Source organism: Girardinichthys multiradiatus, chromosome 6, assembly GCF_021462225.1.
Source record: "Girardinichthys multiradiatus isolate DD_20200921_A chromosome 6, DD_fGirMul_XY1, whole genome shotgun sequence".
Classification (NCBI taxonomy): domain Eukaryota; kingdom Metazoa; phylum Chordata; class Actinopteri; order Cyprinodontiformes; family Goodeidae; genus Girardinichthys; species Girardinichthys multiradiatus.
The window spans coordinates 12396717-12455785 of record NC_061799.1 but is presented as its reverse complement, the minus strand read 5'-3'; the positions used below and the strand labels follow the sequence as shown (position 1 = coordinate 12455785).

Below are 59069 nucleotides of genomic sequence, written 5' to 3'. Positions count from 1 at the left end.
CAGTATAATATTTAACTTCCAGAGCAGATGCTTTCTGGCAACATCGTGGAGGAGCCTTTTGTATTTAATTATTTGGTGTGTTTTTGTTCTGGATATGGCCACATATCCAGAACAACGTTTGTCCCCCCCCCCCCCCCTTAATACCCACCCTACAGTTATTGCTGGCCTTGTTTTTTTCCCTTTTTTATTTTCGCTGACACTACAACTTTAGTGGGTGTATACACATTTTCAAATACACACAAATATTGCACATAACGTACAAGTCACTTTCACAGCATCTTTACAATGGTATTCATACTGCTTGAGACTATATCCACAGATCTCAGTGGGATTTTATGTAATAGACCCATGCTATATAATCGTGAATTGGTCTGCAAAGCAATCCACAATCCATGAAGCACAGAAGAAGGTGCTCTGGTCAGATCTGATCAAAATAAAGGTTTCTGGCTGGTCATGACAGCAAAGAAAAAAAAAATGTTTAGAGTTGAAAGGAAGAAGGTCAATACTAAATACAGGACAATTCTTGAAGAAAACCTGCAGAGAGTGGGGCGGAAGTCCACCTTCCAGCTGGACAAAAATCCTAAACACACGGCCAGAGCCACTGTGAAATAATTTAAGCGTTTTTATGTGTTACAATGGCCTAGTCAAAGTCCTGACCTAAACTCAATGGAGGATATTTGACTTGATGTTTACAGATGCTTTCCATCTAATCTGATTGAGCTTGAAATCATAGTACCTCCTGGATATGTGCAAACCTGGTAGAGACATACGCCAAAAGACTTGCAGCTGCAGTGCAAATTGGTTTTAAAAAGGATGGACTCAGTGGGGCTAAATAATAAGTTGTCCTGCACTTTTCAGATTCTTATTTGTTAAAATCTTGATAACTATGTAAATCTATCACATATAATCCCATAAAAGACATGAAAGCTGAGGGTTTTCCAAATTTTGGAAATTTAAAGGGTATTGAGGCTTGTGGTTGTAACTTGACTAAAGGTTTAAAAGTAACAGTGTGAATAATTTTCAAAGCGCAGGAAATGTTTTCATTTTAGCTTCCTAGTGATTTCTTATATTTAGAAAAAACATCTCCACGTTTGCAAAAAGAAAATAAACTTTTTCTTCTTTTTTTCATTTCCTATGAATGTTTAACAGTGTTTCTGTCCTGATGTAGAGGAAACAATTCAACCCTTTCATTCTTTTTAACGTTTTTGCTGTTGTAAGAATCAATTTGCTCCTCCCTTTCTGGGAAGCCCGCTCCATCTCACAGTATTGGTCACCCAGTGGCGATATAAAGAGCACCGCTGCTGCTGCAGGTCATAAATGTTTTGGAACAGAGAAATGGCTGGAGGTTCTAACCTTATTTGGGCTCTCTTCCTTCTCATCTGTGTCTTCCATGCATCTGACAACAGACACGGTAAGATGCTATACTTTCCCTTATTGTGCACTTGAGAACTGCACTAAAATTTGATTTCTAATGATGATTCTTCTTTGTGTTTTCAGTGCCATATAATGAGGGTGAATTTGTCAAGAAGACAGGAAACCCAGAGGTGGAAAAAGACCTGCCCAGGATTCCAGTGAGTCTTTACTTATTCTAACTTTGTTAATTCACAGTGGATATAAAAAAAAGTACACACCCTTGTTCACAAGCCAGATTATGCATTAGAAAAAAATAAGACCATGGTGAGCCATTTTAAAACTTTTTCCATTCCAAGTGACATGATATCCTCTGAAAAACAATTGAAAAATCAATTAATTGGGAAAAATATCTAAATAATAATGCTACAATAGGCTTTTATGTTATCACTGCTGTCTGCACACCAAATTGTCCCTTGGGGATAATAATGTTTACTTGACTTGACTTGATTGCATAAGTGTTCACACCCTTAAACTCATTTGTTGTCAAAGCAGATTTTGCTTTAATTTCATCATTCAGTTGTCTTGAGTAGGAATCTGTCGGCATGCTACATCTAGATGATATTTGCCCACTCTATCTTGCAAAGGTTCTTCAAATCTATCAGATTGTGAAGCATCTCTTTTCATCAGCCCTCTTCAGGTGATCCCACAGATTTTCTGTCAGATTTTATTCGGAGTTCTAGCCAGGCCATTCCAAAGCTTTATTTTTCCTCTGGTAGAGACATTCTGTTGTTGATCTGGATATTTGCTTAGACTCATTGGGATGCTGAAAAAGATAATCCCTCCTCACCTCCAGCTTTCTAGCTAACACCTAAAGGTTTGAAGACATCTGAAGAAAAGTAACTCCAGAGCATGATGCTGCCACCACCATGTTCCACTCTGGTTATGGTGTTATTTATTAATGAAAACTCTTGTTTTTTGTTTGGTGGTGGTCCATCATGTTCAGCTCTGGTTTAATCGGACCATAACACATTGTTCCACATGGTTTAGGTTTATTTAATCAGACCCAGATAAAAAAGGCATGTGCTATACAACCCTAATCTTTAGTCCAGATATATGTAGAACAAAGACGTTGCCACATGTAGAAATTAACAAAGTGCTTGCCAAAAATTCTTGCAGACCCTCCAGCATTGCTTTCATGCTCATTACAGCTTTCCTGACCATGTTCCATTGATTTTGGTGAAACGTTCAATAATTGTCACCCTTTTTTTCAATAATTATTGATGGCATTCTTTACTGTGGCATTTATACAGTCAGTGACTAGTTCAGATCCAGATGCATTAAGGCTTCTGGACGTGAAGAAGACAACTTGAAGCTGAAGCTCAAAGCGAACATCACAATGCCAAAAGAAATTGTGTTTTTTAAAAGATTTTTTGGGGGGGCACTAGTGGCCTTTATTTTTCCAGTATTTTTGTGAAAGTAGGCAGACAATAAATGGGGGTGGCATCAAGGATTTAGATGACTTCTAATCAAAATAAAATGAAAACCGTCTAAATAATAAAATTTACTCACTGTGTAAAACTGTCAAAAAGAATTTTAAATAGTTTGTGGTAAGAAAAAAAGCCAAAATAAAATAAATAGCCATACCTTTGGTCACTCATGCCAATGCCAAAAGTCGGTTTCAATGGTGCAAGGAGCGCAAATCTTGGGCTGTGGACAATGTGAAACATGTTGTTCTCTGATGAGTCCACCTTTACAGTTTTCCCCACATCCGGGAGAGTTATGCTGTGGAGAAGCCACAAAGAGGCGTACCACCCAGACTGTTGCATGCCCAGAGTGAAGCATTGGGGTGGATCAGTGATGGTTTGGGCTGTCATATCATGGCATTCCCTTGGCCCGATACTTGTGCTAGATGGGCGTGTCACTGCCAAGGACTACCGAACCTTTCTTGAGGACCATGTGCATCCAATGGTTCAAACATTGTATCCTGAAGGCGGTGCCGTGTATCAGGATGACAATGCACAAATACACACAGCAAGACTGGTGAAAGATTGGTTTGATGAACATGAAAGTGAAATTGAACATCTCCCATGGCCTGCACAGTCACCAGATCTAAATATTATTGAGCCACTTTGGGGTGTTTTGGAGGAGCAAGTCAGGAAACATTTTCCTCCACCAGTATCACGTAGTGACCTGGCCACTATCCTGCAAGAAGAATGGCTTAAAATCCCTCTGACCACTGTGCAGGACTTGTATATGTCATTCCCATTGACGCTGGATTGGCCGCAAAAGGAGGCCCTACACCACACTAATAAATTATTGTGGTCTAAAACCAGGTGTTTCAGTTTCATTGTCCAACCCCTGTAATACTTCAACTACACCCTCATATCCTTCATGAGTTGAAAAGGAGGCACTGCGGATGCAGAGCAGGAGCAAAGAGAAGAGAGAGGAGGAAGTTCAAACCATCTTGTCCATCGATTATGATGGGCATTGTGAGATCATTGGGAAACAAGTTCGATGAACTCCAACCCCTACAAAGGATCCAGCCAAAGTATCGGGGACGCAATATTATGTGTTTCACTTAGACATGGTTGCGGGATCACACCCTGACTCCAGCGTCTCTCTGCCAGGCTTTCTGACCGAGCAGACAGAGATTTAAAGAGGAGTGGCAAACATAAAGGAGGTGGACTGGCAGCACTTGTTAACAACAGATGGTGTCATCCAGGAAATGTTACTGTGAAGTGTTGTCTCTGAAGTCCAGATATTTAACTGTTAGCAGTAAGTTTTTGTCCATATTATTTACCCGGAGAGTTCACCAGTGTTATTTTGGCAACAGTTTACATTCTTTAGCTGTTGCTGACACTGCATGTGATGTCATCAGCTCAGTTGTTGCTAAGCTACAGACACAACACCCCAATGCGTTTGTGGCAATATCTGGTGATTTTAACCATGCTTCACTCTCTGCTACAATTCCAACATTTAAAGAGTTTGTCAGCTGCTCTACCAGAGAAAACAAAAAACGTTGGATTTGTTTTATGCAAATGTCAAGGACTCATACATCTCTAAAGCAAGACCTCCTCAAGGCAAATCAGATCACAGTCTTGTTTTTCTCTGCTCGAAATATAAGCCCCTTGTTCAGAGACAACCTGTAATAAAGAGGACTGTGATAAAATGGTCACAGGAAATTGAAGAAGCCCTGCAAGGTTGCTTTGCGGTTACAGACTGGGTCGCACTGTGCCAGCCACATGGTGAGGACATCAATGCCATGACTGAATGTGTGAATGACTATATAAACTTCTGTGTGGATAACATCATCCCCACCAGAGCCGTGAGATGCTTCCCCAATAACAAACCCTGGATCACCAGTGACCTGAAGGACCTGCTTAACAAAAAAAAAGAGCCTTCAGAGAGGGAGACAAGGAATTATTGAGGAGTATACAGAAGCAACTTAAAGTCAAGATAAGAGACTACAAGGAGGTGTATAAGAAGAAGCTGGAGAGCAAGCTCCAGCAAAATAATATCAGAGATGTGTGGTCAGGGATGAGGAAGATCACAGGTTTCAAGCGGTGAGGAGATCGGACCGATGGATGTCTAGACAGAGCCAATGGTTCAGTTCAGAAGCAAGCTCATCATCCTCCTCTCCTGCTCACAGCCAAACAGACATCCCACCCTCCTTTGACCCACAGCTTTCCTGTCACACCTCAAATGTTTTATTGTCCACCTAAGCCATGGACCCTTCTGCTTCTGCATGCATGTTTGCCTTTAACCAAATCAGAAGATACTGAAGTCCCCTTTACCTCTCCCTTCTGCCTGAGTGTCTCCAGAAGTCAGGTGAAGTGACAACTGCAAAGACCGAAACCGGAATAAGGCTGCAGGTCCAGATGGTGTCATCCCTAGAGTCCTGAAGGTTTTGTGCAGAGCAGCTCTGTGGGATTCTGCAGCACCTCTTCAACCTCAGCCTGGCCCAGAAGAAGGTTCCGGTGTTGTGGAAGATCTCCTGTCTTGTTCCAGTACCAAAGAAAACTCACCCATCAGTCCTCAATGACTATAGACCTGTTTCCTTGACATCCCACACCATGAAGGTCCTAGAGAGACTCCTGTTGGCCCACTTGAATAAGCAAACAATAAACTACCAAGACCCTCTTCAGTTTGTTTATCACTGTGGAGTTGGAGTTGAAGATGTCATCATACACCTGCTTCAACAAACCCACTGTCATCTGGACAAAGCCATCCAGACTATGAGGATCATTCTTTGATTTATCCAGTGCATTTAATACAAAACCTGATTTGCTTTGTCTCAGGTGGAGGCCTCAACAATCTCCTGGATCAAAGACTACCTGACAAACAGACCACAGTTTGTGAGACTGAAGGGTTGTGTGTCTAACCAGGTAGTCAGCAGCACAGGAGCACCACAGGGGACTGTACTCTCACCATTCCTCTTCACTCTGTTCACCTCAGACTTCCAGTACAAGACAGACTCCTGTCATCTGCAGAAATACTCGGATGATTCTGCAGTCGTGGGGTGGATCAGAGATGGACAAGAAGCTGAGTACAGGGAGCTGGTGGACCGTTTTGTGGCATGTTTGAACATGAATAAAACAAAAGAGATGATTGTAGATCTTAAGAGAAGAGTCTGTTGTGGAGAGTGTGATCTCTTCTGCCATCATCTGCTAGGGTAGAAGCATCAGAGCCAGGGATTCAAAGCTCAACAAGCTAAGAAAGAAGGTTGTCTCTGTTCTGGGGACTCCTCTGGAACCTCTGCAGATCATTGTGCAAAGAAGGATGCTTCATAAAATTAGAAACATTGTGGAGAATGGCTCTTTGAAGAAACCTGGATAATATGAGCTACAACAACATTTAATTTCCCTTCGGGATGAATAAAGTATTTTTGAATTTGAATTGAATTGAATCTTCTGATGGCTGCTTCCAGCAATATAGTGCACCATGTCACTGAGCTCAAGATCTCTTGAACATGGAAATGTGTTCCTTGTACTCTGGTGGCTTCCAAGACCACCAGATCTTAATCCAGTAAAGCCCTTTTGGATGTACTGTAACAGAAGATTCTCATGGTGGATGGACGACTGGTGAATCTGCAGCGACTGTATGTCAACGTGGATCAAACTCTCTTAGGATTGTTTCCAACACCTTGTTAGATCTATAGCAGGGGTTTCCAAAGTGGAGGTCGGGACCCCCAAGGGGTCACAATACTCCAAGTGGGGGGTCACCAGATGATTTTCAGAATCACTTTGATGTGACCGCTGAGGTGAATATAGGGCCAAAATGGACATATTAAATAAATAAATATGAAATAAATAAATGTACCATGAAATGTCCCATTAAATAATAAATTATTAAATTAAATGATCAAATGTCATTTTAGAAAACATTTAAAAATACATGTAATTATTTCACTCTGTATTTTATAAATAAATATAGAGTGTAAAAATGTTTATTCTTATGGGGGTCGCCAGGCTCTGGCATTGTTATAATAGGGGTCACAGGCTGAAAAGTCTGGGAACTAATGATCTATAGTGTGAATCATCACATATCCATCACAGAACCTGGCATTTAACTGGGTTTTGTACATTTTCTATATCCACTGTATTGACATATTAAAAGATGTGTAGTGTAAATAGTGATTTTTAAACTTTTTTATGTTTTTAACTCAGCTTACCTTGCCAGATGGAACTAGATTTGATGATGTGAATGTAACAGTAAGAAATTACCTCTTTCCCATCTTAATTTGTATGTCTGTTGCAACATATTAGAGTCCTCAATGAATTTCTATTTGGACTTTTTAATCCAATGGGTTTCATCCTCTTTCAGTCAATCAACAAACTTTGCACTGGTAAGGGTTTTCCTCATATTTAGGCTTAACATGTGCCGTCCTAACTACTCATCAAAGCTGGTTCCCGTTCTGATTCATCTGACACAAACTTACGGTCTTTTGTTCGTCAGGGGTCGAAGAAAGGTTGGCTTCCCTGAACATGCAGCTTCAGGAAACAACCAAGCGTAACAGCCAGCTTGGTGAGTAGACAGTATATCCTTCATGGGTTGAAATGGCTCCTCCAGCCTTGTTCTGCTTTAACCTGAGCGCTTCGCCAAAGATGGGGAAGCCTTCAAGATGAGGAGGGACGTCAGGCAGCTGAATCTGAAACTCTCCACCTGCACTTCAGCTTTGACATCTGTCGCAGGCTGTAAGATTTTGTTTTAAAATGCTGCACAACGAACTTAGAGCCCATCTGTAGAGGTGACTTCCACAAGCAAAATGTTCAGATGTTTAATGCAATTTCCTGACAGCATATCAAGCCCAGCTGCAGACCAAAATGGACCACCTGCTGGAGGTGTTGGACACTGAGATATTTCAAGGTGAGCCTACAAACAAACTTCTCAATTTTATTTATTGTTGCATTTCAGCATCGTGCAGGCTTATCTTTTTTAACTATTTCTATAGTTTTAAAGCTCATGGGACTAACCAGGGATGTGAGAGCTTTACAGAGGAAGTTTGAATCTGCTGTTAATTCAAATGGGAATTCGACTGAGATAACAGGTGGGCACTTTTATTCATTTGTTTTCTTTAGTTTGGCAAAATGTTTGTTCATATATTTTATTGTGATCCACTTCACTCATGCAGTCAGTCAAATACATTAACTTAAGCATGCATTCCTTGAGTTTTTGTATTTAGAATTTCTCACATTACAACTACAAACTTTGCTATTTTTATCAAGATTTGTTGTGATAGAGCAACACAAAGTAGTAAATAATTGAAGTGAAGTGGGAGTAAAAACGACACAAGGATTTAAAAATGTATAACTAAAAAAATCGAAAAAGTAGAGTCACCTTTTTGCACAATTACAACTGCAAGTCTTTTTGGGGTATGCCTCTTTCAGCCATGAACATTGAGACACTAAAACGTCAAGGTCAGTCAAGCACTCGGATTGGATGGAAAGTGTTCATGAACAGAAATTTTGAACTCACTGATTCTCATAAAGGCCAAATTTGTGGAGCAGATGATTACCACTGGCCTCTTGGCTGCTTCTCTGATTATTGTTCCCTCTTTCCCACCTTGCCAGTTGGGTGGATCCCCATGTCTTGGTGGGTTTGACGTTGGGCTATACACATTTGTTAGTTAAACTGAAACTCTGTGAGATGTTCAAAGATTTAGCTGTTGTTTTATAAGGTATCCCTGCTTTAAGCTTCTCCACAACTTTAACCCTTACCTGTCTGCTGTGAATCATGGTCTTTATGATGCTGTTTGTTCAATAATGTTCTCATACAAAAACTTCGAGGTCTTCAGAGAACAGCTGGCTTTATGCTGAGATTACATTACGCACAGATGGGACCTGTTTTTTCAATTATTCACCACTTTGTGAAAACACATTGAGGTTTGTGGTTGTAACTTGGGAAAATAGGGAAACGTTTGAGGGATCTGAATACATGCACAAAGTCCAGCAGGTCATATTGTATGTTATCAAACATTTAACCTCAACGTTGACATTCTTCCACAAAATTTTTAAAAAATGTCTCTCTCCTGAACAGCTCTGCAAGTAGAACTGAACGCAAAGACCACCGAGCTGAACGCTAAGAAACAGAAAATAAACAGAACTGGGGAAAGCTTGGCATTAAGTGAGTTCCTTTTTTCATCGCTGAGCAGAGGAAAAATATTATTCTTTCATGATTTGTGAGAACTATTTATCTGTAAGCAATGTTTAGTGCATAATAAGTGTGATTTGTGTGTTCAGTCCTAGAGATAATCTCCCTGCAAAATCAGATCTGGGACCTGCAGGATACCAAATTAAACATAGAAACTGCTCTTAATGTTGATGGAAAACTTCTGGGTAAACTGCTCTCTTTAACTCAAATGTTTAATTGATTAAAAAGTTTAATAAACTTTTTAATCAATTACACTTGCTATTTTTGAAGATTACACAGCCTACTCATAAAATCTAACCCATAATCCTTTGACTGGTCCATTTCTCTCACTGTATTTTTTATTTCCCTCAGCTCTACAAGAGCTGCTGGACAAGAAGCTCAACATGCTGCAACGCAAAGACGACATTCTCTCTATTGGTCAGTAAGCCAGCCTTATTACATCTTCCAGTGTTTTCTTTATTTTAGTCACAATATTAAAGACTTACCAAGAAATAAAATGGTATTTCTGATTATTAACATTAACATGCCAGTGCTGGAGCAGATTTCTGTGCGCAGTCAAATCATAGTGATGGAGAAAAGGATCAAGATCCTGACTGAGGAAACTGTATCTAAAACTTCCAGTGAGTCCTGTACTATGTGTTTACGATATCACCAACACATATGTCTGTCACATTTTATATGTTGAGCTTGGTTTTTATTTTCAGATGCTCAGAGACAACTGAGGCAAAAGACTGAGCAACTGAAGAGAGCAATTTTGCTGCTGAGAGATCGTGAAAATGACCAGAATCTTAGTAAGCCTGCAATTCATGGGTCTCTATTTAGGTTCTTGTTTTAAGTTTACATTGATCCAATGTACTTTGATTTGATTTTTCAGCTAAGGAAATTATCAGGTTGCAGATGGAGGTGGCTCTTTTGTCACAGTTGGTTTCAGATACTGAAAGGACACTGGAACCCATACTCAAAGGTGAATGGGGGCATGTAAAACACACAGCGCCTTGGAGGGCAATGGATTTTATTGGGATTTGATGTGATCTACCAACACAAAGTACTTGTGTCCTAATTGTGGAGTTGCAGAAAAATGATACAGGGTTTTTAACATTTTAAATTAAAATCTGAATATACTGTGCATTTGTATTCAGCCCTCCTGAGTCAATACCTTGTCTCCTTGTCTAGAGAAGGACATTTTTGTCTATTTTTCTTCAAAACCAGCTTAAATCTTGTTCAATTGTATGGAGAGTACCTGTGAACAGCAATTTTAAGTGTTATCACAGATAGCTAGATAGATTAAGGTGTGGACTTTGACTGGACCAGTCGAACATATAACTTTGCGTTGATCTACACCATTCCATTGTAGCTTTGGTTGTATGTTCAAGGTCATTCTTCTGGAAGGTGAACCTACATACCAGTCTCGAATCTTTTTAAGCCTTACAGGGTTTCTTCCAGGAGTGTCCCATGTTTAACTCTAACCTGCCTCCCTCTCTCTGCAGAAGAAAAGTACCTCCACAGCATAATGCAGCTACCATTATGTTTCAGGCTGGGGATGGTGTGTTCAGGGTGATGTTTAGTGTTAGTTTTCCTTTTTTTCATTTAATACATTTTTGCATTTAGGACAAAATGTTCACATTTTTCTCATCTGGCCAAGCAACTTCTGGTGTTTCCTTTGTCCCCAACAGGGCTTGTGGGAAACTGCAAACAGAACTTTTTTAGGCTTTCTTCCTGCTGCTCTTCACTAACAGCCAGACTTGTGGAGAGCACCACTAATGGTTGTTCTGTCAGTAGATTTTCCACCCTGAGCTGTGGATCTCTGCATCCCCTCCAGAGTTACTGCTTGGCTACTCTGATTAATGCTCTCCTTGCTTTACCTGTCAGGTCCAGTAGACTTGTGTCTTGGTAGGTTTACAGTTGTGCTGTATTTCTTTTTTAATTTCTGCACAGCTGTATCCACATGCTGTGTTCTTTGTTTTTATAATACTGTTTGTTAACTAATTTCACTAATGACCTTCACAGAACCACTGGATTTATACTGACAATAAATTACGCACAAGTGGATTGTTTTTACTGTGTAAGTGACTAACTATTTGCATTGGTTGTGATTCAAGGATATCTACGTAAAGGGAGCTGAATACAAAAACATTCCACACTTTTCAGATTTTTGTTTGTTAAAGAACTGAAACCTTCAACTTCTACGACTGTGCACTACGTTGTGTTGGTCTGTCACATAAAGTCCCAATAAAACAATAAGAATAAAACAATAAAATATTTTGTTGTAATCTGAAAAAATTTGAAAATGTTATTAGTTTCTTTTTTTTTTTTTTTTGCGACCATGATTTCATTATCGACAAGTCTTGTGGTTCCTTAAACTGAAAATGCAGAAATGTGTTAAAAGGATTTTTCTTATTCTAGCCCTTACAGTGAGCCTGGAGGTAAAACAGAAAGAAGAGGCCATTTTGCAGAAAAAGCTGGAGAGTGCAGATCACGGCATAGCACAGCTGAGTGAGTATAAGTATAAAGGGGAGTGATCTCTGCCCTTGAAGAATATTTAAAATATTAACCATAACAGACCGACAAGTGTGCGCCTTTTTTTGACCAGTCATGAAAATTATCAGCATCATGGAGGAGCTAAGAGAGCAACAGGAGACAAAAGGTGGTCAACACCAGGGTGAGTATGTCTCCAATTATTCTGAAACAGATCACATCCCGGTCAACATTTAGACTTATTTCTTATGTTCCTGCAGATATTCTGTCACTCCTTCAAACCTATAAACAAGACTACACCAAGGCTCAAACTGAAATAAAGAGTGAGTCTTCCTGAGCAACTTTATTTCTATAATGTTGATTACATTTTGTTAAGAAAGGTTTCCATAACCAGGGAGTTTTCTTTCCCCCCTAACAACAGATCTGAAGGATCAGCTGGGTCGGACACGTGAGCAGTGTTCTGGAGTTGAAGAACGATATATAGGTAAGCAGCTTTTGTGAGTGCAGCCAGAACCTCAGAGTTCTGACATTGTTACATTTCTGTTTAAAAAGACTTGCCTTTGTTCCCAGCGGTGAAAACTGAACTGGAACAAAGGATTGCACAGCTAAACAAGACTGAAGCCTCTGAACCTGCCCTCAGTCAGTTATTTATTTACATTCTTATTCCAGTTTTCTCATTTGTTATGTAAAGATGTTTTCCTTATTAGTTTCTCTCTATGATAATGGTCGTTTACTTGTGTTTGTCTGTGTCAGTTCTTACTGTAATAAACCTGCATGGTGAAATCAACGCTTTAAAGAAGTTGATCTCAACCACGACTGACACAAATGAGATTGCAAGTGAGTCCCACTTATCTTAATAAGCGTAGCTTTGAAGGTTTTGTCATGTTAAATCTTTATATTTTAAAATTGCTTAGAAAAAGGGGAATGATTAGCTCTTTTGTCCTTCAGGGTTGTAAATGAACACAAATTACCTCTCTGATAGACTTATTTCTTGAATTAATACTTCACAAAACAAACTGTGAAAAAATTAAACTTTTTACTGTATATTTGCATTTACTTTTACCTAAAGTGAGACGTTTAAATACTTGCAGTACATTACCTTCACATTTATTTTTTTACGTGTTGGCGTTCATTTTTCTCCTCCTCTTCTTCTCAGAGCTGCAGAAGCTGATCCAGCAGAAACAAGAGGTACTGAACACCAGGACTGCAGACATAGAAAGACTGATTCCCAACCCAAGTATAAGTAAGTCCACAGTGATGTGTCCAGATCATTTGGAACATATTTCAGTCTGTATCGTCTATCTTGGTGGTTTTACAAACAGGCAGCTTTACTAACGTCTAAATGATCCCAATCTAATATTTTGTGAGCTTAAAAGCGATCCCGATTAGGGAATGAAGTTCTGTGGGCCTGTCCTCATGCAGCTGGGAGCACCAGCACATACAGATTTCTATGTGCAAGAAGCCTGGAGGACACATTTCCTGGAGAGTGGATTGTTCTTTTCACATGCTTGATGAGATCCTTTATGTTGCAGCTGATCATCCTCAGTGCTAAAAGCCTAAAAAATATTTATTTGGAGACCTGAAGGCAGGGTGTAGATGTGGTGAGGTTGGCAAGAGGCCCCCAGAAGGTCTCTACAAAACCCTGTCGACACCATCCACGTTCTGACTGGGTTTTAATGTCTTGATGCAACTTTTAGTCAGCTGTTAAGAGCCCCTAACAACACATCTGTTCTATTGTTCCCTTGTACCACCTGATTGATTTAGCTTGTGCATTTATGAAGTAGAGATTAAACTATCTGTGGATTTCAGAGCTTCATGAAAAACTGTTTAATGTTGTAGTATCATCAAACTTTCCACATTTATGTTTCAGTTTTAAGGATTATTGAGCTGCAGAATAAAATCTGGGAGCTTCAGAGCAACTATACTGATGGAACAACTGATGTGATAACAGGTACTTTAAACTGACAGAAATAAACTTACCAGTAAAACTGCAGGAATTGTATCCCAGACGCCCTAATTTAATCACCATTACACACAATCTACTGTTTTTTTCAGTGTTGCAACAGAGACTGCAGGGTCTGCTCAGTGAACTAGATAGCAAAGACCAGGACAGCACAATACAGAGTGAGTGAAACAGTTTCCAATACTTCCATCCCTCTGATGTCTGTGCCTGTCTCCCTGTAATGTGTTGGGAAATTAATTAAAGTAAAACCTGCTGTGTTTTAGACTCTTGTCTTTTTTTAATGTTTTGTGTTTCAGCGATTACAATCCTGAACCTGCAAAGTCAGGTGGAGTATCTCCAGAAACTGCTCTCGATGGCTAAGTTTTCACATTCCCACAGGATTACCCGTAAGTATTTCCACTGGAGTAATACCTGGACTGAGATTTACTTTGCCTTGCAAAAGTATTCACATTCCTCAATCTTTCTCACATTTTGTAACATTACACACCTCAAGGTATTTTAAATAGTTTTTTAAGTAAAAGGGTAGTTTTCAAATATTTTTACAAATAAAAATTTGAAAAGAGTTGTATGCCTTTGTATTTAGCCCACTTTACTCAAACACCCCTAAATAAAATCAACCAACTACCTTCAGAAGACACCTAACTAGTAAATAGCATAAATCCAGATGTTCTGTGAAGACCTCAGAGGTTGGCATGAGAATAAATAGAAGTATGAGGACCAAGGAGCACAGCAGACAGTCAGGGAGAACATTGTTAAGTGAGAAGCAGGATTAAGATATTAAAAAATATCCCAAACTATGAACATCTCGCAGAGTACTGCTCAATCCATAATCTGAAATTGGAAAAGGTATGGCACAACTGCAATTCTACCAAGACATGGATGTCTGCCTAAGATATTAGGTCACGGAAGGAAATTATAAATCAGAAAAGTAGACAAGAGGCAAGAAAGATCCACAGTTCAACCGGAAGAATCTCTTAACAGGACATCTGTTGTCCACCTCACATATCTGGGCTTTATAAAAGTATGATAAAACTCCACAAATTTGACCTTTATGGAAAAGTAGCAAGAAAAAAGCTATTGATGAAAGGAACCCCTAAAAAGTTTCATATTCTGTTTTCCACAAGCCTGTAAGACATGTGGGAGAAGGTTCTCTGGTCAGATGAGACCAGAGCTGAACTTTTTAGTGGAAAACTAACACTGCACATCATACTGAGAACACCATTCCCAATGTGAGATGGAATATTGCATGGCAGCATCATGCTGAAGGAATGCTTTTCTTCCACGGCAACAGGGCCACTGCTCAGAGTTGATGGGTAGACGGATGACGCTAAACATACAGACAGAGCTACAATGGATTGGTTTAGACCAGAGCATATTCATGTTAGAATGGCCTACTTAAAGTCCAGACCCAAGTCCAAATGAGAATCTGTGGCAAGACTTGAAGATTGCTGTTCACATTCATTCTCTGTCTCACCTGACCAAGCTTGAACTATTTTTCCAAAGAAAACTGGCCAAGAGACATGGGCCAAAAGACTTGCAGCAATGACTGCAGCGAAAGATAGGTTCTACCAACTTTTGAAGGGGCTGAATATCAATGCTCACCACACTTTCAGATTTTGACTTGTAAAAAACTTTGAAAACCAAATATGATCTTCCTATTACCTCACAATTACTCATTACTTTGACTCGCTCTCCCACACAAAAGCTAACTGTAAAACATTAAAGTTTGTGTTTGGAATTTTGAGTGTATTAATGATCTCCTGCAAATCACTGATTATTTTGTTTTTATTCTTCACACAATCAGAGCTCACTAATGAGCTTGAAGCAAAGCAGGCAGAGTTGGGAAAAGTTTTCAGGGAGGTGACTGAGAAGAACCAGACAAACGGCAATCTGTGTAGGTGACGACGCGAGAAAGCAACGTTGCAATCTTTATTTGGTGATAGCATTCATGTGTGCCTCATCAAAATATTTTTTGCTTTTCCAGTGATAAGCATCTCTTTGCTGCAAAGCAAGCTCAGGCAACTGGAAACTGCAAAGGAAAGTGAGGAAAAAACAGCTTCTGCCACAGTAACCAGTGAGTATGCTCCTGCTTTTTACTGTTACTAATAAATGATTTCCTTTGAAGATTAGCAAGAGTATATGCAACATCTGTTTTTTTTTTTTTGTTCTGGTGTGTTACCTTTGCCTGGTATGTAAACTGTTTACCTGATGTTTCGTAGAGCTGAAGGAACAACTGAAGATTAAAGAGAAGGAGAACCAGGAACATCAAGCTTTGATCAAAAGTAAATTTAGTCAGGCTTTTGGACATAGTAAACATGGAGACTGCTGTGAATGTAAATACATTATAATTTATATTTTTATATTTATATTTTGTACCAGCTCTGCAGATCAGTTTGAACCACACTGAAGCCCAGTGTTCTCTTCACGAGCACAAAATTAAAGGTGACTGTTAACTTCTGTTGACTTTGCAGCAGGAAATATTTTGAGTCCAAACCTTACAATTAATGTTTTTTTGTAGACCTGCAGAATAATTTGGATACCAAGATTGAGAAACTCAACTCCAAACATGACATGGTTACATCCCTTGGTAATTCATGAATCTGCCTGGATTGTTTCTGTAATTCTGAAGATCAGAGGATGTCAACGCTGATGAAAACCATGTTTCCTGCTGCATCTTTCTTTTAGTTCTTAAAGTTTCTACACTAGCTGTGCAGCTGGAGGAACTGAGGAAGCAGCTGAAAAACTCCCTTTCTCAATCTAAAGTTGAAGGTGCGTTTGCATGAACCATGCAGTCACATGTAGTGCAGACTAGATGCATAATAGATCATTACAGAGTTTTGAAAACTTCAACGACTTACCTTATGACAAAACATACATTTTACTGTATTTTTGCAGTGACACAAATGTTTATCTTCATTTTAGTATAGTTACAGCTGAAATCCCTCTGTTGCCTGCTATAGGAGGAGAGCAGGTGTGTTCAAAATCACCGTCTTTTTGTGTTACCCATGGTTCCTTCCAGCCAAACTGAGGCATCCCAATATGATCTATATGCAGGTTCACTCACGGTTTGATCAAGAACACCGCGTAAATAAAGAGTTGAATCAAAATGTCCCCTAAGAGCAGCTTAGTCCAACAATTAAGACACAATCGGGTGATGATCTGTGTATTTTCCAGCATCATGGAGCACAGTGTCAACAAGCAAAAGGCATAAAGGAGTGGCTTAGAGATCAGAAGTATGCAAAGTTGAGAAACTGTAGGCCCAATCAAAACCTGTGGCCAGTTTTAAAAAAAAACAGTTGGATGAACTAAATAAAATAAGTATTGATCATCTCCAAGCAGTACTCAGACAGGAATCAGTCTATTTCACTTAAATCTTGTTTGCCTGCCCAGCTGGTTGATGCAGAAGGACACCTTTTTATCATTTTTAGGTTTATATTTTCACTGATAAATTCAGTCTTCCTAAAATGGAAAATGTTAGGTACAACAAAGTTATTTCGCGGAAAGTAGGATCACAACTGTTGGAAACTGTTCAAACCAAAACATTTGGTGTAGGGCCTCCTTTTGCGGCCAATACAGCATCAATTTGTCATGGGAATGACATATACAAGTCCTGCACAGTGGTCAGAGGGATTTTAAGCCATTCTTCTTGCAGGATAGTGGCCAGGTCACTACGTGATACTGGTGGAGGAAAACGTTTCCTGACTCGCTCCTCCAAAACACCCCAAAGTGGCTCAATAATATTTAGATCTGGTGACTGTGCAGGCCATGGGAGATGTTCAACTTCACTTTCATGTTCATCAAACCAATCTTTCACCAGTCTTGCTGTGTGTATTGGTGCATTGTCATCCTGATACACGGCACCGCCTTCAGGATACAATGTTTGAACCATTGGATGCACATGGTCCTCAAGAATGGTTCAGTAGTCCTTGGCAGTGACGCGCCCATCTAGCACAAGTATTGGACCAAGGGAATGCCATGATATGGCAGCCCAAACCATCACTGATCCACCCCCATGCTTCACTCTGGGCATGCAACAGTCTGGGTGGTACGCTTCTTTGGGGCTTCTCCACACCGTAACTCTCCCGCATGTGGGGAAAACAGTAAAGGTGGACTCATCAGAGAACAATACATGTTTCACATTGTCCACAGCCCAAGATTTGCGCTCCTTGCACCATTGAAACCGACGTTTGGCATTGGCATGAGTGACCAAAGGTTTGGCTATAGCAGCCGTGTATATTGACCCTGTGGAGCTCCTGACGGACAGTTCTGGTGGAAACAGGAAAGTTGAGGTGCACATTTAATTCTGCCGTGATTTGGGCAACCTTGGTTTATGTTTTTTGGATACAATCCGGGTTAGCACCCGAACATCCCTTTCAGACAGCTTCCTCTTGCGTCCACAGTTAATCCTGTTGGATGTGGTTCGTCCTTCTTGGTGGTATGCTGACATTACCCTGGATACCGTGGCTCTTGATACATCACAAAGACTTGCTGTCTTACACACAGATGCGCCAGCAAGACGTGCACCAACAATTTGTCCTCTTTTGAACTCTTGTATGTCACCCATAATGTTGTGTGCATTTCAATATTTTGAGCAAAACTGTGCTCTTACCCTGCTAATTGAACCTTCACACTCTGCTCTTACTGGTGCAATGTGCAATCAATGAAGACTGGCTATCATGCTGGTCCAATTTAGCCATGAAACCTCCCACACTAAAATGACAGGTGTTTCAGTTTCATTGTCCAACCCTTGTATGTATATATATATATATATATATATATATATATATATATATACACACATCACCGCTGCATGGTGGTGCAGTTAGTGGTAGGTGTGTGCATGGTTGTCTCTGTTTCCCTGTTCCTTGCGATGGACTGACAATCTGTCCAGAGTGTACCCCATTTCTCGCCCATAGACTGCTCGAGATAGGTACCTAGGCACCAGCTTCCCCGTTACTCTGTACAGAAAAAGAAAATAGATGGATGGATATATGGATGTCTACATATCTTTGTACACTGTACAATTAAATATCATGGAAACTAGCTAACAAATATTTCTGTCTGTGTTTTTGAAGAGCTTCAAAGAATTATTGACCAGAAAAATGCAGACCTGGACAATAAAACAGTAGAGCTGAGAGAACAAAGCACTCAGGCACAAAGATGTGAGTATCACAAAGACTCAGCAAAAAATCCCCAACTTTTATGGATGATACTGATGTGAGGTAAGTTAAAAAACGTTTAACTTTTTCAGTTTTACAGATTATTGCTGTACAGGTGGAGATCGAGCAACTTGCACATGTGGCCTCAAATGAATCAGATTATGTCGAGGTCAGAGGTAAGTAACAGAAACATGTTGCATTAAGCTAACACAGTACAAATTTCTGGTTGATATATAAAAAAATGTTACAGGAAATTAAATGGTTCACTTTTTTTGTGTTTAACCCCAGCACTGCAAGACCATCTCAATTACCTGATAGATGGAATTCAGGATACAGACAATAAAAACACAAAACTAAGTAGGTATCACTGAAATAAGTGCGACACTTTCTGATGTTCCTGCTCGGTAACTGATCTCATCGGATCTTCTCTTTCTGTCAGCGCTTAAAATTCTGGCTCAACAAGACGAAATAGCCAAACTGAAGAAGGAGGAGGAGAATCGGCTGGGAGAGCAAGCTGAAAAAATTAAAGGTGAGGAGTGGTTGGCAATAAAGGGATATAAAAGTCCATCACATGGACACGTCTGACGCTTCTGTTTTTCCTTTTTCAAGATCTGGAAAATGAATTGGAGTTGGTCAGAACTCAAATAAAAGAGAAAACCATTTTGCTGGAATCAAGTACCACCGGAATTGCAAATCTGTGTAAGAATTTAGCACTTAAAAAAACAACATAATTATCTTATACCTATAACATTTAAGTGGTTTGAACTGTTCATTTCTTTTAGCTGCTCAGATTATGGAGCTACGTGATAAAACCGGACCCCTACAGGAGCAAATATCAGACCTCAAACAGATGTATGCTGAAAACCTTGAAGGTAAAACTGTAACAAATATACTTATGTGACATGAAATGAAATTTTTATTTCATATGCATGTATGTCTAAATCTCCAGAGCTTCAAGAAAGACTCAATTTCACTAGATCGAAACTGCAAAACACTGAACTTCAGCTCAAGCACGCAGATGCAGAGAATTTTAAACTGAGTAAGAACTTTCATGTACTAATTTAACACAATGTTTATTGTCATTGCCGCACAGAAACAACTGTTTTCTGTCTTTGTCAGTAATGGAAATCACCAATCTGAGGGCTAAGGTGAAAAAAACTATGGAAGAAGCTTCCAAAACTCTTACGAAGAGTACTTCTGGTTTGTTATTTTGTTGTGCAGTAATCTGGCAAATTGTTAATGTATTGTGCCTTGCAAAATTATTCATTCCCCTTAAACTTTTCACATTGTGTCACATTACAACCCTAATCTTTAATGGATTTTACTGGGATGTTACGTTATAGACCAACACATAGTAGTTCATAGTTGCATAGTGGAAGTAGAGCCATCCATGGTTTACATACTTTTAAAAGTAAAAATAAGAAAAGTACGTTAGCATTTACATTTAGCCAGCCTGAGTCAAAACTTTATAGAACCTCATTTTGCTGCAGCCACAGCTTCAAGTCGTCCGAGGTATTTCTTTACCAGATTTGCACATCTATATAATTACATTTTTGCCCATTCTTCTTTGCAAATATAGCTCAAGCTCAGCCGCATTGGATGTAAACAGTTTACAGTATTTAAGTCTCAATTGGATTTAGGTCTGGTCTTTGACCGGACCATTCTAAAACATAACAATGCTCTAATTTTGATGACTGTCCTGTATTTACCTCCATCCATCTGTCCCTGCTGAAGAACAGTATCCCCACAGCATGAGGCTCCCACCATAATTCACTGTGGGGACGGTGCATTCATGGCAATGTGTATTGTTGGTTTTGCATGACACATAGTGGTTTGCAATCCCAAAAAGTTCACTCTTATTCTCATCTGAACAGAGCATGTTCTTTCCCATGGTTTCTGTGCCCCCAGCATCCCTTGTGGCAAACTGCAAATGGGCCATTTTATGGCTTTATTATAACAATGAATTGCTTCTAGCCACTATTACACCAGGGGCAGATTTGTTGAGTGCATAGCTAATGTCTTGTTAACAATTTCTCTCACCTGAGGTGTATATCTCTGCAGCTTCTCCAGAGTTACCCAGTCTGCTTCTCTGATTGGTGCTCTCCTTGCCTGTCCTGTCAGTTTAGCTGGTAGCCATATCTTCCTAGGTTTGTAGTTGTGCCACACTCTTTTCATTTTTAATACATTGAAAAGATTAATAAATAAGTTCCCAAAGCTTGGGATATTGCTTAGAATCTAACCCTGCATTGACCTTCTCCCTTAAATCTCTGCTTTGTTCTTTGGTCTCAATCATGCTGTTTGATCATTGTTTCCCCTGAGACCCACTGCATTCATACATAGGTTAAATTACACGCAGGTGGATCGTATTTACTAAGTAGGTGACATCTGAAGGCTGTTGGTTGTACTGAATTTCATTTAGGGGTATCAGTGTAGAGGGTGTAAATTTAAAATTCACGCCCCACTGTTCAGATTTACATTTCTAAAGTATTTCAAAAGCCACTGTGTCTTTTTCCTTACACTTCACAGCTGTGCTGTGTGTTGGTCTGTCACATAAAACCCCAATAAAAACATGCTTGTAATGTGAGAAAATGTGAAAATGTCCAAGGGGTGTGAAAACTTTTCCCAGACATAAATGTCCCAGACAACATACAACACTTGGTTCAGGCAATGCTTCTGCCTCCGTTTTCAGACCTGGAACAACAACTAAAGACGAACGAAAAAGAGAACAGAAAGCTTGAGAGTGTAAACAGAGGTATGTAAAAGGCACAGCAAGGTCCGGCAGACATGCTGTGATGTTGTTCAATGTGCATTTCTTTGTTTTTAAGCGAGTCGTTGTAACAAAGCTGGCCAAAGTTTAAACACAGTACTGGTGCTGTAGTCTGTTCGGCCTTCCTGTTATCTACTGAAAGTATTGGCCTCTATACCCAGAGTGAACAACATACATCTTGACATGTTTTAGAAATATATAGTTTATTCACTGATCTGAAAATGGTCACGTGTCGGGGCCGATGAAGCATTTTTTTTCAAATGATAAATATATCTAGATTATAAACAAAAAATATATTTTTTACTTCGGTGCAAAAGTAGGCTCAGTCTTGGTAACTGTAGCTGCAAATCTGAAGTTTTGAGATATTTATTCTGTGTGAGAAATTAAGTTCATTTGGTGGCCTCCTGCTGGCCTCGCAGGTTAGTTCGCTTTTGTCTCGGGCCAACTGTCTCTAATAAAACTTCTTTTCTCGAGGAGTCAAAACTTTTCCTTTACACTTCTTGCGTTTGTTGGTGTTATAATGCTTGAAATTTCTTTTCTCAATCAGACTTAAGGCAACAAATTGACAACCTGGAAATGTGCTGCAATGCCAACTCCGAATGTGAAGGTCAGAGGTCAAAAATGACTGTTTATCACTGTGTAGATAAACCTGTAGTGAAGAATCAGTGGTTCACTTGGTGTAGCTGTGTTAAATAAGCTTCTGATATAACAGACGAACAAAAGCAGCTGCTGCAGAGCCAGGAGGATGCAGATCGTCTCCAGCAGCTGCTGCTGGAGAGGGACGCTGCCCTGAAAAAGCTGCAGCGTGACTTCGAGCAACAGCGCCAGGAAAAAGACAGACTGCAGGATGACTACGACAGTATGCTGACCTCAGATTTACAGGTTAAACATTAGTTCAGATCAGAACCGTGAACACATGCTTTGTTACTCTTTTCTCAGATCTCGTGAGGAAACAAACTGATGTGGAAGACAGGACCATCTATAGCAGTGAGTCACACACTAGAGTTGTCTTCAGTATTATTAGTATAGTTACAGACATTGCACCCTAACACACTCTTTGTATTCAACATATTTAAGCATGTGACTTTAGTAAATGTGGCAAAAAAAAAACGTTTATTTGTCCTTTTCCAGCAAAGACCACTTGGGATCCATTAACGGCACATCCCAGATTAACTTTGTCTGCCAACAACACCGAGGTGTTCACAGCCAAAGACCCTGTCCAAGTCAAGGACAACCCCAGCAGGTTCGATGTGGTTCTGGGGGTTCTGGGTGCAACCGGCTACTCAAGAGGCCGTCATTACTGGGAGGTGTCTGTAGCTGAAAAGAATTGCTACCACATTGGAATGACCAGTGAGTCCGTTAAGAGAAAAGGATTGCTATCCTTCAGGCCTGCAAATGGTTTCTGGACCTTAGTCCTCACCAGATACGGTGAACTAAAAGCGATTGACAGGATGTCTGTTAATCTTCAAGTTGAGAGGCAACCCATTACACTGGGAATCCTGCTGGACTATAAAAAGGGACAGATTTCCTTCTATGACTCTGGTGCCAGATCTCATTTGTACTCGTTCTCAGCTCAGGAGTTTACAGATAAAATCTATCCGTTTCTCAACTATTGCGTTGAGGATGTTGAACATCCTCAACCAATAGTTTTACTCCCTCCAGGATCAACTGACTGGATTAATTAAGCAACAAAACAAGTTCAGTTTTGTCACATTTATCCAAGATGTATCTCAGTTATGAACAAATGATTTAATAATGGAATATTTCACAGAGTAAAACGGTATTTACACATTTGACTTTCTGAATGATCTTGATTCAATAAATAAAAAAAAGCAGTGTGTGACCTCAGACTCATCTTTCATGTGTTTTAACCATGATTACAAAAAAAGGAGTGCAACCAATCTTAAAGATGCATTTAAATGAGATGCAACCATCCAACTTTATTGAGTATTTTTTAATGTAAACATGCCTTGAGAAACATTACAAATCTTTCTAGAAAAACTCACTCATCAAATGATCACAAAGGATTTCATCACATTTAAAAAAAAAATTTCTAGGTATGAAAAAAACAGGGTTCCTACGTGGAATCTAAGAGATGCACCCGTCAATCGGCCAGAGGTTGGAATCCGCCAATTTTCCCTCGATCAGATCAGATAGGTGATCGGCCTGTCCAGTTCCAAAAAAAATCGGACGTGCCGATCACCTAAAACAAAGGACTCCCAGCATTCTTGGTCTATAAACACGTCGAGGTAATGTTTATTCACCATTTTGTGAGCTTCATAAAAATGTGATGTTACCACATCCTTTGATGCATCAATGGGGATATTCTTGTAATTCCTTCATTTGAGAATAGAAACCATCTTAATTGGCCAAGTTGTGAGCACAAATAAGGAATTAGACTTCAGTTTCCAGCATACAGAAATTTAGTATAAATATATAAACTATAGAAAATAAAATAAGACAAAGCAACAGCATGTATGAGTATGTACTGCCAATTTTTAATATATAAAGAAAACAAAACAGAATTGTGTTGGATTCAAAACTACAACCTCTGTCTAAAGAGCTGAACCTTCAATATGTTATAGCCCTTATGGAGAAAATGGCCAAAATTAGAATCAGCAGGTCACACCTCAAAAGAAAATTGTAAATCTATCTTCCAGGAAAAACCTCGTTGTTGCATTTCTTTTGAAAAGTCTAGGAAAGTTTGGAAGTTTCTGAGTTTTGCATTTTCCAGGTGTGAACAAGTATTGGAAAAGAAACCAGAGTGCAGAAAATATTTGCATTTCAGGACCTTATTTTCAGTCCTGTTACGTTGCTCCAATCAAATTGCTTTTAATGGTAGTTTTTATACAAAAAGGATGCTTCTCTATCAGTCAATCCCATCCGTCCTTTCACTGATTTATTCCTCCATCCATCTGTTCGTCTATCAACCATTAATTCTTCCATCCATCTTGACAGAGAAATCAGAATATCCGAGTCTGAAAAAGTGTGGATTTTCTCAAGCAAAACGTGTGGTTACCCTAAAAGTCCACCACACGGTCCCTGCATTCCTGTCCTCTGATGCAGAGCTCTGGTCAGTCTCTTCCTGCTGTGCCAGCTACACTCCTGTAGAAGTGGGCAACAAACATGGGGTCCTTCTCCTCCAGCATGTGCAGGAAATGATTCCTCTCCTCTTCCCCCCAGGACTCAAACCACTGGGTCCACAGCCGGAGCTGGCACTCGAAGATGTTGGGGAGTTTGTCTTTGACCTGTCAGAAAGCAGTAGTTCAGACACATGTGGTGTAATCCCAAGCAGTGCATGTTTACCTGCGACGGTGCAGGGATTACCTGAAGGGTGCTGAGTGAGTCTAGGAGGGTGCACACTTTCCCCGGCACGGCTTTCCCAACAAGATCATGCAGGAACCTCTCCTTCTGGGGGCCATTCCAGCCTTGGAACCAGCTCAGGACACACCGCTGCTCCTGGAAGGTAACATAGGAGATGGGCTCTGGTTGTCTGTCTTGACCCGCACAGGACAGGTTCTCCAGGCTGGGAGGGCTGGCAGCGCCGTGAGGAACTGATGGGAGGTCAAATGGGCCCGCAGAGGACAGGCTCATGCTACCGGTGCTGTTCTGGGTAGCATGAGTCGCTGCTCCTGCTGGCGGGCTTGTGGGATTATAGGGGCTACCGAGGATATTCGAGGCTGTAAATCGTTGGCTGTCAGCGGCCTGCTGTTGGTATGGACCTTGACTGACCTGACTAAACCACGACATTTCTGAGAAGCTATTTTCAGCCAAAAAAAAAAAAAAGTTTGCTGAACTTCGAAACGCCGGCGGGTTTGTTTCCATGCAGCTTAAACAAGACCGCCGCTGGGGCGTAAATTCAAAGCTAGCATCATTTAACAGCAGCTGCTTTATTAGGAAAACCGGCTTCCTTTAAACTTCAACTACCTAATTCTGCTCATATTTAGTGCGCAGTAATGTCTGCATAGCAATAGTCATGTAGCTGCAAAAATACACCGGAAACGGAAGTAGTTTAAAAGGTTAGCTGTGCACGGGAGTGAAGCTTGCGCAGACTTTGCGCAAAATATTGCTTTTTAACTACAAAAGGATTTACAACATTAATATGACTTTACTGTATGTGATAAATGTCTATTAGTTCATAATATGGGCTTTGTGCTCTGTAAACTTTATTTTTCTTCTAATTTATTTTAATCATTAAAAGAGGTGTTGTGTCGACATGGGTTTCAGCATTCACCGTCTAAATGTGCATCTCCACTGGGTCTGCTGTCACGTTTATTTAGTTTCTACCCAACATTTAATGTTATGGTGCATTCAGGTACACCTCGAACAGCACATAATCTAATTTGCAAGAGATCTAAAATGATTTCATCACGTTTTTTATCAAATGCCCAAACAGTCCCATTCAACACCAGAGCTGGCAAAGGATCAGTAGATGAGGCTGTGAGGGCACTTTTCATTTGGACCTCACCTCTAGGTAATGAAACCAGCCACTACATTGCCACTGACCTCCTTTATTTTGATATTTCCATAAATGAAACTGATTGTGTTAAATGTTGTGTTTTGTTTGACTATCACAAGTTACTTCACATTACTTAATAAATAACTATCAAATAAAAGAGCGTACTAATTTTAAATATTTTTCTTTTATTTTTATAAATATTTAATTTTCTACACAAATTTTAGAAAAGCTTTCCTGGGTTTAACCAGGTGTGAGACTAGTCATGCAGGATAGTGCTTAGTTCTCTCACCCAGTATCAGATTCAGGCAATATTGGGGTTTTGTGAATGTTTTAAGCTATTAAAACAGCAGCAGCAATTGCTGAATTATCTTTAAGCTACGACTCTAAGTTTCACACCATGCAAGTTTCTTCTGGTATTTTTACTCTTAACCTGACATGAGTCAGTCAAAGTTGTCTGGGGCTACCAGGGCCAAACTTTAACCCTAAGCAGCTGCAAAGTTTGCTTATATCTTGGGTCGACACCTTTTCACCACTTACTAAATAGCGTCTTTGACCATTAAAGCAGACAGGACAGACAATCCAAACTGCGTTTTTTTCCAAACAGTCGTATGGGAACAACTGATCAGTAAGTCCCACGGCACGTTCTTGTTGAAGTCAGAGGTTTGGAAACCACTCTGACGTGTGTCTAGACTGTCAGCTAGAAAAAAGGCATTTTTATCCAGCACTTCATATCATGTCATCCAGGTCACACCAAATCATCAGCTGACACTTATCAGATATGTTTCTCAGGGTAATGATGTTCCAATGCCATATTATCTATCTTTATCAAAAGATCAAATTGAATCATTAAATAAAGCATCACCTTAAAAAGTTGTGGAGTGAAAGCTTGAACTTGTCATAAAAGCAGTGATTCCACATTCTGAAACCATCAGCTGGCATTAAAGAACAATCTGTCCCTTCATGGTCTTAGTCGGAGTCTGTAGAGCAATCAGAAATTTCTGTTGCAGATGACAATATACTGCAAGTGACACTACGCATGACCTGAAAGGGGATTTATGTCATATCTTGGGAATTCCTATATGATTAAAGAAAACTATATGCAGTATCAAAACTGTTATTTTGAGATATATAATTAAGTGTATGACTTAAATGTACCATGGAGTTGAAATGTGGCTGTAAAACGCTGTGGAAGCACAATCATCTGGAATGGACATCGCCTACCAGCCACTTTAGATAGTGACGGGTGTCATTGCTATGCATTGAGTCATGTCAACAAAACCATGCTTTTCCAATGCGGGATGTTCGTGCATGTCACAAAAACGGTTGTAGTGCCCTCATTTCTTATCTGATTATTTAAAAATATGTTTCATACTAAAGCTGAGAAACATTGCTGGTATTATGATACATAGAAATATGGACTCAACCCTAAACATACGTCTATAAGCAGTGTAGGAGCTGTGCATTGAAGATCACCATGCTGTATAGCTGTAATTATTGTATCACAGTTGGTTGGTTTCTGGCCTTGATGCTGGAATTTCTAAACTGATATATTAACAGGGCTCATGTGAGTCCTGTCAAATAGGCCCATTATAAAATCAATCTTATGCATTTTCATTTGACTCTAAAAGCCTGAAAATGAGACGTTGAAGTCTTCACTGCATGAAATAAAGGTGGCAGTCTTGTCGGTACAGTAGCTATGCATGTCACCTCAGAGGGCAACATCTTCCTACAAATGATTTAAAGCTCTTTGAAAAAGCTAGACAAACTCGCTAAATTTGTTTGACAGCCTTATTTTACTTTATACTGTAAAAATGACTATAAGAGTACAAACAAGAAAAAAACGGCTTGACTGGATATTGTGCTTAAAGAACTTATGTAAACTATAGCAAGAAGGGGGGCTGGCCTTCAATGATGGCTTTGTTGTTTTGAGCCACCTTTTTTTTGTCCGTAAAGTGAAGGTCTTATCAAGAACTAATGCATGTTTGACTGTCCCAAGGACACATATTTATATAAATTGATATGATACAAGAGGTTTTTCAGTCATTTATATCAGCCACTTTTCATTGTCATGTTGGTTCAGAATTTCACCAACATTGATGAAATAGTACTTAAATATTGTACTGCTTTTTACGTGTACATCGCATATTTTTTCTAGAATTTTTACCATATTACATTATGTCCATTACATCACAATTACACTGAACTGAAACTGTCAAAGCAACGTGTCATTCTACTCACAGAACTTTATTGGCCTTAAAAATAACCAGTTTTGTGTTCTTCTGATGCAGCAGCCGTGTGTGCAACCTGACTGAGAACCTCCTAACAAGGAACCGCAGCAGGGCGAGACAGTGGTTTTCTACACCCACGTTTCCAGGGCATGCTCAGTAGTTCCTATAGCATCATAGCCAACCTTCTGAAGGACCTGCACTTCAAGGTGAAGCAGTCTGCAGCTCCCGCTGAGATGACTGATGTTGGACATCAGTCGCAAGTGGCATTCCGCTGACAAAAGGATAGCAATCACAGCATCTGATAGTCTGTGGAGGTCTTTGGTTTTGACGAGTGAAATGCTCTGCACATCTTTACGAGGCAACTGTTGCCAACAAGATATCCTCCACACGTGTCACCAGATACTTCTTTGACAGCTTTCACCAAAAATAAAAACATAAATGCAAATTACATAAAAATCATAGAAGCATAACGCCATGTTAGTGTCATAACCATGTTAAAATCACATAAAATATAAATTATTTTGGACATACTGTGTGTGATCTGCAGGGTTCTCTTCATCTTTAGCTGCCGGTGCATCAATCATGGACAAATTTGACCGTGGTGAGTCTCCAGCCACCTTTAAAGTAAAGGAATTATAAGCATCTGATAGTATAAGTGAAACATGTTACATGCAAACACGGTATGCCTGGAACATGTTTTATATTGTATTTATCGATAGGAATGCTAATACTTGCTTTATATACAGAACAAAACTTTTATGTTGTAATCTTTTACAGCAACACATTATGTCTGGTAGGCCCAGCTGGAATAAAGGTGTAAGGTCAAGGCAAAGTTCTTTTGCTGCTCCGTGTACTGGGCTGCTAGCTTGGAAAACAGCCCAACAGGCATATCTGCATTCAGAAAACCAAATAATTATAAAATCTGTTTTTCCGTACACCCTGAATTCATTGCTAGTCACTGTTATTGTTTTCAAAGTCATCATCATAATTTATCAAATGACATAATTAGTGTTACTCTATAATAAACCTGGTAATGCGATCCCTTGTGCTGCCCTTCAACTCAAGCTGCCCAGCACCACAGTAGCATGGATGTACATACCTTTATATGACTGAAGCTGGTGCTCCAGTTCTGAATTTATCAGATCTTTTTCTGAAAGCTGTTGCAGTAAATTCTTGCAGGCAGACTTAGTCCTTTTTTCTCTTGCTTCAGCATTTCTTGCCTTCTTTCGGAACCTTTCCACATCATCTTTTAGCTTGGAGACCTGATTGCTGAAAACGATTTGTTGTTCATCATCATTCTGATATGCATGTTCCTGAAACAATGTCGGTATAATTAAGAATGCCAGACTACAAGCTGTAGCTGCCAAGCTTATACAAGCAGATGTCAGGAAGACTTGTGATAAATGGATATAAAAATCCTTGTCAGAAGCTCAAATTCTGCTGTTCACCAACATCTGATGTTGATCTGAGCACTGTTAGGCTGTCACTAGCTAACTATTGCCCAGCTAGTGGCTAATAAAAACACTTACCACACCTATGTATGAAGTATTTGGCTCAATGGGTTTCCAGGGCATATGAACTGGTTTGGCTCCGTCTCTCAGCTGGTAGCTCTGGCTGACAAAAATCCAAAAAATACTTTAACTTGGCATTATAATCTCAGTGACACCTGCAAAAATGTAAATATTTAAAAACAAAGTAATAATAGTAGTAATACCTACAAATGGTCTGGCAGTTTGAAGCACTGGGGCACTGCTCTCTCTTTAACATGTGCCCTCTTCAATGTGCGGTTTATATCCACGCTGTACATGACGGTTCTGGCTGATGCCGACAGTTTGACCCACAGTTTGTGAAGCTCAGATTTTCTTTGTTTGTCTGGAAACCTTATGTGAAAAATATTGCCATTTAGTCCAAAAAGTTTGTGTACAACTGCATGTAAATGATCCCAAACCACAGGACATACCGGGGTAACAGTTTCCATTTGCTCTCAAAACTAATCTATGGAATTAATCTAGAAAATAATAAAATGTAACCAACTATGTGTGTGTTCTTGTACTTGTAGCTGAGTAAAAACCATTTTTTGTATTTTCCCAACAAAGTGAGGGGTTGGTAGGTTTAGGTATGCATTCGGGTCATGACTAGGCCAGAGAAATTAATTAAAACGAATGAAAGTCAATGAAAAATCCTCATGAATATAGTAAAACACATTTGTGTGAATATATAAAACTAGTCCAGTAATTGCAATATACAAATTCTGCTAATCTAACAAGTAACATGGTTGTAAAAACGTCCAGAGCTAGATCTACTCAGTACAGCCTGGTAGTAAATGTAATTTTCATTGTTTTGCTCTGCTTGTAAATCATATTTACAACCTCCACACTGTAACACTAACATTGTTCCATTATTAATTAAAAAAATCAGTTTGTTTGAACACAGCAAATGTGCTCCTGACTTGGTTTGACAGATGTGTACATAAGGTAATGTTAAGCTGGCATGACTGACCCACTTCACACTTCCCTGCCTGTTTTGTTTCTGTTAAAATGTTTTACTAACCTGTGAAATGTTGGACCTTGTTATCTTATTGTCATAGTGTTAACAGTTAATGGCAAAACATTTCGTCCCCTTTTGAGTTTCTTTGCAGCGTGTCATTTGCCTGACCCAATGCATTGCAATGGCGCCTGTGTGTCATGTGGTATTCACGTGATGTGCAGTCCTGCTACTGGGGAAGCACATCTTGACGGGGGAAGTCGACTCTTCACAGCACCAGGAAGTGAACGGCGGTGACTTCCGCCTTTCTTGGCCTTGAGAAACATTTTTTGTAAAACAAAACCCTCTTACATCAAATTTTATCACATTTTAAACAGTTATTTGGACATAAAAAACAGGGTTCCTACACCACCAGGAAAAGCAGAGATGCGCCAGTCAATCGGCCAGAAATCTGAATCCAGTTTTTCCTTGATCAGATCCGATGGGTGATTCCGAAAAATCGGACATGCCGATTACCTAAAACAAAGTACTCCCAGCATTTCTGGTCTATAAACACATCAGCGGACAGACGATATCGTTATTAACTTTTTGTGAACTTAATTAAGAAATGTATAAATTACTACTATATGCTTTGATACATTAATGGGGATATTGTTTTATTAATTAATTTTCTGTTGTATTCAAAACTACATCTGTCAAATAAAACTGAAGCCGTCGTATGGAACACGTTTTTCTCTTGTGTCACAGCCCTTACGAACAAAATAATTGGTCAAAATCGGAATCTGCAGGTCAAGGGAAAATTGAAAATCTGGATCGGTCAGGAGAAAAACTCATTCACAACACCGGAAAGTGAGCCGCGGTGACGCAGGATGAGGAAGGCGGCGTTCGGCGCACTCGCTGGGAACTGAGTAGAGGAACGGAAAATGGCGGACCTCGAAGACGTTACGCTGGACGGGAGACCGCTCCAGTCCCTCCGTGTAGCGGACCTCAAAGCGGCTCTGGAGGAGAGGGGGCTGTCGAAAAGCGGCCAAAAGAATGCTCTCATTAAAAGGCTTAAAGGGGTAAGGTTTACAACGAAACGCGGCGCCGCTGGTGGCTCCCCAGCTAGCGTTAACGATGAGACGGGCTGATGCTCTCCGGAGAGGGCCGATAACTGAGTGTCGTTACTGCCGAGCGGAGTGGTGGAGTTAATCAAGGCTGACCCCAGCTGTTAAATACGTGCTTCTTCAGTATACTTGCTTGCTCCAGCTCTGTCTGCATCCCCTTGCCGAGCTTAAAGCGTGAACTGTAGTTCAGTTGACTTATTAGGTAACCCTAAACTGTTTGTTGGTGTAATGTTGTGCTGTTAGCCTGTTAGCTTCCCGTTGCTAACGCAGTGAAATGAGCGCTGGCCCGAGCCGCTGGCTCGCTGCTGTGTACACCGTGTTGTCCACAACAAAATAAAGCCCAGTTAATGTGCAGGGCTGCGCTTTCTGTGAGCCATGTTTGCGCCACTTTGTTTACATTTCGTCATATTCCGCCATGAAACTTGGGGTCAATCTCTGTCCCGTCAAACACCGCGGTAGGCGTAAAATGTGCCCGCTGAAATGTTAAAATGTAAAACAAATGCCAGTGGTTGGCACGTTTGCTTTTTTTGTTTTTACTATTGTAAATGTATTGTAAATTGCATCTCACATTTCATTATGTTTACTTTGGGGCTTTGTATCACTTGTTGCACGTTATATTAAATTTGTTGCGAAGACAGGTTTACATTTTATGGTTGCGAAGTTGTTTTAAAAAAAGTTGACCATGACATTGTGCCACTTATTTAGTTTAGATGTATCTTTTTGCATGGTCACTTCTTAAGTTGAACAGAGTTGTTTTTTTAAGTGAGCCCCAGTCTCGTTCTGATATGTTTGCCCACGGGTTGACAGTTGCCTTGCCTGTGTGGGTTAGGTCGGCTCTCATGAACTGAATCTAGATTATTTGCTTCTGATAAGGAAGCTATATTGTATTCATAAGTTTTCTGGTTGCGTATTTCAGTTAGTTTTATCAGTAAGGAACAACAGATACCACATTAGAGAAAAAAAAGAAGATGCGTGAGCATATTTGCTGATACAGTGTTTTACAAAAGATTTCCTGTCCCTTTACCTTTTTCACATTTCATCATTTTACAAACCTGAAGTTCAGAATATTTTTGGTAGGATTATGTGTGTCATACAGACACAAACGTGTGCATAATTATAAATTGGAATAGTTTCTAGGCGCAGCCAAAGGCCGGAGAGGGTCTGGTTTGGGGACCAGAGGATTTCGTCTCTTCTTTTTGCAGATGACATGGTCCTGCTGGCCCCCTCTAGCCAAGACCTACAGCATGCGCTGTGGCGGTTCGCACCCGAGTGTGAAGCGGCTGGGATGTAGATCAGCTCCTCCAAGTCAGAGGCCATGGTACTCGACCGGAAAAGGGTGGCTTGTCCTCTTCAGGTTGGAGGGGAGTTCCTGCCTCAAGTGGAGGAGTTTAAGTATCTCAGGGTCTTGGTCACGAGCGAGGGAAGAATGGAGCGGGAGATCGACAGACGGATCGGTGCGGCTGCCGCAGTAATGGGGACGCTGTGCCGGTCTGTTGTAGTGAAGAGAGAGCTGAGCCAAAAAGTGAAGCTCTCGATTTACTGGTCGGTCTACGTTCCTACCCTCACCTATGGCCATGAACTTTGGGTCATGACCGAAAGAACGAGATCCCGGATACAAGCGGCTGAAATGAGCTTCCTCCGTGGGGTGGCCGGGCACTCCCTTAGAGATAGGGTGAGGAGCTTGGCCATCCGGGAGGAGCTCGGAGTAGAGCCGCTGCTCCTCCACATCGAGAGGAGCCAGTTGAGGTGGCTTGGGCATCTATACTGGATGCCTCCTGGACGTCTTCCTCAGGAGGTGTTCCAGGCACGTCCCACCGGGAGGAGGCCCAGGGGACGGCCCAGGACACGCTGGAGGGACTATGTCTCTCAGCTGGCCTGGGAACGCCTTGGGCTCCTCCTGGAGGAGCTGATGGACGTCTGGGTGTCTCTGCTGAGTCTGCTGCCCCCGCAACCTGATCCCAGATAAGCGGAAGACGACGAGTATGAGGAATAAGAATGATACTTGGTTTTCAACTTTTTTTCTTCAAAATTAAAATCTGAAAGGTGTGGTGGGGATTTGTATGAGTCCCCTTTACTCTGATAGCCCTAAATTAAGTCCAGTGCAACTAATTGCCTTCAAATAAATAATCGAGCTGGCAAGCTTTGAACATCTGATAGAGTATTGTTCAATCAGTCATCCCAAAATTAAAGAAACCTTGCACAACTGAAAACTTAATAAGGCGTGCTATTCTTTTTAAACAAATGGGGTGGGCAAGGAGAGCCTAGATCACAGAAACATCAAGAGGCCCATGGTCACTCTGGAGGAGCTACAGACATCCACAACTTATGTGGGAGAAACTCTGGACTTTAAAATGTGTCTTGGCAAAAATAAATAAATAAATAAAAACAAGAAACTACCACTGCACATCAGCCAGAACACACATCCCCATGGTAAAACCTAGTGGAGGCAGCATCATGCTGCTTTCCGAATGCGTTTTCATTGACATGAACAGTGAATTAAGCCAGAGTAAAGAATATGGGTAGAGAAATCTGCTTAAGAGGCCGGTGACCCCTAAAATAACCATGCCATAGACCTGCAACCCCCTCTCTAAAAATAAACATTTTTACACTCACTTTACATATTTATTTATAAAATACAAAGAAAATAGTTCTATGTATTTTTAAATGAATTGTTTTTAATTACATTTGATAATTTAATTTAATCATATATTATTTAATTATTTCATGGGACATTCACATTTATTTATTTCATATTTATTTATTCAATTCTTTTCTATTTTGGCCTTCCATACACCTCAGCGATCACATGAAATGATTCTTAAAATCATTCGGCGTCCCCCCGCTGGGTGTCTTGTGACCCCCTGGCTGGGTCCCGACCTCCACTTTGAGAACCCCTGGTCTAGATAATAGCATATTCATGTATTAGAATGTCCCAGGCAGTGTGCAGACTTAAATCCACCGGAGGGAAGGGATACAGATAAATAGCCGGTTTTTAGATTTTTATTTTTGAAAACTTTCCTAAACCAAGCGTCATTTTTCTTCCGCCTTTCAATTTTGAACTACTCTATGTGGATGTATCTCATATAATACTGAAAGAATTCATTAATAGTTTTAGTTGTAATGTGACAAAATGCTAAAAAAGTAAAATAGCGAGACTTTGTACCCGAGAGTTACATCCCATATGTTCATCCCTTATTTATAAACCCTCTTGTCTCAATAACAGGCCCTCATGCTGGAGAATTTGCAGAAGACCTCTACTACACATGTTGGACTGCAGCCCAACTCTCAGGTAAATCTCAAACATGCTTTTATTTTAACTTCAAAGGCTGACAGCCTTTTTAAGTATTGATTTCTGATGTATAAATAACTGAATGTGGGTTAACAAAACCCTTCTTAAACGTCTGCTAAAAGTATATTCAGTTGGCTCTGCAGGATTGCACTTGATCATTTTTCTTTTGTAATATATCTATATTTAGATTGGCGAGGAAATGAGCCAGAACAGTTTTATCAAGCAGTATCTGGCTAAGCAACAAGAGCTCCTGAGGCACCGTCTGGAGAGAGAGGCTCGTGAAGCATATGAGACAAATGGTAAGTGCTGTTAGAAATCCCATTGCTGTTATTTATGATACACCTTTTTGGTCTGTTGTAAAATTTGCCATTTTCCTTTTGTGAACAGAGCAAGAGGGCCACACACAGGTTAACAACAGTACATCTTGTCCTCCTCCCACCCAGGTTAGGCTGCTTCCTTTGTTTGTGCACATATTTGAATGTTTTCTAAGGCCTTTGCACATTAAAAAGTATCCTTTTGGTTGTATCAGTGGACTTATAGTGCCATGTAAAAAATATGTGCCTTGTTTTTTTACACATTGTAATAATATAACCAGAAATCTATTGGAATTTTATGTGACAGACCAACATAAATCTTTGCATAATTATGAAGAAAAGGATACATGGTTTTGATTTTTTTTACATATAATAACCTGAAAGGCGTGGTGTCCGTTTGAATTCAGCCACTCTGAGTTGAAACTTTAAAGAACAACATTTTGCTGCAATTACAGCTGCAAGTCTTTTGAGGTGTTACTCTCCTAGCTTCACACATCTAGATGCTGGTATGTTTGGCAATTCTTCTTGCATGTGATTTAGCTCAAACTGAATAAGATTATTTTTTGAAAGTCTGTAATTTACAAAGTCTTGCTACATATTTCTTAGTTGGATTTAGGTCTGACTGCATTGCAACAGATGAATATGCTTTCATGTAAACCTTTCCATTGTATCTCCAGGGGTATGTTTAGAGTCCTTGTCCTGCTAGAAAGGGAACCTCCATCCTAGTCTCAAGTTTTTTGCAGCCTCTGGTTTTCATCCAGGTTTGCCCTGTATTAAACTCTATCGATCATTTTATCAGGTCTGACCAGCGTTCTTGCCCTGCACCCATATAGCATGACAGCACAGTGGGGATAGTGCTCAGATTGATGTGCAGTGTTAATTTTCCACACGCAGGGCGTTTTGTGAAAAGGTTAAGTTTGGATGTCATCTGCTCATGTCTCCTTCCTCCACATGTTTGCTGAGTCCTCCTACCTGCCTTGCAGCAAGCTTTTTAAATAGGACCTTTTGTGGCTTCCTTTCAAGAACACCTTTTTTTTCACTCTTTCATAAAGTTATGGTCACATATGTGGCTCATGGGACAACTAATAGCTGTCCTGTTAGCAGATTCTTCAACCTAAGCTGTTGATCTCTGCAGCTTCTCCAGAGATAACATGGGCTTCTTGGCTGCTTCAAAGATTTAAGGGGACAGCCATGCCTTATTAGGTTTGTGGTTGTGCAATACTCTTTGGATTTTCAGATGATTGATTGAACCAAACTGTGTGAAATGTTCTAAGCTTGGTATATTGTTTTATGACCTAATTATGATTTAAACTTTTTCAGAACTTTCTCCATGGCCTGTCTTCTTTGTTCCTTGGTCTCCATGATGCTGTTTCTTCACTGTTGTTCTCTAACAAACCTGTCAGGCCTTCACAGAACACTTGAATTTATACTGAGATGAAAACACACGCAGGTGGACTCTACACTAAACAAGGGGATTTTGGAAGCATATTGTTTCACCAGATTGTATTTCGGGATATCATAATAAAAGGGGGCTGAATGCATTTTAGTGCCACACCTTTCAGATCTTTATTTGTCATTAAAAGCTGAAAATCATGTATAATTTTCTGGTCACAGTGATTTGGTACTTTCTCTGGGTCAATTACAAAAATAATATTACAATGACGTCTGTGTTGCTAGTCTCTATACTTCTAATAATGGTAATCATAATGCTGCAGAAACTCCAATTCTCATTTTGTTGCACATCAGGAAGTCACACCAGCCGGGCAGCACAAGCCACCTGGGCCCTCCGATGGAGAGGGATTTCTTGGTTCAGTTAATGCAGGTCAGGGAAACAGGAATCAGGAGGCAGATGTGTCCAGTCCCCCTGCTTCTGGCTCTATGGCCATGCGAGCTCCTGCTTCAGAGCAGCGGTCAGAGCGAGGCTCTGCTTCCAGCGAAGTTGCAGGGGACAGTGACGACGATGACAGCGAGGAGGATGGTGACGATGATGAAGACTGGGACAACAGCGCTCCAAGAAGAAGTCTGAGAGAGCCAGCCAGAGTGCCGGCAGCACGGTCCGGTGCAGCGCATCACCCACAACCCCAACAGCAGCACATCCCTTCCCTTTTATCTCCTCAGCTCCGCCAGCCAACACCTCCTCCGTCCCCACCTCCAGAATTGTCTTTCCCCTTGCCTGACACCCCTAAACAGAGCCCGCCTAGTCCCCCTGTCGCCGCTGCCAGGCACTCGCCCAGTTCCTCCAGCTCGGGCTCCTCCAGCAGCGACAGTCGCAGTAGCAGTCCAGAACCACAGAGAAGTGGCCACGCTGAGCGTAAGCCTGGCCCACTTACCCTTCTGGCGCGTAAAATGGAGTCTGAGGGTGCCTTCTCTGGAGGACATTGGCATGGCACTGATGGTGAAGGTGTTAAGCAAGACAGCAGTTCACCTATGGCTTTTCCTGGCAAAGGGCCTCCAGACGGCATGGGTTCTACCAGTATACTTCCAGGCACACATTCAGCCCACATCCAAATACCTGTGAGTATACGCAAGCCCGCTGTAGCTGAAGAAAGAGACAGGGAGAGGGTGATTGAGATGGAAAGACAAAATACACTTGAGCTGGAAAGGCAGGAAAAACTGAGACAACTAGAGCAAAAACGAGCTGCAGAGGAAGAGCGAGAGAGAGCCATCGCACTAGAACAGGAGAGGGTTGAGCGACAGCAGGCCTTTGAAAGAGAAAAGGCTTTGCAGCGAGAGCTTGCTCAAGAAAAAATGAGACGGGAGATGGAAGAAGCCTTGGCTAAAAAAAGGGAGGAGCAAGAGAGAGCCATGGAACTAGAAAGGCAGAAAGAGCTTGAAAGGGAGAGAGTGTTGGAGGAAGAACGTCTACAGAAAGAGAGGAAGGAGAAGGAAAAACGGAAACAAGAGGAGATGGAGAGGGCGATGGAGCTAGAAAGAGCCAAGGAGAGAGAACGGGCTCTTGAGCAGGAGAGGTTTGAGAAAGAGCAAGCTCTGGAAGCTGAAAGAAGAGAGAAGGAAAAGCTAGAGAGAGATAAAGCTGCTGAGCAGGAGAGATTGGAAAAGGAAAGGATTGAGAGAGAAAAAGCTCTCGAGAAGGAAAGATTGGAAAAGGAAAGGATTGAGAGAGAGAAAGCTCTCGAGAAGGAGAGATTGGAAAAGGAAAGGATTGAGAGAGAAAAAGCTCTCGAGAAGGAGAGATTGGAAAAGGAAAGGATTGAGAGAGAAAAAGCTCTCGAGAAGGAGAGATTGGAAAAGGAAAGGATTGAGAGAGAAAAAGCTCTCGAGAAGGAGAGATTGGAAAAGGAAAGGATTGAGAGAGAAAAAGCTCTCGAGAAGGACAGATTGGAAAAGGAAAGGATTGAGAGAGAAAAAGCTCTCGAGAAGGACAGATTGGAAAAGGAAAGGATTGAGAGAGAAAAAGCTCTCGAGAAGGAGAGATTGGAAAAGGAAAGGATTGAGAGAGAGAAAGCTTTCGAGAAGGAGAGATTGGAAAAGGAAAGGATTGAGAGGGAAAAAGCTCTCGAGAAGGAGAGATTAGAAAAGGAAAGGATTGAGAGAGAGAAAGCTTTCGAGAAGGAGAGATTGGAAAAGGAAAGGATTGAGAGGGAAAAAGCTCTCGAGAAGGAGAGATTGGAAAAGGAAAGGATTGAGAGGGAAAAAGCTCTCGAGAAGGAGAGATTGGAAAAGGAAAGGATTGAGAGGGAAAAAGCTCTTGAGAAGGAGCGATTGGAAAAGGAAAGGTTAGTGAGAGAGAAAGCTCTCGAGCAGGAGAAATTAGAAAAGCAAAGAATTGAAAGAGAGAAAGCTGCAGAGTTAGAGAGAATTGAGAGAGAACAAGCTTTACAACAAAGAATAGAAAGAGAAAAGGCTCTAGAGCAAGAAAAATTGGAGCTGGAGAAGAAGGAAAAAGAACTAATTGAGAGAGAGCAAGCATTGGAAAAAGAGGAAAGACAAAGAAGAGAGAGAGAGGAAAACAAGCAGGCTGAGAGACAGACAGCTCTGGAACAAGACAAAATGCAGAAAGAAAGAGCTGAAAAGGAAAGGACACATCAAATCAAGAGAGAAAAGGCTTTAGAACTGGAGAAAGTAGAAAGAACACAGGCTCCGGACAAGGAGAAGGCTCTGGAACAGGAAAGATTGGAGAAGGAGAAAGCCAAGAAGATGGTAGAGCCACAGAAGAAGGCACTGCAACATGAAAAAGAGAGAGGGAGTAACCTTTTGCCTCCAATAAGTGGCAGTGAGCTGGGTGTCACTGCCCAGCCTGCCCCAAACCAGAAAGACTTCCATCCTCCGTTGGCCCAGAGTGAAGCCCAACCCGTAGACTCTGGTTCCACGCCTCTTTCTCCACAATCATCACTTAAGAAGTTTCGCTTCTTCAGGGACTCTCCAGGACGACCTCAGTCCAGTTCGACCTCTATCGTTATCAAGCGGCCCCGTACATTTTCGGATACACCCCAGCCTCGGGTATCCCCCGTCACCTTACCTACCAGTGCTGGGGAGCAAAAATCAGGAGGACACCTGTCCTCAACTGACCAGGAAGACACACAGATTCAGTCCAAGCAGGATGTTACCGCTGCATCTGTAGGTTCTACAGGGACTGGTTCTGACAGCCTGAATGCCAATCGAACAACAGTGAACCTAGTTCCCAGAGAAGAAGGATCCAAGGTGGAGAAAATTGAGGCAACATTGCCAAAGACTGGAGAGTCTGTTGAGGGGAAGGATGGTAGAAAAGACTCTTCAATCCCTGAAGATAAGAGGGGTAGAGAGGCAAAAAAAGCAAGACGATCATCGTCCAATGATTCCTCTTCTTCAGAATCTGGGTCATCGTCATCTCGATCATCTGGTTCATCCTCATCTTCTGAAGATAAACTGATCTCTCCCTCCAGGAGTAGAAGGGTAAGCCCTCCAAATTCTATCTTTGTTTTCTCCTTGGAAACAAATAAATCAAGTGACAAGAATTTACGTATAGTTTGAATAATTATGGGCTGGTATTCTCACCCTATGATAGCATTGAATAAAAATACCACTGTATCGACTTAGAAATTGAAAACAGAATGTATGTTAGGGCTTCGATACAGTACATATTAATTGTTATGGCAGTATCACTGTATTAAGGTTGGGCGATTGGATGAATTTATCGACCATTGACGATAGGCTGAGCCCTTTAACGGTTGTTTTTTTTAAGAGCGATGTTTCTTTTCTTTTTTTTTTTTTGGGCCTACAGGTTAAGGGCACAACATAGTTGGGCGTAGCTTACTTGACTCTACACGTGGACTTAAAGCGGACGTTCACCAGACTTTTACAACCGCGTACCCGGTGTCACACAAACTGCTCGGCGGGGAAACATTCTCCTCGTCAAACTGTTTAAAATGTGACACACTGCTCCGAGCAGCCGGTAGCACTTATGCGAGTGATAGCATAGCATACTCAGCCAAATGGTGAACGCGTAAATGCTCATGCAGGTTCGCCGTGTTTGAGTCCTTTGTTGGCACTATATGTCTGCACAAGCAGCAAACTGCTTTAGTAACGCACTGTGGTGTAACTCTTTCATCCGGTTTAAAGCCAAAGTAATACAAATAGACAATTTTGTATTTTTGGACATTTGTGCTCTACATTGGTAAACAGTCCGTGGCTGTTATACATTGTTCTGCCCCCAAAAGACTCCAAACATCACCTGCACGAATATATCGCCTATCGCCATTTGTTTGACTGATGAGTATTGGTTGGAAAAATGTTACATATCGCCCAGCCTTACAGTGTATGCAATATGCATATCGTAAAAAACTTGAATAAGTGCTTTATCGTTGTTTAGGTACATGCTTTCAGGGTCTCTATGACTGAATTCAGCTTTTTTTAAAAATAAAACCTTGTTGTTGAGATTGCAATATTGACGTTTTTGTGTTTGCTATTAAACCAAAGCCAAAAGACAATAACATGTTTTAATTGTTTAATGTTTAATTAATTATTCACCACTTGCAAATTATAAATTTTTTGCTTGTTTTGCCTTTGTTTCTTATTACCGCCACATGCTGGACTAATGGTGTAGTGGATTTTTCTTCTCAAATTTCCCATATGTCATTAGGCTGATTTAAATACATTTTCACAGCAGCGGAAATAGACAGCACACAAATGACCCAGGATTCCTTTTACCTGAGTAAAAAAAAAATCCAAGGTCTTTATATCCCGAGACTTTCAGTGGAAAACAGGCTATTTAATCGGTGTGAAGAAATTAATGTTTTTTTGTTTCATGATTTTTCTGGTCGAGAGCACAACTCATGGTTCCAACAATACAACGGGATGCACATCCTCCAAACAGTTCCACAGTTTCATCCCACAGGCCAATGTGAGAAGGGCCGTTGTGTTCTGTTTGTTAGCAGTAGTTTTCACCTTGGAGCTCTCCCATGGATTTAAATTTATGCCCAGTGTCTTATTGTTGAATCATGAACACTGACCTTAATTGAGGCAGGGTCTTCAGTTTTTTAGATATTCGGGGTTCTTTTGTGAACCCCTTGATAGTCATGAATGAGCTTTTGAAGTATTCACGGTAGCCGCCCACTGCCTGCCAAAATTAACTCTGTAACTTATAAGTGTGACAAAAACGCAAAAATGAAAGAAGTCTGTAAGCTGACAAACACCTTTTTCACAACACTGTATAAATTTACAGAAAGGATAAAGGTTTATTTTGTCAATATTATGTGAGTTTTTTTGTTTGTTTTGTTTTTTCAGTCCTTTTACTCTTTATTACAGGAGGAGAAACGTGAAAGAGGCTCATCACGAATTCCTGTGGAGGCAGCCGAGTCTCAGTCTGAGGATTCAAAAGAGAGCCCAAAGGTCTCCCCTTCTGAAAAAGAACTGCCTGTAGACAGGATTAACACTGCTGATGGAGATGTTCGCACTACAGTCAGTACTATGAGAAAGCTTTATTTCTTCCAGCTGCTTTTTAATATCGTTTATTGTAATCCACCACGGTGTGCACTGAAAAGAAAACAGTACTATGTTTTTCATTCTGCTGGCTGGTAATTGATGTAATTATTATTATGCTTTGATTACAGCTATTTTTGTACTTTAAAAAAGACAATAATTGTACTGAGTTGAAAAACAAATTGGTTATTTTTACAGTCTAATTCAGTTATATTGTGTCAATTCACAGCAAGCATTATTTTAGGACACTGTACAAGACAAACAGGTCCAGTTTATGTCCAGTTATGTTGAATTCAGTTTCAACCCAACAGTTCAGTTTGTAGGGCTGAAACAATTAATCGGATTAATCGATTATTGAAATAATCATCAACTAATTAATTCATCATTAACTAGACTATACAGACTTTAAAACATGCCATTTGCTCGAAAAACAGCCCACTCAGAGCAGTAATTGGGCCATAATTGTAAAAACAATTAGATATTTTTTGCATTTAAGATGAAAAGCCTTCTTTGTCAGTAAATGTGCTCTCTAGAACTCCTCGAGTGCCATAACTTTAGCTTCACTCGGTTCAGATTCTGAAAAATATCTCCTATTAAGCATCTTTTGCTATCCGATTATTAATTGGTTAATCAAAGAAAATAATTGAGAAATTAATCAATTATCAAAAGAATCGTTAGTTGCAGCCCTATCAGTTTGTCCCAAGTACAAAACACTAGCAGCTGCTGTTGATCATAAAATCCTAGTTGGTAAACAGTTGCGTAAGGAAACCAGCAGCTTCTTTATAGCAAATTTAACAAAGTTAAGATTTGCACAGGTCCAAACCCTAAAAAAATGTATCCTTCTGTTAGTTTGAATATTGACTGAAATGAAGGAAAAATTACCAATTTCAAACACATTTCAAGAGATGGTTATAAATTCAATCAGTTTGTAAGGTGTTTTGAATCTAATTTGAATTACCTACTGAAATGAAACTTTGACCTTTTCACATTAAGGAAGCTTTACCTTTCAGTGTGCAGTTTGTTTTATATTTTCTACCTTTTTTAATCACCAGAATCAAGCGACCAAGGCAACAAGGACAGAGGATGCAAACAGGAAGAGAAAACACAGTGAGGTGGAAGAAGAAAAGCAACAACTAAGGTTTTTTTTCCTGGCTAAAACATTACTGTAGTTTTATCTGTGCAACTTTGAGCTGCCACTGTTTCCTTTTGCTGAGTAAGACACAGAAGCACCTATAATTGTAAGCAAAAAATGCTAAGACCCTCTTTTAAAAATGTCTACCAAAAAAACACACTCAGAGTTTCTTACACACTCTTAAAAAGTCTGTAATTTGATGCAAGTATTTTTAAGGTCTGGATAAGAACGGGAAAATATCTGTATTTCAAGACTTTAACCCTTGTTACACTGTCTGTATGATTACTATAAAAGAAAATAAAAAGTAACTTCATCCATACACACACACACTCACGTATGATAAATATTTGATTTGTATTTTTAACCCTACACAGGCAGGAGAAAGAGGCTGCAGTGGCAGATCCAGAAAAGTATTCCGAGTCCAGCGAGGAGGTAAGGCACCAGAGGAGTCCTGAAGCATGTTGAATTATGAAACGGTCGTCGGATAAAGACACAGACCAGTGTGAACCTTTCTTAAATTTGATACTCGTGTGGGTTTTGATCTCTGTTTATCAGTTTAATGTATCAGTTTATTTCAGAGCAGGGCGATAAAACAATAGCAAATGTATCTCGATATAATGTTTCCTCAATAGATATATGAGAAAGGGTCTATATAGACCTCTAGTATACAGATAAGATGAATAGCCAATAAGATTAGAAGTTACTGTGCGCTGGACCAATCATGTGGCTGGAATAAAGCTATGCAAAGTTACATTGACGCAGACTGATTTAAAAATCAGCCCTAGTTTACTTATAGTGTTAAAATGGAAACTGCCTTTTTGATCTCCCTGTTTTTAAAACCTTTGTTGGAATTACCATCAGCAGTAACAGCAATGCCGTTTTCATACCTCAGCTGATTTTTAACTTCCAACTGATTGCTGATAATTCTTCTATTGCCTCTATTGGTACCTGACTACTGCCTCTGCTACTGCTGCACCTCCGCCTCTTTCACTGGCCTAAAGAGTCCAGGCTTGATCACACATAATCCTACAAGGCTGAACTTCAAAGGAACGTTCCTGACAGGAGAGACTGCCTCAAGATGGCATTCAGGAGCTATTAACTGGATCAGAACATTCAAAAGGAAATGGCAGCCTCTTAAGGATTTCTATTTCATCTTGTGGCCCTTTGTTTTTACGGTCGGTAGAAGGAACATGAGCAACAAAGTCTCTGTAAGACATTTTTGCTGCAACCACTGGAATATGAACTGCAACATGGTTGAAGGGACACTTGGATTTTGTTTGATCTTTGAAACCAGAAACAATGTACTCTCTGGATTGCCTTTAGCTGGACTTTAAATTAATTTTTATTTCATTTAAAATACATAAAGACTCGCTGCCTTATGTGGCTGCAGACAACTGAACATTTAAGTGGATCTTGTGGATCTGTGAACACAGAGACTGGTTTGGATCTCATTGAATTCATCCCTTCTTCTATTGGTTCAATCGTGGCACATCCACAGGACTCATACCAACACTCAGTCAGTGACCTGAACCAAGACCACAGTCCCACCAGGCTTTCAGACTTCAGTCCCAACATCTCAACCATCTGTGATTGGACCCTTGTTGCCTAGATACAGTACATGCAGTCGTGATTGGGCCAAATCCATTCCAGTAAGGATCAGGTGTCAGTGGCTCCAGGGAATAAGTAGATCTTACTCTGTGTCAAAATCCGTATTTGTTTTAAAGATTGATCGTAATGTTGGCGAGAGAATTTATCTTTATCTTTCCTCTGGTCTGAGGAAGTATTTACCTGTTTATCTCCTCCCAGCTTGACCTTTGTCTATGCTGTCTGAGTCTCACCTTTCCCATGTGTTTTGGGTTGTTTTTTATTTTGTATTTCTTTGTTTTTCAGACGCCGAAGGCTTTCTCCGCACGTAAGATCTCCCTTAGCAGTAAGTACATTCCTGAAATTTAAGCTCTTCTTTTACACTCGTCAGTAGGTTTGGTCCTGTGCCTGTGTTTCCCTAATAAGTTACATTACTTGAATAATTTGTAAAAGCGATTTTTATGTAACTGTAGAAATGATTAACTATGCATATTATCTAAGTGAAATCAATGTTTAGTCACATATATTTATTCTGTATCTTTTGACGTTCCAGCTAGTAAACCGTCTCCAGGCAGCGCAGAGGTGGAACATGAGACCGGGGCCGTGGCAGGTCGCAAGAGGAGGTGGGGGTCCAGCACAGCCGTCACTGCCAAAAAACCTTCCATCAGCATCACCACTGAATCGCTCAAGGTATTTGCAGCAGATTAAGATACAACCAACACTGTGGTGTATTTCAGATTGATCAGTAAGGTTGTTCAAGCTTATATTTACAATAGTTTGTAACCTTGCAAAAGGTTTTGTTCGCCTTCAACTGTTTCACATTTTACAAGTTACAATCGCAAACCTTATTGCATGTTTTTTTGACTAATGCGCAGTACTAGTGAAAAGGAAGTAAAATGGTGCGTGGTTTTCAGTGTTTTGTTTTCAAATGAAATTGTGGTGTGTGTTCAGCTGTTCTTTATTCTGATACCTCTGAATAAACTCTAGTGCAACCAGTTTCCTTCAGAACTCACCAAGGTAGGAAATACCACCTGTAGGAAATCTTAGTATAAACCCATCTGTACTCTGAAGGCCTCAATGGTTTGTTAAACAGCATCATGAAGAGCAAGAAAGACAGCAGAAAGAACGTTTAATGCAGAGTTATGTTATAAAACAGCATCTTAAGCTTTAAACATCTCATGGGTCACTGCTTATTCTATCATTTGAAAATGGAAAGTGTGTGGGCTACTTGCAAACCTACCTAGACATGGTCATCCATTGAGAGGCCTGGCAAAGAGAAGCAGCTCAAGAGACACATGGTAACTCTGGAGGAGCTGCCGAGATCCACAGCCCAGGTAGGAGGAACTGTTGACTGGACGGCTATTGCTGTGCACTTCACAGATATGGAAGAGTGAGAAGAAAGCCATGAGACTAAAAGTACATTTCTTTTGGCCTACATTAAAACACTGTTAGGTAAACAACCTAAAGAAAACCAAATAAATGCACCTGACCGCGAAACATGGTGGTGATGTGGGGAGGTATTTCTTCTTTAGGAACAGGGAAGCTGGGAGGAGTATTTACCTGTTTGAAAGGCCCTGTCAGGTTGCATCGGTGTTGGTTTGGGGGTTTAAGTGCGTGACCCATCTACTGAGGCTTTGTTCCTCGCCGCAGAGGTCCCGGGTTGGAGTCCCAACCCTGGCAATGTTGCCACATGTCTTTGCCTTTCTTTCCACCCGTTTCCTCTGTCAAAAAAACCACTGAAAAATAAAGGCCACTAGTGCTGCAAAAAAAAAGCCCCTCTCAAAGTCTGCACCTAAATCCAACTGAGAACTGAGTCAAGATTGGAATATTAATATTGAGAGCGGCCCTCCCTCCAATCTGACTGAGCTTGAGCTACTTTGAAAAGACAAATGGTCAGACATTTTACAATCTAGATGTGAAAAGTTGGTAGAGACATACCCCAAAAAACGTCTGTCTTTTGTGACGGATCAGGGGGGTTGAACATAAATGCATACCACAAAAAAAATGTGGAAACCATGTCTCATGTTCCTTTCATTTCCGAATAGTCAACTACTTTGCGTTGGTGCATCATAAAATCTTTTGTAAATAACTTTGTAAATACCGCCTCTGTGCTCAACAACACCAGTACCCGTGTTCCCTTTTTCCTTCTATTAGTCCCTGATTCCTGACATCAGGCCGCCTGTAGGCCAGGAGGCTGTAGTCGACCTACATCCAGAGGAAGCTGCTCTGTCTGGGACTGAGGATGAAGACCGGGAGCGTTCTGACCAGGACCTTCAGATCCGACGCACCGTCACACAGGTGATCCTGCAGCTCTTACTTTTTGAAAGGATGATTAGGAACGAGTCCATTCGTGTTGGAATTCAGACCTTTGCTCTGTTTTCTCTTCTTAGGTGGTGCCTATTGAAAGCCAGGAGAATGGACAAAAAGAAGCAAAAACAATGAGGCGGGGAGACTTTGAGGAAGAGGATTCTCAGGTAGAAGGGGAAAGTATAACAGCCCATGAGGAGCAGATGGACACGTCTCTCCCAGCTGCTGTGGAGACTCAGTCGCCAACACTAGCGAGCCAAGATACTGAAACCAACACTGGTAATACTTTCACTTTTATATAGCATTAAATTCATAAGAAACGGTTCCTGACATTTGTTTCACATCTTAGCCAACTGTTCTTCTGTTTTTACAGTTTTAGTATTAGTGTTACATTAATAAAGCTGTTCCTAATACTTTTTCAAGGTTAAACATTTTTTCTTTTTATTAAAAACTAGTTAATAAAATTTGTAAATGGCTGTTTTCTATCCCAGTGACACCCAGCGACACCCTCATTCGTCGCTCCATCAGCCAGCAGAAAACAGGCGTTTCCATTACTATTGATGACCCGGTTCGCACAACAAGGCAACCTTCACCACCTCGAGGCGAAGCCTCCAGCATTATTCACATCTGGAACCTGGTGAGCAGCAAAGTTTAATATTATTTCTTCATTTCTGTTCAACATTGGTTCCATGTCCACATGAACAAAGGTCACAAATCTTATATTCATACTGATTTCAGTAAGCAGACCCAAAGTCCAGTATGGTTTAAATGGTTTCCTGCTTTGCTCCAATGGGTGATAATGGTCTGCTGTTTCAGCTGCCTACTTGTGGAAAAATTACTTGAAATGTAGAAATGAAATTAGATTATTTTCTGACTAAGTGTGGAAAATAACTGAGGATGAAAAAAAACAACTTTAATTTTATGTTTTATTCTATCTTAAAAAAGATCTATGGTTTCATATAAGGATTTAAATTTATATTACAGACATTACAGTTTCGAATTTGGCCATCGATCATTTGGTTCTTGAGATGCTAAAAGAGAAGCGTACTTATTCAAGAACATCTAAGAGCTGATATTTAAGATGTGTCCCTACTCACACACAGGTGATTCAGATATCTGAATTAACTCCTCAGCATATCGTCAGGTTCTGTTAGGCCCTGCTAATGAACCATTGAGTTGCTCCAGGTCTGTTTGACCAGGGAAATGTCTAAAACATGGAGGTCTTGTGGACTGAAGTGGGCAACCCCTGTTCTAGAAGGAATAAGACCAAAGCGGACTCTTATCAACTTAAAGTGCAGTAAACAAAAAAAACTATGATAAAAGATGATTTTATGAACGTTCAAACCATTGTTGTCGTTGCATCAGGCGGTTATTTACGAAGTAGCCAGTGAGTGGGAAAAGGAGGCAACCAATGATCTTCCTGACTGAAACATGTACTGAGAGCATAATGCATAAAGCATTTCCAGTCAGAGTAACTACCGAGCAGAAAAGAAAAGCAGTGAAAACATATGTAAAGTAGCTTTACCTAAACTGCTTTAATGTACTATTTTTATTACACCGCCGTACTTTTCTATTTGGTAGTTATTCTGACCAGAAAATCCTTCTCGGTATGTTTCACCCAGGAAGATTATTGATGACGCACCACCTCCAACCTGCACTGTTTGCGTAAATAATGATTTGCTTCTATGTAAATAACCCAAACCCAGCCAATAAAAACATATCAGTGCCAAAAATAATGTTAGGCTCTATTTTTAAGTTTGTGTAGCTTTGAACGTTTATTACATATTGTTTATTTTTTTGCACTTGTTTACAGATGTTAATAAGCACTATGTAATATTTTATTCAGGTAAGGCCATTCACACTCGGCCAGCTGAAGGAACTGCTCAGCAGAACTGGCACTCTGGTGGAGGAGGGCTTCTGGATCGATAAAATCAAGTCCCACTGCTACGTCACTGTAAGTTATTACCTAGATTTTTTTTTTTTTTATCCATCTAAGAACACATAGAGACTAGGGTTGGGCTTTAGGAGAATTCAAACGATTCCGGTTCCTAGTGATTCTTGATCCTGATTGTTTTAAGAGGCAGGCTCAAAAAGTTTACATGGTTTAAAGGAGCTAGCTAACCAGAGTTCTTTCTGGATGAGATAGTCTGAACTCTATTACTGCTTTGCTTTACCGACCTAAATGTTGTTGAGTCCACATCTGGAAAGGGATGCAACCTTGCTGTATATCCTATAACCTTTCTGTGGCATCTGTGTGACATCTTTCCCTTGGACGCCATGGTGAACAATGTAGCACATCAGAGTCTGGTTAACTGTTAGCCTGGCTAAGGAAGCAATATCAGGATGTTTGTTTGTCTATGAAATGTTCAGTAGGTATTTGAATTTGATTCGACCCATCGTTCTAGGTTGAGTTTAACTTGTTAGCGGCCTCGGTGTTTGTATAAGATGTATTTTATTGTTTATTACCTGTTTCTGACTGCGTGGAGGTGCTGGTCTGAGTGATGGAGCTGGAGGAAGAGGCAGTGGGGGGAGGCTGGCACGGCGCGTCAAAGACGGGGGGCTTAGTTACTTTTACACAATGAGTGTAGAGGTGTTTAATCATGTAGGTCGTGCTCCCTATAGTGCATGGTAAAATCTTATTGCATGTGTTGCACTGAGCCGACTGGCCTTTCTGTTATTAAAGATAAGCCTCACTTTCAACCACAGCAGTACACTGTCAGTGGTTGTGTACACACTTCCTGCAGATTCTTCTTCGTTGGTGTTCGGTGGCTTCTTCTGGTCTGCGGATAGGGTATCGAAACTAGGAATCAAAAGTTAAAAATGTGCACAATAACAGGAGAATCAGAATGTTAGGCTACGTTCACACAACCGGTTTTTGACGCTAAATTCTGTTCTGTTTTTTTGTAGTCTGAATGGTCCACGACCCTGAAGCGACCCGCATGTAAGGACGAAAAAATTGACAGCACAGCAGCATATTGTTTACGAGAAGTAAAAATGGATGTCTGCGTTTGTGTGTCATTTAAGTTGTTGCACAAAGGGGGCTGAGAATATTATATGACCATATCATCACAAGATGAAGAATTGTGAGGTGGAAAACAGAGCACAACCATTAACTATGACCTTTCGTGGAGCAGTGACGATGTGGAGGCGTAGTTGGAGCCAGGACAATGACGTAAAAGTCAGGTGAAACGCTACATGACCGTTCAGATTGCGGACGCTTTGAAGACGATCAGATGCGTATCAGAGTTAGTACCACATCCGGAGGTGGCACGATTCCCAATTTTTTGGGAGGTGAACAATTTGGATTTGGGTCGCATTTGCCTGTTGTGTGAATATAGCCTTGGTTCTAGTGAGTCTGCTCCAGAGTAGCGGTGGCTACAATGTAGCCTACCAATGTCAGTGTGTGAATGGGTGTATGACTGATTGTAGTGTAAAGGTCTTTGGAGTCCTTGGACTTGCTATACAGCGCAGGCCATTTATCATCCCGGTTCCGATGGATTCTCAAGACTCTGTGCCCAACCCTAGTTGAGACTGATTGTGGTCATTGAAAGTTTTTTTTCTGAATCTGTCTCTGGATAGTACTCAAGTATTGAAGAGGCAGTCGCTACACGGGCAGCTCTTCATGGAGTGAAATGGCCTCAGAGCAACCCAAAGGTTCTTAGAGTGGACTTCTGCCAGCAGAATGACGTAAGAACCTTTAAATTGGTGTTCTGTGTTACACTGTCAGACCTTTGCTATTTGTTGCTACATTGTGTAACTCTGCTTTGTAGTTGGACTACCAGAGAAACTCCTCGGTTACAGCCGACAAACCCGGAGGAGAGGACACAGGACCTGCCCCAGGACGAGGACGAACATCAGGCCTTCCCTCTCTTCTCCCTGAGCGGGACCAGTGGGCTGAGCGCGAGCGGGAGATGGAGCGCAGAGAACGGGCCCGAGCAGAACGGGAATGGGATCGAGACAAGGTTAAAGAGTTTGGGAAAGCTGGAGAAGAGAGGGAGGGAGGTCCCCAAAGGTCGCAGTCCAGAGAGAGACGACGAAAGGAGAGAGGAAAGAGCAAGGAGAAGAAGATAGAAAAGAAGGGTAAGAGATGGACGTTTCACGTTAGAGCCTTTAATCTGTATACAGTGAATTTGATAATCAGTCAGTCAGTCAGTCATTTTCTACCGCTTATTCCATAGTGGGTCGCGGGGGAGCTGGTGCCTATCTCCAGCAGTCTATGGGCGAGAGGCAGGGTACCTGCAATTTGATAATCATTCTTGTTAAATGTTTTTTCTCTGGAAACAGCCGAGGATCCCCCTGCAAAGCTGCTGGATGACTTGTTCCGCAAAACCAAAGCGGTTCCCTGCATTTATTGGCTCCCACTCACAGAGGAACAGGTGAGAACCAAACCACTTGCTAACTTTTCAACGTTTTTTTTTGTCATGTTACAAACACGGTAACTTAGTGTATTTTATTGAGATTTGTATGTGACAGAACAGCACAACATAATAATTATGAAATTAAAGCAAAAACATAAAAAAAAGCTTGTTTTCAACGTTTCTTTATTACAAAAATCTGACAAGTATGCCACGCTAAATCCCCCAAATAAAACTCAGCCAATCAAAAGGTTTAGATCAAATCATATTTATATTTAGATGTACAAAGCTGTCATACACCAAAACCCTGCAGGGAGGTCTGCATATTTTGGAATTTTATTTGTGAACATTTTTGAAAATCGTCGACCTTTTTCCTTCAGTGTTTCAACTGTTCAAAGGGTGTGAATATTTTGCAAGGCACTGCATGGTTTGTTGCACAAATGTACACAGACAAACATCTTCTTTTTACTTTTCTCATTTTAGTTTCTTCAACGTGAAGCTGCTCGAGCAGAACGGGTAAAAGAGCGCGAGGAACGGCGGAAAGAACGTGAGAAAAAAAGGAAAGAGGAAGAAGAGGAGGAGGAGAAGAAAAGGGAAGAGGAGCGCAAGGAGAGAACGAAAGCCGCAGGCACCTCTACAGGAAACCGGAGTGAGGGTGAGAAGGACAAGGGCCGAGACCGGGAAAGGGGCAGAGGTCGAGACAGAGACAGGGAGAACGACAAACGCAGGGACGGGTACCGTAGGCCAGGGGGCAGCGGAGCGGCCTCCGGCCGGCGCTCACGCAGTCGGAGCGAACCAAGAGAAAGGAGGCGCTGATGGAACTGTCATGGAGACCACCCTCCTGCATTTGCCTTTCACTACATGTACTTTGTTACAACAAAGACCCAACAGAGGACCAATTGATGTCATTTCCATCTCCAAAAGTCATTTTTTTAAAGCACATCTACGCCCCCAGTCATGCTAAAGGAGACCAGGATGTGTGCAGTGTCGTTTTCCAGAGTGTCTCAATCATTTTCTTTATGCCTTTGCCAATCTCTTCTTTCAGTCTTTGTCCTGATGGCGTAGCAGAATGGCACACTGGACAGTTTCAAAATACTACAAAGTCCACTTTTTCTTCAAAGTGTAGATGCTGATTCCTAATTTCTAAGCAGCAGTTGACACTTCTGGGGTGAGCGTCCTGCGATTTGCTGAGAACTTCCTTTGTTGCTGCATGTAGTACAAGGCTACGTTTGCCAGTCTTGCCTAAAGAGAAAATTTGATCTTCTGCGCAGAGGCTCGCAGAAATCCGAAAATATCCAAATCCATGTTCTGCATTTTGTACAGACTTACAATATCTGCAAAATCAAGTCTTTAAATAAGGCAGCTCTGGTTTATTTTTCACTTAGTGTAAAAACTACTAAGACAATGCAGTGTTCCTGTTTCTCTGTTAAGAGAGGAGATAATTCTCTGTGGGAGAGAATCCATCACAACTAACCCAAGTTCGGATTATGTCCTCATTGAACCTCTTCTGTCCATCTTTCCCTCCTCCAATCCGGTTCCCTAATCCTGGCCTGTCAGTACAGGCCTGAGAGGGGAGGTCGCGTTATGTTTTCCCACCAATGGTTTTAATATTGTTTTTTTAATCGTTATTTTATCATTTTAGTACAAAGATTTCCTTTTGTTTTTAATTCTTTAAGTACGCCTATAAGTGGTGAATGTACAAATAATAAAAAAATTGAAGTTTGAAATGATTGTGACATTTTTATTTTCCATCTGAGCTGCACAGGATTTTTTCATCCAAATTCTTCTGAACTGTGAAAAAGTATTTCTCCTGTTAAAGATTTTGTTTTATGTCACGTTTCTGATCATCGTATTTTAGAATTACTATAAGTGGAGTAAAGTTTTCAAATGATGAATTGAATTGGGGGAATATTTCACCCAAACCAACCTATGTGGAAAAAGTAATTGCCCCCTAAACCTGACTGCGTTGTGTCTTTCACATCGCTTTGGAGAAGTTCTGGCCCACATTCTTAGGGGGTTCCACTATGAACGTCCTATTTAATGCCACACACCTCAAATGGATTAAGCCTGGACTTGATGCAGAGTGTGGAGCTCTTTGCAGTCGGCGGATGTTTAACAGAAGTCCTGCTGGGTTGAGTGACGCAGGCCTGGGTAAAAGACACGGAGCTCCAGTTTGAGCGCACAGTATCAAGCTTTAAACCATTACAGCTGAACAAACCACCACAGTCGGCCTGTTTGGTGACATAAGGCTGTCTTGGCATCAATCGAATCATTTAGATTCTTAATAAAAGTGCAATAAAACAGTTAAACTGCTTTGTTTCCAGTTAGATGTGATTTGTTAACACATTGTTTTTGGAAAAACAGTTTGGAGCCCCAGATGTGAAAAGGTGCATGGATTTGTACAACAGTCAACTCGAGCACAGACCCGCTTAAAACACGGATGTCCAGAAAATATGTTTTCAAGTATGAAAGGCCTGTTTATTGCCACACACCTGAATTGGATTAAGTCTGGACTTTGACTAGCCCGCTTCAGAACCTTTCTTCTTCATGTATTTAGTTTGGTGGAGTCCCAAAGCGTTATAAATGGCTTTGTAAACCAGACTGATGGATGTCCATAAATTTCTCAGTTGTCCTTGAATTTCTTTAGATCAGGACATAGTTTTAAATATGTTTTAGCACACTCATGTAGTCAGATAGGTTCCGTTTCTGTGATTCTACAGGTCAGGCAATAATCAGACTCGGCGTTGAACTCCTAAAAATGTGGTTAATCGCATTAAAATCTTGATTTAAACGGGTAAATACTATTTCAAATAGAACCAGTTTTGTTTGGATAGCTTTTCCGTTAATAAATGAAATCATGTTTATAAATCTGCATTTTGTATTTATTCAGGTTATCTTTGTAAGATATAAGACATCTTTTAGGGCTCTTAAACATTTGAGTGCAACAAGAAAGCAAAAACAAGAAATCTGGAAGGGGGTTAGTACCTTTCTCACAACTCTGTGTATTCTAAATGTTATTCTGGACTTTACCACTAGGAGTCAGTCATGTTACGTTGACTCAGTCATGACTTTTGGAACAACCTAAAATACATAATGCAGTCAAAAAGGAGGACTGAAGCATAAAACACATCAAACATTTGGGAGCAGCTAAGCAGGTCTGTTTTCCTTCCCTTTACAAAAAGAAATGCAGTTTTACTTTGATTCAACTCTTGTGTTTTCCTGCCACCTGAAAGCATTTAGCAACAGTAGTTTCTCTGTATACCCACCAGTTACTTTTTTTCCTCCCCCTGAATTTATCCTCTTCTCTATTTATTCGCCTCGGTCCATCTCTCTGTTCTTGACGTTTATCCTGCAACGCTCAGCAGTGCTTCTATGTAATTACAGCCCTATGGTCGCTGAGCCTAACATTTTTCCAACCTGATGCAACTTAATCTGTGTCTGGACGCTACGAGGACCTTCAACAGCAGCATCTTTTGGCAGCCAGAGAATGTATTACATTTTGCATTATGTCAATGTTTTCTTTAACGAGAAAATAAAATAATTTATGCTGATGCCGAATGTAAGACTCATAACTGTTTAAATCACACATGGTACTTTACTAAGAGTCATATGTTGTTCCTCTGTCCCATATCAACAGGGAACCTTTTTCCACTGTCTGAACTACAGGGGTTGGACAATGAAACTGAAACACCTGGTTTTAGACCACAATAATTTATTAGTATGGTGTAGGGCCTCCTTTTGCGGCCAATACAGTGTCAATTTGTCTTGGGAATGACATATACAAGTCCTGCACAGTGGTCCGAGGGATTTTAAGCCATTCTTCTTGCAGGATAGTGGCCAGGTCACTATGTGATACTGGTGGAGGAAAACGTTTCCTGACTCGCTCCTCCAAAACACCCCAAAGTGGCTCAATAATATTTAGATCTGGTGACTGTGCAGGCCATGGGAGATGTTCAACTTCACTTTCATGTTCATCAAACCAATCTTTCACCAGTCTTGCTGTGTGTATTGGTGCATTGTCATCCTGATACACGGCACCGCCTTCAGGATACAATGTTTGAACCATTGGATGCACATGGTCCTCAAGAATGGTTCGGTAGTCCTTGGCAGTGACACGCCCATCTAGCACAAGTATTGGGCCAAGGGAATGCCATGATATGGCAGCCCAATCCATCACTGATCCACCCCCATGCTTCACTCTGGGCATGCAACAGTCTGGGTGGTACGCTTCTTTGGGGCTTCTCCACACCGTAACTCTCCTGGATGTGGGGAAAACAGTAAAGGTGGACTCATCAGAGAACAATACATGTTTCACATTGTCCACAGCCCAAGATTTGCGCTCCTTGCACCATTGAAACCTACGTTTGGCATTGGCATGAATGACCAAAGGTTTGGCTATAGCAGCCCGGCCGTGTATATTGACCCTGTGGAGCTCCCGACGGACAGTTCTGGTGGAAACAGGAGAGTTGAGGTGCACATTTAATTCTGCCGTGATTTGGGCAGCCGTGGTTTTATGTTTTTTGGATACAATCCGGGTTAGCACCCGAACATCCCTTTCAGACAGCTTCTTCTTGCGTTCACAGTTAATCCTGTTGGATGTGGTTCGTCCTTCTTGGTGGTATGCTGACATCACCCTGGATACCGTGGCTCTTGATACATCACAAAGACTGGCTGTCTTGGTCACAGATGCGCCAGCAAGACGTGCACCAACAATTTGTCCTCTTTTGAACTCTGGTATGTCACCCATAATGTTGTGTGCATTTCAATATTTTGAGCAAAACTGTGCTCTTACCCTGCTAATTGAACCTTCACACTCTGCTCTTACTGGTGCAATGTGCAATCAATGAAGACTGGCTACCAGGCTGGTCCAATTTAGCCATGAAACCTCCCACACTAAAATGACAGGCGTTTCAGTTTAATTGTCCAACCCCTGTATGTTCTGATAGGGGGAGTGGTTTGGAAAGAAATACGTTTTTGTCCTAATTGGGAAGATTTGCTCATGGAGTGAGCTGCACAGTGGTGCAGTTTGTAGCGCTGCTGCCGTGCAGAAAGAAGGTCCTGAGTTCAAATCTTTCTGCATGGAGTTTGCATGTTCTCCCTGTGCATTAGTGGGTTCTTTCCTGGTACTCCAGCTTCCTCTCACAGTCCAAAACCATGACTGTTAGGTTTATTGGTCTCTATATTGTCATTAGGTATGAGTGTATGCATGCATGGTTGTTTGTCCTGTATGTCTCTGCATTGTCCTGTAATGGACCGCTGGAGACTGGCACCAGCCCACCACAACCCACAGTCAAGCAGTTATAGACAATGGATGGATGCTCAGGGAGTGAACACATGACACTAACCAATTACATCACCTTATAAACAAGAAATGAGACAATCTTCAAACATAAATAATGTGAAGAAAGATTAACATCAACAACCTACTCTGCAGTCCACGGTTTCCATGCACACTACCCAGTAATTTATACAAACATAGAAGGCTGTTCTTTTCAGACCTGCTTATCATACAAAGTCAGGTTTTAAGGGCTGCTTTGTCCTGAATTGGAAAAGGCCGGTATACCTTCTACCCGATAACCCTACATAATGGGATTCTGCCTTCGTGTCAGTATTTACATTGACACCAACATGCTGGAAATTCATTTTCAGGCCAGTTCTCACTGTTGGTGACCCAGTACTGAACCAGCCCTACACTGGTGGCCACACAAATCTCTATCTGAACCTGCTGGAAGGTGAACCTCCACAGAGTCTTTTATCTCCATCCATCTTTCCATCAACTCTGACTATCTTTGTCCCTGCTGATGAAAATGAACCCCACAGCATGATGCCACCACCATGTTTCAAGGTGGGACTGTATTGTTCAGAGGGATGTACAATGTTTATTACGAATCAGAAACAGGCCCCAGACCCAAGATTCAGCCAAACACAGTACTGAAAATTTAAAAGGTTTATTCAGCCACAGGAAAACGTCACACAGGTAACACTCCTCACAGCTTCCAGGAATCACTGAGACAGAAAGAGGGATTAGTGACTTGTAGTTTCTCCAGATATTGCACGGATCAGAAAAGCCACTAACCTGCTTTTGTCTTGAGTGGAATTTGAAACCCAGAGGGGAAACCTCAGTGGGCAGCAGGCAGTGATCTCCACAGTACAGGTAAGAAGTGACTCCAGGCTCAATAATCCAAGGACAGAAACAGGGTCAATGATCAGAACAAGAGACATCAGGCAAGGGGCAAGCAGAGGCATAAACCAGATGCAGGAAACAAGGTCGACAACCAGAATCCAAATAGTCCGACAGGAAGCAGGCAGAGGCATAAATCCAAAAGGCAAGGCAAGGTCAAGAACAATGATCAGACAGGAAGGAACGCTGGATATCTACTCACACAATGGCTTTCAAAAATCTGGCACCGTCTGCTTGTCAGAGTCAGTATATATCAGGGAAGACACAGGTGCTTGGCATGCCACAGATTGCACTACACTGCAGCAGCCACCAGGTGAATCTAATCTGCTGATTGCAGCCAGGGAGACAGGGTAGAGCAGACGTGCCAGAATCATAACAGTGTTAGTTTTTAGGCGCCCTTTCAAAATGTTTATCGTTGAAAAAGATTTTTCTCTCATTTTATATTTTTATATTATACTCTAGGCTGCCATCTGTTTGGTAATCACATAAAGTCCAAATAAAATACATCAAATTTCAAGCAGTATTAATATAGGCACTGTTTGTAATAGGGGCTTTTGTTCTTAGAAACAATTGTGAAACTTAGGCATTGATTTAAAAATGAAACACTGTAGAAAGCCTTTTCAGCTCTTAGGTTAGGAAAAATTAATGCATTTCAGAACCTCCAAAAACAGGATATTATTAAAGAAGAGTTGAACTTCCTTCACCTTAAGATAGGTCAGGCTTTAGGAGAAACTTGGGGATTTCATTTTTGCTGAAAACTTACTATTTTGAGGCTATCAGCAATTAAACTGCTTATTTCAGCAAAAGATTGCCTCTCACTGTAACTTAATTTAAGGAGTGGTAGTCCTGATTCTTCCCAGCTCACTGAAATGTCACACTTTCTAAGAATCCTATCTAGATCTAGAAACAGATTGCTCAAATCACTGTTTCTACAAGTTTGTGTTTGTTCTTTGGCCTTTAACAGCAGCTGGAGGACCACACCAGACCACCACCTGTGCTCCGGGCAGGGCTCAGGTCAACCATAGCAGCCAGTCAGCTGAGCAAGCCCGCTCTTGTCTCGGTGAGTGGGCAGTAAAAACAATATGTTTTCGCTCTGTAAGCAGACCCTCCCCTCTAACTCTTTTTCTGCCCTCCTTTTCAGTGTAACCACATAGGTTTCTGTGTTAAGAGCTCAGCAGAGAAGTATACCAAGCTCCAGTTTCACAGACAACCTCAGATGTGGCCTCTCTGATCTCTGCATGTGTCACAGATTTTCCTTTAACTGCATCCTAACCGAAGGATTGTTATACTTGTTCTATCTTATAGATTCTTAGTTTCTCTCACAGTTGTGCTCTTTCCCTCATGC

At 40.9% G+C, this 59069-nt stretch overlaps 3 protein-coding genes across 5 annotated transcripts; 2 read left to right on the top strand and 1 right to left on the bottom strand.

Annotated features, from left to right (window-relative positions):
* The first annotated feature begins 1272 nt into the window (after positions 1-1272).
* si:ch211-14a17.10 (putative leucine-rich repeat-containing protein DDB_G0290503) lies at positions 1273-23199 on the top strand. Of its 3 annotated transcripts, XM_047368330.1 has the most exons (43): positions 1321-1411; positions 1498-1571; positions 7020-7064; positions 7177-7198; positions 7309-7377; positions 7458-7547; positions 7651-7719; positions 7805-7900; positions 8890-8976; positions 9093-9188; positions 9355-9420; positions 9534-9623; positions 9708-9794; positions 9878-9967; positions 11407-11496; positions 11594-11662; positions 11739-11801; positions 11900-11962; positions 12049-12117; positions 12232-12315; positions 12635-12721; positions 13349-13429; positions 13534-13602; positions 13738-13827; positions 15246-15335; positions 15426-15515; positions 15661-15723; positions 15821-15883; positions 15960-16028; positions 16127-16210; positions 18517-18603; positions 18693-18776; positions 18889-18957; positions 19040-19129; positions 19210-19299; positions 19383-19472; positions 19550-19639; positions 19720-19800; positions 21290-21352; positions 21915-21974; positions 22080-22226; positions 22307-22354; positions 22499-23198. In XM_047368330.1, exons 1-43 carry the CDS (start codon positions 1336-1338, stop codon positions 23050-23052), a joined length of 3834 nt encoding a protein of 1277 aa, XP_047224286.1. In that variant the 5' UTR covers positions 1321-1335; the 3' UTR covers positions 23053-23198. The 3 variants fall into 3 exon arrangements, with proteins under 3 accessions (XP_047224287.1, XP_047224286.1, XP_047224288.1); XM_047368331.1 differs by lacking the exon at positions 7020-7064 and having other exon boundaries at positions 1273-1411; positions 7119-7198; XM_047368332.1 differs by lacking the exon at positions 19720-19800 and having other exon boundaries at positions 22499-23199.
* Positions 23200-23843: 644 nt separating this feature from the next.
* c6h14orf119 (chromosome 6 C14orf119 homolog) lies at positions 23844-25385 on the bottom strand. Its single transcript, XM_047368333.1, has 2 exons — positions 24695-25385; positions 23844-24615 (listed from the first exon to the last, which is right to left on the bottom strand). The coding sequence occupies exons 1-2, from the start codon at positions 25190-25192 to the stop codon at positions 24442-24444; spliced, it is 672 nt and encodes a 223-aa protein (XP_047224289.1). The 5' UTR covers positions 25193-25385; the 3' UTR covers positions 23844-24441.
* A 5929-nt stretch (positions 25386-31314) lies between these two features.
* On the top strand, positions 31315-53270 carry acin1a (apoptotic chromatin condensation inducer 1a). The gene is made up of 18 exons (XM_047368329.1): positions 31315-31599; positions 34868-34933; positions 35121-35232; positions 35321-35376; positions 36994-40140; positions 41992-42144; positions 43218-43303; positions 43672-43729; positions 45188-45227; positions 45435-45571; positions 47036-47179; positions 47272-47467; positions 47680-47825; positions 49035-49142; positions 50768-50875; positions 50959-51268; positions 51473-51564; positions 52027-53270. The coding sequence occupies exons 1-18, from the start codon at positions 31462-31464 to the stop codon at positions 52357-52359; spliced, it is 5430 nt and encodes a 1809-aa protein (XP_047224285.1). The 5' UTR covers positions 31315-31461; the 3' UTR covers positions 52360-53270.
* The last annotated feature ends 5799 nt before the right edge of the window (positions 53271-59069 follow it).

Excerpts from the sequence above, each read along its gene's own strand:
- si:ch211-14a17.10 (XM_047368330.1), top strand. The coding sequence starts at position 1,336 with ATGGCTGGAGGTTCTAACCTTATTTGGGCTCTCTTCCTTCTCATCTGT. Across the intron at positions 11,802-11,899 it reads GGCTCAAACTGAAATAAAGA|ATCTGAAGGATCAGCTGGGT; the intron begins GTGAGTCTTCCT and ends CCCTAACAACAG. Across the intron at positions 18,958-19,039 it reads CAATAAAAACACAAAACTAA|CGCTTAAAATTCTGGCTCAA; the intron begins GTAGGTATCACT and ends TCTTTCTGTCAG.
- c6h14orf119 (XM_047368333.1), bottom strand. The coding sequence starts at position 25,192 with ATGGAAACAAACCCGCCGGCGTTTCGAAGTTCAGCAAACTTTTTTTTT. Across the intron at positions 24,616-24,694 it reads ACTCACTCAGCACCCTTCAG|GTCAAAGACAAACTCCCCAA; the intron begins GTAATCCCTGCA and ends GCTTTCTGACAG.
- acin1a (XM_047368329.1), top strand. The coding sequence starts at position 31,462 with ATGGCGGACCTCGAAGACGTTACGCTGGACGGGAGACCGCTCCAGTCC. Across the intron at positions 43,304-43,671 it reads GAAGAAAAGCAACAACTAAG|GCAGGAGAAAGAGGCTGCAG; the intron begins GTTTTTTTTCCT and ends AACCCTACACAG. Across the intron at positions 50,876-50,958 it reads ACTTCTGCCAGCAGAATGAC|TTGGACTACCAGAGAAACTC; the intron begins GTAAGAACCTTT and ends TCTGCTTTGTAG.